Below are 71,766 nucleotides of genomic sequence, written 5' to 3'. Positions count from 1 at the left end.
TTAGCCTTTAACAAAATAAATAGAGTGAATGAATGAATGAATGAACACCTACTATGTACCAAGCCTAGTGCCAAGTGCTTCACACATATTATCTCTGATCTGAAGCACTGGAGGGTAGCAGAGCAGAGCCCATCCACACCCTACTCAACCTGAGCCTCTCACCTTGGTGTCCTCCTGGGAATGGTGTTGGTACCTTCTTCTAGTTCTCTCACTTATAGAATGCCTGTAAGATTCCAGTTAGCAATCAGGCCCAGATGGAGACGATAAAGGGCCCTTCTCAGGGGGCTCACAATCAATCCACTTAATAAAAAATGCTTCCCATTTCTAAGTTAATTAAATGCTGTCCTCGTGTTAACAAGGCCATGAAGAACTGATGAATGCCAGCCTGGCATTCTCAATGTGTTCTGGGATGATCATCAGTTTACTAGCAGGAGAGAAAGCTGACATCTTAGGACATGAAATGTGAGTTGTCTGCAAACTTCATATTCTACTTTGGCATGTGCCCCCCAGTCTGCCTTGCAATGACAGCTTCCTGAAGCACCCAAAGGGTTAACAGGACAAGGTGAGGCGGGTGAACAGGATGAATCGTGTGTCCTGAGGTAAGAGGCCTGCAGTCGAAGTGTCAATTCTGGAAGGCATCTGTAGGTCAGCTGAACAAACTCTGCATCATAAAGGAGGCCCCAGAGCCTCCCAGAGCAGTGTTCTTCCCTATTGTAAATCATTTATTTCCCAAACAAACAAACCCATCTCCCCATATACATAAGACTGAGCAATGGCAAATCTTAAGAGTTTCCTAGACTTTGATGGTCCCAGAAATAGAGCAGATTGTACTAATGGAATGGCAAAGACTGGATCCAGAAAGATCCTGACCAGGCAGGAGATTGGGCTTAATCAAATCAGCTAATACTTGATAGGGATGAATGTACAGTTTTGCCTTAGGTTCAAAAAGCCTACTTGTACCCAAGCCAATGAGATGGAGAGGTATAACTAAATGGGAGATCATGCAAAAAAATGGTTTGAGGTTTTACAGTTGCTGTTGTTTAGTCATGTTCTACTCTGTGACCCGATTTAGGGTTTTCATGGCAGAGATACCAGAGTGGTTTGCCATTTTCTTCTCCAACTCAATTTACAGATGAGGAAACTGAGGTAAACAGGGTTAAGTGACTTTCCCAGGGTCCCATAACTAGTAAGTATCTGAGGCTGGATTTGAACTCAGGTGTTCCTGACTCCAGGCCCAGTGCTCTATCTACAAGCTGATTATTAGGCAACAGTGTGACGTAAAAGCTAAATCTTAGTGTGATATTAGGCTGCCTTAAGAAGGAAAGTATTCAAGGTTATCGAGGTGATAGTCTCAGAAGGTGGTGGATCTTCAAGCAAAGTCAACAAGGATTTATTAAGTACTTACTATGTGAGAGGCATATTCTTCTCTGGGCTGCAGTTGGGACCTCCTCTACCATGCTCAAAACCTCTTCAACTGAAACCGCACTCCAGTCCTGAAATTCATACATTGGAAGTATACTCTGCTGTTTTCTCCCTCTGATTCGATGTCTCCATCCAGAGCCTCCCTTTAGGGAGGATGCCCAGACTAGCCATTGTCTCATTCCTCTCCATGTTGCACTACAGTCTTTCTCTTCCTGCCCCCGACTGGGGACCTTCATCTCTGACCCCCCCCCCCCCGCCCCAGTTACTTTCCGCCATCAGAGAGTAAGCTCCTTGAGAGTTGGCACTGTCTTTCTATTCATATTCAAAGCACTTAGCATAGTGCTTGGCACATAGTAGGTGTTTAAATGCTTGCTTACTTACTGGAGCAAAGAATTGGGGATGATTTCTTCATTATGTGGGAGAAGAATCTCACATTTCCATATAGGCCGGACTAGATGGTCACAGAGATTCCTTCCAACTTTGAGATTGCATGATTCTATGGTGAATTTTCCACCCAGACAGAATTTAGTCAACCAATCAACAAACATTTATTGGGCAGCTAGGTGGCACAGTGGATAAATCACCACCCCTGGATTCAGGAGGATCTGAGTTCAAATCTGGCCTCAGACACTTGACACTTACTAGCTGTGTGACACTGGGCCAGTCACTTAACCCTCATTGCCCCACAAAAACAACAACAACAAAACAACAAAAAAAAAGCATTTATTAAGGGCTTGCAATGTGCTAGGCACAGGGTCAAACTGAGTCTTAATCTTAGTTTTGGTGTTTGAGTGCAACTAACATGGGATGGCAACATTAAGAGACAAGAGCTTTCTACCTCCCCTCTCCTCTGAATTTTCAGTTCCTTGCATTCTGGCTTGCAAACTCATTATTCACCTGAAACTTCTCTCTCTAAACTGGCCAATGATCACTTCATTGACAAAATCAGTTGCTCTTTTCTCTATCATCATCCTTCCCTCAAGCATTTGAATCTATCTACCACCCTCTCCTGTGGGATAGTTTCTCCTCACTGGGATTTTGTGACAAAACTTTATCCTGTTTTGCTTCCTACCTCTCAGTCTCTTCCTTCTCAATCTCCTCTATGAGATCATCATCCATAGCACATAAGTTCCCTAACTGTAGGTGTGTCCTAAGGCTCTCTCTTGGGTTCCCCTATCTCACTCTCCTGGTGGTCTCTGAAGCTTCTGTAGATTTAATTACCACCTCTGTACAGATAAGGCCCAGATCTAAGTATCCAATCTTAGCCTTTCTCCTTAGCTCCATTTTGACAATGTCAACTAGCTGTTGGATGTTTCATACTGGAAATCCCATAGACGCCAAAGTTGACATATCCAAAATCGAGTTCATTCTCTCCTCCAAAATCAACTCTTCTACCAAACTCCCTGGGACTGGACAACCCAAATATGGCAGCTCAGGAATCCATGGTAGCCAAAAGAGTTTGTTATAAAACACTTCTTCCTATAAATATCCTTTTTAAATATAATTTCCCTCCTTCTAATTTCATCTATAAGTGTCCTTGGGGTAACTTTGACAAGTGGTGGTTTTTCCAAGCTTTTTTTAAACTTGGTTTTTCCATCCACTTTTTCTTAATGGTTAGGAGACAATATAACACCCTACCATCCTCCTCTCTAAGACATTAAAGACTTTATGTCCTAAACCCATGTTGCCCTTGGCTTTCATCCTGACCTTCTTGGCAGAAAGACCAAGTTCTGGATTGAGGGGGGTATTGAGGAGGGGAGTGTTTCTCTCCATTTCTAAACTCTTACAATCTCATTCATTCTTTCATTGGCAGCCAAATGGTATAGTGCTGGGCCTGCAGTCAGGAAGACCAAGTTTAAATGTGGCCACAGACACTTAGCAGCTGTACAACCCAAGACAAATCACTTCACCTCTGACTGACTCACTGTGAGGGAAAAATTCATCCTCTTCTCAATAATTCTCAGGAACTCAGCAGCGAGGTGACAAAGGCTTTATTTTCTTCTCATGAGAAGGAGGCACCCTAGTGTGCAGCTAGTGGGTGCCCCAAAAGGGGGCTCGCAGGCCCTGTTTTATACCCTAGTCCCTAACGCGAATAGACCTTCCCCTTTTTCATCACTGGTCGGGGTTACAATCTACGAGCAAAAACTAGCTAATCAGAATGCAGTATTCCCACCCCTCTTCCTTGTATGGGCATAACTCAGGAGTGGACCTTATATTTCCTTATATGGACAGAACTCTGGAGAGGACCTAATTGAGACCAGGGCTCCTTGAACCATGTGACCTTGCTAACCTGAGGGGGAGGAGGGGATCTGAGACCTTTGTCCTACAAACAAGTCAGGGAAGTATGACTGACTGTTATATCCACATTGAGAGGAGACAATTACCCATTTCTCACACTCACTTTCTTCAACTATAAAATGGGGGTAATAATAGCGCCTACCTCCAAGGACTGGTGTGAAGAACAAATTCATAAAGTACTTAGCAAAGTATCTAGCACATAGCCCTGCAAAAAAAATAATAATAATTAAATAAAAATTAAAAAATAAAAACAAAGTACCTAGCACATAATAGCTTTTTAATGATACTTGTTCCCTTCCCCATTCTTATGATGTCTTGTTTATTTCTATTAAAATTCCTTAATGCTGACCATCTGTTTTCATGCCTGATCTCATATCTATTTTTTTTTCCAGTATCAAAAGTTTGTTTGAGTAGGTTGGGTATGAGTTGCCTTACTTCCCTTCCAAATCACCTCTAATTTGGCATTGACTTTGATCTTTATTTTAACAAGTTTGGACTCTGATTTTAGACATAGCTTAATTTAATGATTCCTACTTTTTCCTTTGTATGAAGAGTCAATTCTATGTTTTTTGATGTTATTTGATGCTTCACACTTCATTCCCTCCCAATTTTTTTCCCAAGAATATATTTACTCACAGTGTATGGGCATTACGTTTCTGTGGAATCAACAATCCTTTGGTCTCATTCATTCCTTACTCTTGAACTACATTTTCCAACACATTTTTCACTGTCCTTTCCTAAGCTCACCTTTTCATTGAAGTTATCAAGTATCAGTACATTTTAAAATTTTAAGGTCTGGGTTATTTATCGACATTTTTGTAGAATATCCCTATCCCCATCTACTGCACCAGGCCTCAGTGTATAAACTGTGATAGTCTTTTTTTTTTTCAAATACCATCTGAGCAATGTAAGTTGACTTGTTCAAGTGCCCCAGATGAAGTCATATTTTTGGATACCCTTGAATGCAGGATAACACCAGCTTTGTCAATTCCTTTATGTTTCTCCTGCAAAGCATCATCCCCTTTCACTGGCTGCAATTTCTGCTTGTTTTCTGGTTTTATTCTTACTGAGAATGCCAAGATTGATCAGTCTGAGATGATACACTGATAGCTAGCTTGTCCTGAGATAACAGACCAGGAATCCAGCAGAGCACAAATCACTAAGTTGTAGTCTGCTGCACTCCTGGGAATACATGGATATTCAAATTCTGGTGCAGGAAGAATGAGGTCAGCCTGTGGCAACAGAGCTCCATGAGGAATGGAGTATCTCATTCCCCAAAAAGGCTTGGTATTGAGACCAGAAGATAAACCAAATGCAAAAGAATCTTTCTAAAATACAAATGAAAATACTTTTTATTCAGAAACCTCAAGCTATAAAGTTATTTTGGAAAGGAGTTACAAAGGACTTATTTTCTTAAATTAAAATTTCAAAATTACATAAATCCTAAGATACTTTTTAGGTTTCTGGATCTTTGGTATCATATGAACAAAATGTATTTGATTGACTGAGTTCTTCACTCTTATACAAAAATTTGGTGTATCATGTATCACCATTAAAATAGAGGATGTGTGTGTGTGTGTGTGTGTGTCCAAGAACCTAAGGGGAATGCTGTGGGTGAAGAAAGAGCTTCTAGGAGTTCAGACTGTGTTAAATGGGGTCAGAACTCAATATACTTTCCCTTCTCTTTTAGGCACATACTGTTCCTCTTTCCTCCTTCCCAGGACAGTTTCTCTGCAAGATGAGCCCCTCATGAGTTCATATGGTCCACTCCTCCCTACAACTCGATTCTCAATTACAAGAACTAGTTCTTTCTTGAATCTACAATCAGCTCTTTCCTTTCAACCAGTTACCAATGTTTGAAACTGCTTCCTGCCTTAAACTGCAAGACTCAATTCCCTCTCTGTGTCTGTCTGTGTCTGTGTCTCTGTCTCTGTCTGTGTCTGTGTCTGTGTCTGTGTCTGTGTCTGTCTGGATGGCATGGATGTCTCTGCTCCCTGAAGGATCATCTCCTGAATAGCTCTGCTACAAGGAACTCTGGTGAATTTATGCCATGGTGTAAGGAGAAAGAAAGCCCTTCCTCACTAATTAGAGGTAAAAAGCAGTTCCTTATCAAGGAATGGGTTCTTCCTGGACTGTTGGCCCCTACAAAGTCAGAATGCAAACCTAGCAAGCTGGCTTTCCTAGGGGCCTGGGGAGGAGGGGGAGAAGGAGTGGCCAATCTGCCAGCCAATAGTGACCTGCCTCTCTGATTCTTTTTCTTTACTTGTTTTCTGTCCTTTTTCTTTCTGAGCACTTTATTTTTTTTTATTTACTATTTTATTTTCTCCGTTTACATGTGAAAACAATTTTAGCGGCCATTTTTAAGACTGAATTACACATTTTCTCCTTTTCTCCCTCCCTCTCCCTTTAAGAAGGCAAGCAATCTGATATAGTTTATACATGTGTAGTCAGGCAAGACATTTCCATATTAGTCATGTTGTAAAAGAAAACAGACGGGGCAGCTAGATGGCACAGTGGATAAAGCACAAGCTCTGGATTCAGGAGTACCTGAGTTCAAATCCGGCCTCAGACACTTGACATGCACTAGCTGTGTGACCCTGGGCAAGTCACTTAACCCCCATAGTCCCGCAAAAAAAAAGAAAAGAAAAGAAAAAGAAAACAGACAAAAAAATTGAGAAAAATAAATAAAGTAAAAATAATTATGCTACAATTTGTATCCCATTGGTTCTTTCTCTGGGAACGAATAGCATTTTTCATCATAAGTCCTTCAGAATTCTCAGATCATTGTATTGCTGAAAATAGCTAAGTTATTCACAGCTAATCATCTTACAAGATTGCTGTTACTTTGTACACAACATACACAGTACATTTCACTTTGTATCAGCTCATGAAAGTCTTTCCAGGTTTTACTGAGAGCAACCTGTTCATCATTTCTTCTAGCACAATAGTACTCCATCATAATCACATACCACAGTTTGTTCAGCCATTCCCCAATTTCTGGGCATCCACTCAATTTCCAATTATTTGCCACCAGAAAAGAACTGCTATAAACATTTTTATACTTATAGGTCCTTTTCCTTTTTGTTTTTTATCTCTTTTTTTAATACAGACCTAGTAGTGGTGTTGTTAGGTCAAAGAGTAAGCATGGTTTTATAGCCCTTTGGGCATAGTTCCAAATTGCTCTACAGAATGGTTGAATCAGTTCACAACTTCCCCAACTGTGTTAATGTCTCATTTTTCCCCCATCCCCTGCAGTATTTGTCATTTTCTTCTTCTTTTCTATTAGCCAATCTAATAAGTATGAGGTAGCACCCCAAAAATGTTTTGATAGATACCTTTGATTACTTCATCTGAAAATCGTTCATATATTTTAAACATTTATCAATAGGAGAATGTCTCTTACTTTTATAAATTTGACTCAATTCCCTATATGTTTTAGAAATAAGGCCTTTATTAGAGAAAATTGCTTCAAAATTTTTTCACATTTTCTATTGATAACTGTATTTTTTTCACCCTGTCCCTCCTCAAGTGTTTTGCTTCTGACTAACCCCTCCCCCAATCTTCCCTCCCTTTTATCACCCACTTACCCCTTCTTATCCCCTTCCCCTCCTACTTTCCTGTAGGGTAAGATAGAGTTCTATACCCAATTAAATGTGCATGTTATTCCCTCTCTGGGCCAATTCTGATGAGGCTAAGGTTCACTCCCCCAAATCTCCATCTTCTCCTCCACTTTATAAGCTTTTTCCTGCTTCTTTTCTTTTCCTACTATGTGAGCTACTTTACCCCATTCCACCTCTCCCTTTCCCTTTCTCCCAGGGCACTCCTTCCAACTGCCCTAATAACAAGAAAGTTCCTGGGAGTTACAAGTATCATTTTCCCATGTAGTAACATGAGCAATTTAACCTTTTTAAATCCCTTATGATTTTTTTTTCTTGTTTACCTTTTTATGCTTCTCGAATCTTATATTTACAAGTCAAATTTTCCATTCAACTCTGTTTTTTTTTCATCAAGAATGCCTGTCTCTTTTTCACTGAATGCCTATTTTTTCTCCTGAATGATTATACTGTTTCACTGGATAGGTGATTCTTGGTTGTAATACCAGTTCCTTTGCCCTCCAGAATATCATATTCCAAGCCCTCCAATCCCTTCATTTAGAAGATCCTAAATCTCGTGTGATCCTTACTGTGGCTCCATAGTACTTGAATTGTTTTTGTCTGCTTATAAGTTTCTCCTTGACCTGGGAGCTCTGAAATTTGACTATAATATTCCTGGGAGTTTTCATTTTGGGATGTCTTTTTTTTTTGTGAGGCAGTTGGGGTTAAGTGACTTGCCCAGGGTCACACAGCTAGTAAGTGTCAAGTGTCTGAGGCTGGATTTGAACTCAGGTCCTCCTGAATCCAGGGCCAGTGCTCTATCCACTGCACCACCTAGCTGCCCCTTGGGATCTCTTTCAGGAGGTGATTGGTGGATTTCTTCAATTTATATTTTACCCTCTGGTTCTAGAATATCAGGGCAGTTTTCCTTGATAATTTTCTGAAAGATGATGTCTAGGCTCTTATTTTGAACATGGCTTTTCAGGTAGTCTAACAATTTTTAAATTATCTCTCCTGGATCTGTTTTCTAGGTCAATTGTTTTTCCAATAAGATATTTCACATTGTTTTCTATTTTTTCATACTTTTGTTTTTTTGTTATTGCTTCTTGATTTCTCATAAAGTCATTAGCTTCCATTTGCTCATTTTAATTTTTAAGGAATTATTTTTCTTCCAAGGTGTTATGATCTAAGGAGAGGTATGTTTACTACTCTACTGGCCTGTGCCAGTAGAGATCTGTGCCTGTGAGAGATCATGAGCACTCTTTTCTGCCCTGGAACTGTGATGAGGGTCCCTACTCCAATGTGGCTATAAGCTCTGGGGTGTTAGTTCTCCTCCCTTCTCTGGGACTGCCACCCAGGACTTCAACATAGATGAAAGTGTGGACAAAGCAACAGAGTCCAGCTTCAGTGTTAGCAATATAATCCCTGTAATCTACTTTCTGACCAGCTGTTCAACCCCCTTGCTGTCTGTGGGCTGAGAGCTCCAGAAGCAACTGCTGATTTGGCAGCTCCCAAGGGCTATTCCTGGTTTGCCAGGACTATGTCTGTACTGACTTGGCCTGCACTGGGCTGTGCTCCACTCTCATCTTGGTACAAAAGACCTTGCTTGCTGACATTATTATTATTATTATTATTATTATTATTATTATTATTAGCTTTCATTTAGTTTTGTTGTTGTTGCTGTTGTTTTGGTTGTTTTCAGGGCAGTGAGGGTTAAGTGACTTGCCCAGGGTCACACAGTTAGTAAGTGTCAAATGTCTGAGGCCAGATTTGAACTCAGGTTCTCCTGAATCCGGGACCAGTGCTTTATCCACTGTGCCACCTAGCTGTTGACCTCCTAAGTTGCCTTTGGTTGGGAAATTATTTCACCCTGTCCTGTTGTGGGTACTATTGTTTCAGGAATTCTCTTGTGACATTATTTGAAGGTATTTGGAGGGGTTTAGGGGAGAGCTCAGGCGAACTGCTGCCTTTCCTCCAACATCTTGGCTCCACCCCCATCTCTCCAATTCTTGGGAAAGACTTTCACATTTCAAAAAGGAGTAGGGGGCTGTTACCACCTCATTAAAACTCTATGACCTATCCCTTTGGTTTCTGAAGTTATCTATTGTATACATTTCTGTCATTGTTTATCTTTCCTTTCAAAGAGGACCAATGACATCACAGGTGATATCTTGACTTGCTATGAATTGGATTTAAGTGAGGCAAAGTTGCACAAGTTGTCAGCCTCACTCTCTCCTCTAGAGTAATTGAAGTCCAGTGGCAAGACAAAAGTCAGGAAGATTGGCGATGCCTGGCACATAATGTATGATGTCAGCATCTTCGATATCTGCTCAAGCTCTAAATACTCCACTGTGCTGGCTTCAGCTGCCTTCATGGCTGTTGGAACTAACTATTCTCATCCACCCATTCTGCTGGGGGTAGACATCCCCCTAAGTAACTGAGGATTTTGAGACCTGTTTGTTACCCTCCACCTAGTTTAGCCGGTAGTTTTATCAGATGTGTGGTTGCTTGGAGGCATAGTTTCATGTTTGCTATTGCTAACTGTATTGCTACAGTTTCTTGGAGCCACAGGTGAAAGCTGAGTACCAGATGGACATGAAAGAAGAATGAGCAGTCAAGGCTTGGCAAGCCTTCATACCAGAGGTGCTAGTCCTCCCTGAACACCCTCACTATATCCTAGGCACTGTGATAAGCACTGGGGATAAAAATAAGAGAAAGAGGGCAGGTAGGTGACAAAGTGGATAAAGAACTGGTCCTGGATTCGGGAGGACCTGAGTTCAAATCCAGCCTCAGACACTTGGCACTTACTAGCTGTGTGACCCTGGGCAAGTCACTGGCAAAAAAAAAAATTAAATAAGAGAAAGAAACAGTCCCTTCCTTGAAGGAGCTTACTTATCTAATGGGAGCAGAAAACACACAAAAGAAAGCTGAAAGTGAAGGAGAGGCACCAGGAAATGACTTGCATAGAATGGAAGTCAAGCAGAGCAATTGTGGGGAAATGGAGTTGGCAGTAAGGTTGTGAGTCCTCTCTAAAGGAAGGCTTGGGGAGGAGTTTAGTGCCCCCACTCCACTCCAGCCTTCCAGTCAGAGGGGAGAGGTAACTGGGGATGAGTTGAGAAGGTGCAGAGTAACCAAATGATAGCTAGGCTATGCAGTGGAAAAAGCCCAAGGCCCTGGAATCAGGAAGACCAAGTTCAAATTTGGCCTCAGGGACCTCCAGATGATAGAATCAGATTGAAGTATTCTTTTTTTAAGCTTTATTTTTCTTGGGATTTTTTTTCTTGGCCTATGTTTTCTTTTGCAACATGGATAATTATGAAAATATTTTGCATGACTGCACATGTATAGTCTACATCAAAATGTTCGCCTTCTCAAGGAGTGGGAAAGAGAGGGAAGGGAAGACAGAATTTGGAACTCAAAACTTTTTTAAAATGAATACTAAAATTGTTTTTACGTGTAACTGGAAAAATATATAAAATTTAAAAATAAATAAATGAGTGAAAACCAAAAGTCCAAAGGGAAGAAAGTTGACCCAATGATATCTGGAACTGGTGACTGATTTTTTTTATTTCTTGCCATTGAAACCATGGTTTATAAACCAGAGGACATCAGAAGACTGTAAATCCCTCAAAACTGAGCAATCTTTGATTTCTTGCCCTCTGATTACAATCTTGTTTCTTCCTTCAATGTCTAGCCTATGCTATGCTTCACATGGTTGTTGTGGAACCCAGAAACTGGGTATATAAACTTTAAAGCTCTTTATGAATGTCAATGGTCTTTTTGTCCCAGGGAAGTCTAATAAACATGATGGGTTACTCTTTCATATTTCCAAACTTTTTATCTGCACTTCTGAGTGGGTACTTTAAGCTTTTCTTCAGTGGTAGAGGAAATTTAAAAGCCACCCTTGTATTTATGCAGTGTCTACCTTTCCTCTGAATGCCTTTCCTAGAAGGGTCTCTGTTAATCCTTTCTGTGGGGACATTAGACATAAACCCAACCTAAGATTTGTGCTAAAGGTTCTCCCTAGAATGGTAGAGTAAGGGCATAATGAGCCAGAGGACATGGGGGTGGGGAGAGTCTAATCTCTTCTCCCTCTTTTTCTCTCCCCATTTTAAATGTCATTAATCACACTCTATACAGGGAACATAGCCACCTAGACATAGCTTAATCTGTGTCCTGGATAATTATTTTACAGTTGAGGAGCTTGAATCTTAGTGGATGGAGTACTGGATTTGGTGTCAGGAAGATAAATCTTCAAGAGTCCAAATATGGTCTCAGACACTTAGTAGCTGTGTGACCCTGGAGAAGTCACCTGCCTCTGTTTGCCTCAGTTTCCTCATCTGTAAAATTATCTGGAGGAGGAAATGTCAAGTCACCCCAGTATCTTTACCAAAGAAAACCCAAATGGGGTCATGAAGAGTCGGACAAGACTAAACAAGATTGAATCTTGTTAGTGCAAGTACTTGTCCATTCATGAATGGACATAAATGATATCTCTAATAGATTTAAATCACTTAATTTTTTTTCAAAATCTTGGCATTTATTTTCTCATTTAAGCTTCACAACTACCCTGTGGAGTAGCAGCTATTATTATTTTAAAATAATTTTTATTACTATCTTTTGTTTATACATCCCTTAAATTCCCTTCTTACCCTCTCAGGAATCATTCCATATAACAAATCATTTAGTCAGACAATAAACATTTATTAAATACCTACTATGTGCCATGCACATGTTAAGGAGTGAGGATGCAAAGGTCATAGATAGTTAGATAGATAGATAGATAGATAGATAGATAGATAGATAGATAGATAGATAGATAGATAGATAGATAGATAGATGGATGGATAAATGGATGGATGAATAAATGAATGAATAAGTAAATAAATAAATAGGTCCTTTCTCTCCAGGAGCTCCCAAACTAGTAGGGAGAACAACACGAAGACAACTATTTACAAGCTAGCTGTATTCAGGATAAATCGGAGATAACAGGGGGAAGGCACTATCATTAAGAACAAAAAATGTCTTTAAAACAGGCAGAAGAGGAAACAAAACAATTAGCAAGTGATTAATACATAGAAACTATGTGAGGATCTAAGCCCTATTCCACCCCTGTGGACATCCCACCTCCACAAAGCAGCAGAGGGAAATGTCTTCCCACCAGCTCTTAGAACAGTACCAGGCACATAGCAAGCATTTAATAAAAATTTGTTGATTTCACATAAGTTCATATAGTTCCTCTTTGTAAGTTTCCAAAACTGACTTCCACTTGTTTTATGATTGTTGCATTTACCTGGTTGTAGTCACTGTGTAAATCATGTTCTTGGTTCCACTTACTTCAAAAAGCTAAGTCCTGAGCTTCCCTCTTTGGGGTCAGGCCACCCCTCCCCGGCCAATAGAAGTCTATAGCAGGAGTTCCTATGACAGAGATCTGGGATGTCACTCCTCTACCCAGAATCCACCAGTGCCTCTTCATAGCTTACAGAATAAATGACGGCTTTCCTCAGGCTAGAGTTTAAAACCTTCCACCTGCTTTTCTAGCCTCTTGTTTCATACAAACCATGAATTGCAGACAAAAAGGATTACATACTGCTCCTAAATGCCACATTCCATGCCTGGCTTCCATGCACCCCCACAAGCTCCTGTCAGGAATTCCCTTGCTCATCCCTGTCTTTCAACAACAGGGTTCAACCCCCAAGTGCCTCCCACTACAGGAATCCTCCTCTGATCCCATTCATTAGTACTAGGTCATGCATCACTTTTGCTTTTACTCCACCAGAGGGCGGAATCAGAACCAATGGATGGAAAATACAAAGGGGCAAATTGAAGTTTGAGACAAGAAAATATTCAATTAGGAATAGCAAATTGGAATGGACTGTATAGGGAGGCAGGGAATTTACTGAAGGTATTCAGAGCATTACTTATAGGGTATGATGGAGAGAAGCTTGTGGTAGACTCAAGTTGGACTAGATGACTTCTGATCAGAGAATTAGAGCTATGAAAGACCCCTTAAGTTTATGAATGAGGAAAATAGCACTCAGAGAGGTTAAGTGATTTGTCCAAGGTCACAGAGCTTGTATCATTCTGAGGCAGGATTTGAACTCAGGTCTTCCTAACTCCAAATCCCAAGCTCTGTCCACTGTGCCACTTAGGGCCCTTCCAATTCATAAATCTTTTTTTCTGAAAAACAAATTAGCTGCTATGTTTTAGATTGTTTTGCCACAGTTTTATCCACTTTATCACAATCTCAACCTTATGAAAGCCAAGCATTTGAAGAACTACAACTGAAGAAAATTTTTATGGATTAAAATATGCTTGAAAATTAATCTATGCTTACATTCTTTCATAAATTATTGGAAAGCTTGGTTTCATCATCAATTTTCCATCACTTAAAAAGTAATGACTTATTGAATTCCCCCTTAACGTTGTCCAGACAGTGAGTCATGGCTTTGTATAGGGAGAAGATTGCTAAGTGACTTTTCCAGTAATTGTTACCAGACTTTTGACAGAAATGATCGTCCCATGAAGAATGGATGACCTAGTTCACAATGGTGTGGAATTCATTTGTCAACAGACTCCAATTTCAATGAATATGTTACCACCAAGGTATTTTAGATCTGAGCTTTGATTCCATGAGAATGTCTTCTACTTTATTTCCTTTCTTTTTAAATATTGTCTATCTTTTGTAATCCCTTCCTGATAGGAGAACATTTCTTACTGTAGGAAGATGGTGCCCATTGTCTACTTCATGGAAGGAGTTGTTGAATGTCCCCTTAGCTAAGGACTGTTGTAATGATGATGAATTGATAACATGTTGAATTCATTTCAATGCAACAAGCATTATGAAGTTCCCATTATATGCCAAGAACTATTCTAGGCTTTAAAGATACAAACACCCAAGTGAAGCAATCCCTGCCCTCAAGGAACTTACATTCTAACCAGGAGGCAAGAAATCATGAATATAGAGTTAAATACAAACTATATAGAAAATAACATTGAGATAATGCAGTGAATAGAGCAGCAAGTTGAGAGTCAGGAAGACTCATCTTTATGAGTTCAAATCTGGCCTCAGGTACTTATTACTGTATGACCCTGGACAAGTCACTTAACCCTGTTTGCCTCAGTTTCCTCACCTGTAAAATGAGCTGGAAAAGTAAATGCCAAACCATATCTTTGCCAAGAAAACCCCAAAATGGGGTCATGAAGAGTCAGACATGACTGAAGAACAATATATACAGAACAACTGCCACCAGCAACTAGGATAAAGGGCATGTAATCAGGGAAGGCTACTTATAAGAGGAAGCATTTGAGCAGAGCTTTGACAGAAAATAAGGTTTCTATGGGTTTGAGATAAAGCAGGGAGGGGGAGCCTATGCAAAGACACAGAGACAAGAGCTTCAAATTCCCACAAGAGGAAGAGTAAGATTGATTTTGTTGGAATACAGAGTGAGGGAAGTAGAGTGAGAGAAGTGTGCCAGACCTAGGAAGGACTATCAATGCCCAACAGAGGACTTTATTTTGGATCCTAGTACCAAATAGGAGTCACTGGAATTTCTCAAACTGGGGAGTGAGTTAGTCATGTGCTTTAGGAATGTAAATTTGGCATATGTTTGGAAGATGGATTGGAATGGGGAGAAACCAAAGAGAACACCAGTTATGAAGCTATTATAATAATCCAGGCAAAAGGCAAGGAGGGCCTGAACTAAATGAGTGGAGGCAAGGAGAAAGATGCAAAGTATATTGTGGAATTAGAATTGATAAGATTCTCCTGGAGGTGGAAGAGGAATGCATTGAGGTAGCAAACCTTGGAGATTGGAAGTATGGTAGTATCTTCAACCAATGTAGAAGAGTTCAGAAAGGTTAGATTTGTGGGGAAAGCTGATGATTTCCATTTCAGACTTGGGGAGTTTGAACTACCTTTGGGGCATCTGATTCCAAATATATAATTAGCCATTGGAAAAGTGGGACTGTAGCTCAGGAGAGAGATTAGGGATGAGTACTTAGACCTGGGAATTGTTTGCAGAGATTATTATTAGAGCCATAAAAGCAGAGAGTGTGTGTAGAAATTACAGAAGAGAAGGCTTGAAGCCTTGGGGTATATCCATCCAAAGGAAATGAGCCTCATTTTTCCATAACCACCAAACAATAAGAACAATGGGATCTTCTAATCTCTACTAAGTGGCCCAATGAACAAAGTATGAGACCTGGCTCAGGCTGACCTGAGTTCAAATCCTACCTCAGGATTTGAACTTACTAGCTGTGTAACCCTGGACAAGTCAATTAGCCTCTGTTTGCCTCAGTTTCCTTCTCTGTACAATGAAGCCAATAGTAGCACCTTCATCCCAAGGTTATTGTGAAGACCAAATGAGGTAATACTTGTAGGGCATTTTGCAAAACTTAAGGCATTATGTTGTTGTTGTTGTTGAGCTAGTGCCTGAAGCCAGAGTCAAACCCAGGTGTCTCAACTGGGAAATCTCCCTCTACCAAGGTAGGTTGGTAAACTCTCTGCAACTTCTAGTCTTAGAGCTGCCTGGAATGCTGAGTGGCCAGAAAACCTAGGAGTAACCCAGGATCACACAACTAATTTGAACCCAGGTTTCCCTGGCTTTGAGATCAGTGCTCCATCCATTATGCCACACTGCCTCTAACATCTAAGCAGGTAGTAAAAACTAATGTCCTCATTTTACAGACAAAGAAATTGAGGCTCAAAGTGATTAAGTGACTGGTCCAAGGCCACCCAGTGAGAGTTGGTGGCAGGGTTCCAATCCAGGCCTCCTGCTTTTCTTTTAGTCCTTCTATTTATACCATACTGGCTCTCTGAAGAGAAAGTTGATGCTCATTCTGCCTCCTTCTGGCCCACCAGAATCATTGCCTTTCCCAGAAGAGATGAGAGAAGAAAGACTATGTCATCACTATCTGGATGGAATTCCCACCTGCTTGCTTCTCTCAAAGGTTGGACATTCACTGTCATAAAGGGAGGGGCAAGGCTCAGGCACTCCTTGCCATTGCCTGGTAAAATTGAGGGACTTACAAATCCAGGCCTGATGCTGCAGCAGCTCACTCCAAGACCCAGCAAGGATCTCAGTTCCTACTCTCTGGCTAAGTGCCCAGTGCCTCGGCTACCCACTCAGAGAAGTAACCCTATGGAGCCTACTAAGAAGGTATGGAATAACACATACCCTAAAGGGCCCCCCACACAAATAAGATGATAGACTTTTGGAGAGAGGGAAGGGGAGAGAGAGGAGAGAAATTTGGAACTCAAAATCTTAGAGAAAAAAAAAGAATTTTAAAAATGATCTTTACAAGTAATTGGAAAGGGGCAGCTGGGTGGTCCAGTGGATAGAGCACTGCCCTGGATTCAGGAGGACCTGAGTTCAAATCCAGCTTCAGACATTTGATACTTACTAGCTGTGTGACCCTGGGCAAGTCACTTAACCCCAATTGCCTCACTTAAAAAAAAAAAAAGAACAAGTAGTTGGAAAAAATAAAATACTATTAACAACAACAAAAAAAAAAAGATGATAGACTTTTGAAATCTCCAAGTATGCCCATAAACAATGATATCAGAGGTCCTTAGAAATCAACTGGCCCATGTTTTCAGAATTCAAAATAAAAGCTATCCAGAGTCACATGAAACAATCCTTTAAAATCACTATTAGGGGCAGCTAGATGGCGCAGTGGATAGAGCACCGGCCCTGGAGTCAGGAGTACCTGAGTTCAAATCCAGCCTCAGACACTTAACACTTACTAGCTGTGTGACCCTGGGCAAGTCACTTAACCCCAATTGCCTCACTAAAAAAAAAAAAAAAAAAAGAAAAAAGAAAATCACTATTAACTAGAGAAATGCAAACTAAAACAAATCTGAGGTACCACCTTACACATATCAGATTTGCTAACATGACAGAAAAGGAAAATGACAAATGCTGGAGGGCATGTGGAAAAATTAGGACACTAGCACATTGTTGGTGGAGTTGTGAACTAATCCAACCATTCTAGAAAACAATTTGGAACTATTCCCAAAGGGCTATATAACAGAGTACACCCTTTGACCCAGTAATACTACTACCAATACCAAGTAATACCAATGAGGCAAAAAAACAAAACAAAACAGGAAAAGGACCTATGTGTACAAAAATATTCATGGTAGCTGTTTTTGTTTTTGTGAGGCAATTGGGGTTAAGTGACTTGCCCAGGGTCACAAACCTAGTAAGTGTTAAGTGTCTAGGCTGGATTTGAACTCAGGTCCTTCTGAATCCAGGGCCGGTACTCTATCCACTGTACCACCTAGCTGCCCCGGTAGCTGTTTTAATGATGACAAAGAATTAGAAATTGACAGGAGAGCAATCAATTGAAGAATGGCTGAACAAATTGTAGAGGCAGCTAGGTGGCGCAGTGGATAGTGCACCAGCCCTGGAGTCAGGAGTGCCTGGGTTCAAATTCAGCCTCAGACACATAACACTTACTAGCTGTGTGACCCTGGGCAAGTCACTTAACCCCAATTGCCTCACTAAAAAAACAAAAAACAAACAAAAACAAACAAAAACAAGTTGTGGCATGTGATTGTGATGGAAAACTACTGGGCTATAAGAAATGGTGAGGATGGTTTCAGAAAAACATGGCAAGACCCATTCAAAGTGAAATGAACAGAACCAGGAAAACATTGTACACAGTAACAGCATTATTGTAATGATAGTCAACTGTAAATGACTTGACTACTCTCTAATCAAATCAATGATCCAAGACAATCCCAAAGGGCCCATGATGAAAAATACTATCCAGTTCCAGAGAGAGAACTGATGAACTATGAGTGAAGATTATTTCACTTTATTTTTCTTTGGGGGTTTTTGTGTATGTGCATGTTTTTCCTTTTGCAATGTGGCTAATATGGAAATACATTTTGCATGATTTCATATGTATAATCAATATATCGCTTGCCTTCTCAAGAAATGGGAGAGGGTGAGAGGGAGGGAAAGAATTCAGAACTCAACATTTTCAAAAATAAATATTTTAAAAATTTAAATATACTTGGGAAATATTTCTTGAATGGAATAAATATATTCTTTTTTGGTTAATTTTTTTTCTTTTTTTGGTGAGACAATTGGGGTTAAGTGACTTGCCCAGGGTCACACAGCTAGTAAGTGTTAAGTGTCTGAGGTCAGATTTGAACTCAGGTCCTCCTGACTCCAGGGCCAGTGCTCTATCCACTGTGCCACCTAGCTGCCCCGAATAAATATATTCTTAAAAAGAAAAATAAATCACCTGGCCCAGAACCCCCTTCTCTGATTCTCTGGATTTACCCACCATACCTCAATTGCCTCCTTGCTCCTCTCCTGCAGGCCCTGCCGCTCTTTGGAGAGTTGACTCCTTCCAGAGGCTCCATTCAGGAACGCCCAGACCTGCTCTCCCTGACTCTCCAAACCACAGGCACTATCGCACCCCCACCGCACCTTTTCAGCCTCCCCTTGAGGTGTTGTCTTCCCCCATTCGAGTATAAGCTCTATTTTGGACTGAGTGCCTTCTGAGGTCCCTTCAGGTGCTATCTCTATATTTGTCTATATGAGCTTGGGTGAGTCACAGCACCTCTGTGTCTTGATTTCCTCTTCTGTAAAATGAGTAGAGAAGCATGGTTGAACTAGATAAATTCTAAGATCCCTCCTAGCCCTGACTCTATGACCCTGTGATCTACAGAGCCGTCCATCTGCCTCAGCCCCAGATTCTTGGACCATCATTCTGAAAGGGTTGCAACCATCTGGTGTTTTCCTCTCATTTCAGAACGAAGGGCATAATACCGTTTTTCCCAGTAAAAGCTGGGTTTTACTTCCCCTACATTTCTACTGCACAGAGGCAAACTTGCCAGTGGGCTGTGGAAAGGACATAGTGAAAGCCAGTTCCTCCCTTGGTGGAAAGAAGGAAACTCCCTGGGGAGATCACTAAGTCAGAGCCTCTGCCAGTCCTTAAAACAGACACCAGTCTCTGTAGCAGCATCTGGGGAAACTTAACCAAAACACCTCTCTGAGCAAGACCAGGGTCCAGAAGGAAGGCCATTATAGCAAGGCACACGTAAGGCAGGCACAGCCTGTGAAGTTGGCAGCACAAGCATCTGGCAAATGGGGGAAATGAGGCTGAAAGGGGACATGACACAGTCAGGGTCACACAGTCTCCAAGGGTCTGAAGCATTACTTGAGCTCAGTTCTTCCAACACTGGTGACTGTGGCATGACGCTGTCCAAATTACATCTCTTAATATCATTTCAGTTGTCTGTTGTTTGTCCTTTGTTCTTGAAGAGGACCGTGACATCAGGAGGTGATGTCATGACTTGCACTGAATTGGATTTAAGTCAGGAAGAGCTGGACAAAGTCACCAGCCTCACTCTCTCCTCCAGAACCATCTGGGTGCAGTGGCAAGTTATACATCAGGAGGACTGGAGATGGCACCAGATGTTTTAAGGCAATTGTGGGGTGGGGGGTTAAGTGACTTGCCCAGGGTCACACAGCTAGTAAGTATCTGAGGTGAGACTTGAACTCAAGCCCTCCCAACTTCAGGGCCAGTGCTCTAGCCACTCTACCACCTAGCTGCCCCCCCCCTCATCTGTCAGATGGGTTTGATAATACCTCAGCAGGCTGTGGGAGGTAAGTACTTCTCCCACCTTCAAGTGCCCATCAGACTGAACTTTACAAGACAGGGACTGTCCCTAGCTGGCACATAGAAGGCCCTTAATAAATGTGAGCTGACTGACTGATTCTATTAAAATATGAGTTAATGTGATTGCCACCTTTACCGTGGACTCTCATATTATACACACATTTAACTTCGACAGAGAAAGGAAGAAATTGGTCCAATTGAGACATGTCAGAGTTCTCTGACCTTTGACAATGATTAGACTTCAGGTCAAGAGAGACCTCGGTTTGAAATCTGGGCTCTGTCTTACTATCTATGAGAACCTCGATCTCCTCATGTGCAAGATGGGGATCATAACAGCGAGTATTAACAAAGCACTTCACAAACATTCCATCATTTTATCTTTTTCCTGGAAGGCGGGTGGAGAGGGTAGAGTAGCTAAAGCACTGAGTTTTGCTCCCTTTGTGACCTTGGATGAGTCATTTTACGCTTTGGCTGCATTATCTGTAAAATGAGGCAGTCGGATTTGATGATGCTCTGTCTTAAAGATTCCCAAACTTCTGCCTTATCTGATGATGACAGTGATAATAGCAAACTGGCATCTATCTAGCATTTTTAAGTGATGTAAAATGCAAATCATCTTACAGACAGAATATTTCATATGACCTTGAACTCCATGATTTATCTTTACCAGCAGCAGGCAGAGTTCTCTGTACACAGCTGTTGCTTAATAACTGTCTATTGGACATTAATGAATAAATAATGCCATGCCATTCAGGTGACCCTATGTTCTTGCAGACTTTGCGACAGCAGGCAAGGGGGCAGGGTAAGCTCTGCCAAACCTTGCCTGGCTTGACCCACTGTGTGTAAGCTGTCACCAGCCTCAATGAAACTGGAAACCCAGCCCAGCTGCACTCAAGGAGGCTCAACATCCAAGGTAGCCACCATAAGAAGACTTTTTTTAGACACAACTGACTGTCACAAAGAGATTGTCTTCTCAGGCTTGGAAGGAACATAATGAAAATAATCTATGCCTCAGGAATCTCACCTGCCGGGGTCCCTGCCTAGGCCTGGTTTCTATTGTCTCCGTCCACACCTTGATGACTCTATGGCCAGTTCTTTCCCTCACCTCTCACCTCCCCAGATCTTGTCACTTCATCTACCTCATGCTCTATCAGCCCAGCTCCTTGAGAAATGTGGCCTCAGTGACCGGAAATCCAGACACACTCAATAAAATGATGGTCTATTAGTGTAATGAAATACCATGATACAATTAAGATGGAAAAGTGTTGACAATACATAAAATATGCATGGAAAAACCTTTATTAAATATTACAAAGTAAAAACAAGACAGAGCCAGAAGGAAAGAGCAAACACGCATGACTCAAGTGAAGGGACAAACGTCGTAAAATTAGGGCGTTAGATGCCCTGGATTCACACACACACATACATACACACACATATATGTACATATACATATATGCAATCATTATCCTTGTTTCACAAATGAGGGAAGTGAGGCAGACAGAAGTTAAGTGACTTGCGCAGAATCACACAGCTGCTCATTGTCTGAGGACACAACTGAACTCAAGTCTTCCTGACTTCAGGCCCCTCTGTCCACAGCACCACATTTTTTCCCCCTCAATTTATTTCTAGAAAACAAAACAAATGTGTTGATGAGATCTTCATGGAGTATTATTCATCATAGTGATATTTAGTTTTGAGCAACACTTTTGAAAATGGGAGAGTGCTTTAATTTTACAAAAAAGAAAGGAAACATTCATAAAGGCAAATGATGACAGAGTTTAATAGAACAAGAGTATTATTTATTCTTGATGTGAAACCCCAGGAATTACTTGACTGAAGTAGAGCTTTTTAATCTGTCCAGATCATTAAAATACAGATGGTTCAATACCATTTTGCCAGGAATTCATTTGGCAGGATCTTAGATCGACATTTTAAACATAGGTAGTTACATATTTTAAATTATTTTTTTAAATTAAATTAATTAAAATGTTGAAATGGAGTATTTAAACATAAGTAGTTCAAAGCAAGTTAAACTGGTTTTACTGCTATATAATATCAAGGTTTAAAGGCAGCTCGGTGTCCAGGAGATAGAATACCCACATTCGAGTCAGGAAGACCTGAGTTCAAATCCCACCTGAGATACTTATCAATTGTATGCCTATAGCAAGTCATTTAAACTGTCTGCCTCAGTTTCCTCATCTGCAAAATGTAGTCATAATAGTGCCTATGTCCCAGGATTGTGGTGAGGATAAAAATGATGTAATATTTGTAAAGCTGTTATATTACTAAGTTAATAATAAATCATTTTTAAATCTCCAAAAAAGCCATCTGTGTATGAGATTAGTGGTTTCTCATTTAATCCTCTTTTTTTCTGCTTTGTATGTGAAACTGTTCTTTTGTGTATTTAGTTCAGAATTTTGAGAAATGTATTTATTTTTACTTAAATACAGAAAAAGATTTCCAAAGGGTAACTAAGAACTGTCCCCTTTCTGTGGTCCTAAAAAACCACACGGGGTATCTAAAAGCAAAGGCTCTCACTGTCTGCACAAGCTGTCTTCACTAGCCAAGGTCATTTTTAGGAAGCGAACATCACTTAGAAAATCTCCTCCATTAAGAATGAGCTCATTTTACTTACAGATGCCATTCATTAGAACATTCTCCATTAGAAGTGACATTTCAGACAGCAACCGCTGTGCTAACATCTGACTTCTCCAGAAAGGTCACCAACTCAGATGGCATCTTCGAGTAAATAAACTCCTCCTGATGGAGCAGGTCATTAAACTAAGAATCTCATTATCCTACTTGGAAAACTTCACACAGATGACAACTGCCCCCTTGGACATTGTAAAGAAAAAATTGGGTGTCACCTGGAATCTTTCAGGAAATGTGACCTCACATCATCTTTAAAGGATGTCACAAACCAGATTTCTCATGACAATAGATAGGCCAATATTGTGCATTCAATTTCACCCCATGGAAGTTGTTGCAATATCCAGAATATAGGCAAGAAAAAATAAATCAATCAGCTTTAATTTCCATTTTTAAAATATTTTTTAAAATCTTCTCCAATATTACTCCAATTAGAAAAGTTAAAATATAAAATTTAAGTTATTGAGCTAAAAGAGGACTAGAGAGATTGCTTCAGTCCTGGTGGGAGATGCTACCACACCTAAATCCTTCCAGAGTAACTAGGATCCACAGAATATTTAAAGACTTTGAGGAGAAAGTCAATAGCCCTTAATTTAAGGTTTATATTCGTTAACCATTTTAACTTAACCTATTCTCAATCAGGACATTTTTGAGCTGAGTTCTGTATCCTCATGGGTAGAGCGCTGGGCCTGGAGCCAAAAGTCTCATTTTCCTGAGTTCGAATTTAGCCTCAGATACTTCCCAGCTGTGTAACCCTGGGTAAGCCACTTAACCCTGTTTGCCTCAGTTTCCTCATCTGTAAAATGAGCTGAGAAGGAAATGGCAAAACACTCTGCTAAGAAAACCCCAAATGGGGCCACAAAGAGTCAGAAAGACCGAACAACAAAATAACTTTTAAAATGAACTGTTAAGTGGCCTACAAGTGTCTCATTTCATCCCAATATTGAACTCAAGTGAGGCACACAAAACAGCAATCTGGTTCCCATGCAACAATGATAACTTAGAATCATTGATGCTGTTCATTTCATATCATATTTACAACTGAGGAACTTAGAGTCTCATTTCCAAATCCTCATATCCACAGGAGACAGAGATAATCATGTATTCTTATTCATGGTTAATAGTAAGTCAGAGAGGTTAGATCAATTGAAAAATACCTTTTAGCAAGTCCCTAGCTGAGTGGGACCTGCCCTGGCCATGACTTGCAAGCATCAAACTGCTATGTAAAGTCTACCTCTCACTAGATTAAATTTTATTACTAAGACTATAATTATTGTCATATATGTAATGTTAAATGTAGGTATATAATAATTAGATATATTGATGGTCTAACAATTACTTCTATTATTTAAAAAACACATTAAAAAGTGTATCCTTCCAGTTGACATATATCTGAAAGGAATAGTGGAGTCAAATGGAAATTCATATTTTCCCTTAAATCCTCTGGCTTCCTTTAGTCCCAGTTAAAATCCCATCTCCTACAAGATGATTTTCCCCCACCCCGCCTTTCTTCTGTTGATTACCTCTTGTTTATCCTGTCTGTATCTTGTTTGTCCATAATTGTTTGCATGTTGTCTCAAGGTCTCTGTGAAGAACTTTGGGAATCGATAGGGAGACATGGGAGACACTGGCACAGGACTGCCCAGGATGGTGTGTCTGAGTCAAAGAAGACACTGAGTTCAAAAGAAATGTGAGATACACAAATTTAGACATCTCAGCTCCAAATGTTCGTGTGGACTATTTGTACCCAACTGTGGTAGAGCCTTCTGAGCTCATATTGATTTGATCAAGTACAGTTGACACACTATACCTGGTCCCCAACATACTGATGTTATGTTGGTCCTCTTCAAGCACAAAGGACAACAACCAATCGACCAACCAGCATGTTGTCTTTCCTGTTAAACTGTGAGTTACTTGAGGAAAGGGACCATATCGCCAGGGGGGTTAGGACAGTGCCTGGCATATAGTAGGCATTTAATAAATGTTTGACTGGAAGGGATGGGAGGGAGTCTATTTTTTCTCCATTTCCTTGGCCCTCCTAATAAACTCCCTAGCTAGATGTCTACATCACTCACTGTAAAAGGGAAGAATAATTTACATTTACGTATTCAGCTTTGGAAGCCACAGTATTCCCCACTGTCATTGCATCATGTTTTAGACGGTAATCTCCATCTTGCTTCCAAGTCTTGGGGCCCCAGCATTTCTCACTGACAACACAAAGCCCTCTACCATTACTATAAACAAGAGCAAATATAGTTCCATTGTTATCAATAAACAGCTGTTGTTGGGGCGGCTAGGTGGCGCAGTGGATAAAGCACCGGCCCTGGATTCAGGAATACCTGAGTTCAAATCCGGCCTCAGACACTTAACACATACTAGCTGTGTGACCCTGGGCAAGTCACTTAACCCCAATTGCCTCACTAAAAAAAATAAATAAAATAAAATAAATAAACAGTTGTTTGCCCATCATTCTCTAAGAGGATCATGACATTGGAGAGATATCATGACTTGCAGTGAATTGCATTTAATCGAGAGAGGGCTATATAAGGTCACCAACCTTACTCTCTCCTCCAGAGCCTTCTGGGTCCAGTGGCAAGATAGACATCAGGATGACTAGAGATGGCCCCAGATGTTTAGGGCAACTGGGGTTAGGTGACTTGCCCAGGGTCACACAGCTAGGAGGTGTCTGAGGCAAGATTTGATCTGAGCCCCCCCCAGTTTCCACTGTGCCACGTAGCAATATCTTCCAACAAAGCTTAAGGACCCTGGAAGATGCAGCCTGAAAAGAGCTGCACTTCAGATTTTCTTAATTTGAGTAAAGAGACTAATGACCATGTTCATTGACATCTTTTTATTTGGTTTTCTGGGGCTGTTTTTAATTTTTTGTCTCTGAACACCAAACCTGACCAGTTTAGCTGAACAGGAGAGAGCAGTCTAATGTTTTCCAGAACACATGAATTACATCACTTGAACTCTGGGTAATTTATAGTGAGAAAGCAAGCCCCAAATATATATATATATATATATATATATATATATATATATATACACACACACACATACACATATGCATATATATACACATGCATATATATCTATATATATATCTATATATATATATATCTATGGCTGAGCCAACAACTTTCTTTCTTTCAAATATTGAAGTGGATCAGTATTTTATCATCTAGAAGGTTCTTAGTTTGATAAAGGGGAAGGTAAGAAAGATGTCTAGAATTCTTCTGAAGGCAAATGGAATATTAAAAAGATTTGTTTTCACACTAATTTATAATGACGACTAAAAAGCAGCTAAACCCATGCCAGATATTATTTCTAGTTGCCGTGCTTCCCATTGACAGTCTCCTAATGGTATTTTGGTGACATTGAGCCTGTGCTGACATAAGAGGAAATTAATCAAGGCCTTCAAAGGAAAGAGAGCTAAGATTTCAGGTGGTCTTTCCATTAGCCTCCTAAGCAAACCAATGGATAAGCCCATTTGTTTAGACACCAGCAGGGGACCTGCCTACCTCAGCCAGTTCATTTCATCCTCCTTGCCTGTACTCCTTCCTGGTTCTCAGCAATATTCCATTAATTGAAGGGATTAAGGAATGGTGCTCAATCTATAATATCTCATATTAACCTTTAGAGTATTTACCAGTATCTTCACAAATGTTTCTACCTAATACATGAATGATTAAGCTTCTGTTACTTGTGTTTGCTATGGTTGGCTAGTGAACAAGATACCCTGGATACCTTGGCAACAAGGTCATCTCTAAGGAGACCATTGATTGGAGAGGAGAGAGGTTGGAGTACATGGAGCGGGGAGGAGCTCACAGGAACCTACAGGATAGCTTGCAATTTTCAGTCATTATTCTTGCTCACTAGGTTGCTGAGCTCAGTTCACTGTAAATACCCAGCAGCAAAACCTTACTCCAAGGGCCCTTGTTAGGACAATGCCTACCAAGGGATTAAGGAAGGCTTCCAGTGCAGGGGGTGAGATTCGAGTTGAGTTTTAAAAGCATGGTAGAAAATTCTATCATCAAAGAGCGGGGAGGGGGAGGAGGGAGGTACTGCCCCTCACTGATATTCATCACTGGGGGAGTGCTCTAGTCTGCTCCAAATGTGTTGTCCCCACTAAGACCCCAGGGGGGCTGGAGGTAATCTTTCCTCTGAGAAATCACTGCTAGTGGTGGCCAGAACCATAGTCAGAAGGGAGACCAAACTTAGATAACTGGGGCATGGACAGAGAGGCAGTGGTGGATTGTGTAGTCTTAAACCTGAGGTAGGGAAAACCTGATTATTAATAATAACAATAACAACAATAAATAGCATTTATAAAGTATTTAAAGATTTGCAAAGTGTTTGACTTATGTTATCTTTAAATTTCATCCCTTGCTGTTGTTCAGTCACGTTTGACTCTTCATCAAACACTGGAGGGGTTGGCCATTTCCTTCTCCAGCTCATTCTACAGACCAAGAAACTGAGGCAAACAGGGTGTGAGGGCCAAAATTTGATATACAGAGAATTATTTGGATGACTCGCCTTAATATTGAGATCTCAGAAATGAGGGACCTTTTAGGTTCACCCTCCCCTCTGAACTGCCCTTTTTAGATATTTCTCCCAGGCCAATAAGAAAGGAGCCTCTAAGCTTTAGTTCACAAAAGGATCAGATTTTATTACTTGGGAATTAATTAAACAACAAAGGTGAAACTAATAAAAATCAAGGATAAGGAAATAGGAAAATAGAAATACAGATAAATACTCTTAACTCTAAACTTAACCTATTTAATCCTCAGACCGGTTCCAATTAAGCTAGTTCAAAGGAGTTTAGGATTTTCCATAATTAACTCACCCACACCTGGACCACCAGAAAGAAAAAAAAAAAAAAACAGCCGCCTGAGACAGAGGGCTCGAGCCACCACCTCAAGGGTAGAAGAAGAGCCCACCAGATTGCTAGCATTCTGGAAGAACTCTCTGCCTCCTTTCAGGGAGCATAAAATTTTTCCTCCCCCAGAAGGGGAGCTCTTTTAAAAAACTGCCTATGGAGAGTTCTCCTTCTGACCTCAGTAGCATACATAACCTCAGAGCAGGCCAGGTGTGGCCCCTCCCAAATGAGTCAGCTAAAAACTGCAATATTAATCTTTACCACAAATAATTTTTACCACAAGGGCTAAGTGACTTTCCCAGGGTCATATGGCTAGTATGTGTCTGAGGCCAGATTTGACCTTGGGAAAATGAGTCTTCTCGACTCAAATACTGGCATTCTATCCACTGTGCCATCTAGGTACCTAGCCCTGGTCTCCATAAGTAAGCTCTCTGAGACTCAGTCTCTTCTTCTGTCAAATGACAAGGATGCTAGCTGGCAGGGATGATGTATGCCAGGCACATTCCAAGTGGAGAGATGCTGTTGAAATGTCAGTTCTTATTATGATCCAGCAGTGGCAGAAACATGAACATGCCTGCCAGAACAGGAATGGTTTTCCAAGTGAGGCCATAAAAGGAACCGGGGAGAGATGGGATCAAGGGCACAGGTGATGGAGTCAAATGACAAATAAGCAAAGAGCCTCTGGAAGGCAGAGGAGGAGTACTCAGGGTACATTAGTTCATGTACAAACAAAAGCAACCAACAACATTTTTTTTTAAAAAGGGAGAGAGGGGGAGGGGGGGAGAGAGAGGGAGGGAGGGAGGGAGGGAGGGAGGGAGGGAGGGAGGGAGGGAGGGAGGGAGGGAGGGAGGGAGGGAGGGAGGGAGGAAGGAAGGAAGGAAGGAAGGAAGGAAGGAAGGAAGGAAGGAAGGAAGGAAGGAAGGAAGGAAGGAAGGAAGGAAGGAAGGAAGGAAGGAAGGAAGGAAGGAAGGAAGGAAGGAAGGAAGGAAGGAAGGAAGGAAGGAAGGAAGGAAGGAAGGAAGGAAGGAAGGAAGGAAGGAAGGAAGGAAGGAAGGAAGGAAGGAAGGAAGGAAGGAAGGAAGGAAGGAAGGAAGGAAGGAAGGAAGGAAGGAAGGAAGGAAGGAAGGAAGGAAGGAAGGAAGGAAGGAAGGAAGGAAGGAAGGAAGGAAGGAAGGAAGGAAGGAAGGAAGGAAGGAAGGAAGGAAGGAAGGAAGGAAGGAAGGAAGGAAACATCCCCATGAGAGCTTTTCCTCTGAGCCAGAGTGAGAGGAGACGGTTTTGGCTGGCTGGGAAGGAGAGAAGTGTGGAGGCTGGGAGTTGGTGAAGCTGCTTGTGGAAGAAGGGGGTTCAGCTTTGGCATGAAGGTTGTCTCAGCCTCCCTCACTCTGGAGCTCCCCAGCTGCCTCCTCCCTCCTCCCCTCCCCACCTTCCAGCTCTGTGCCATCATCCAATCAGGTTAGGCATGGCTCCTAGAATGGGAGGGTCAACCGACTCCCTTTGGCTCCCTCCCGGCCACCATCCCAGGGAGTTTCTACCCAATACTGCTTCCTCCCTGGCCACCATTCCCCTATAAATGCCATCTCTCCAATTAGAATGGAAGCTCTTTGAAGGCAGGGACTGTCTGCTTTTGTATTTTGTTTCCTCATCCCCCTGACACTTAAGCACGATTTTTTTTCCCCCTTCGATTACTCGGGTGCTGTGGCTGAAAGCATGCTTTTTGTTTGTTTGTTTGGTGGGGCAAGGGAGTTAAGTGACTTGCCCAAGGTCCCACAGCCAGCAAGTATCAAGTGTCTGAGGCGGGACCCGAACTCAGATACTCCTGAATCCAGGGGCGGTGCTCTATCCACTACACCGCGTAGCTGCCCCTGAAAGCGTGCTTTTAATAAGTACTTGCTGACTTTATTTCCCCCAGCCCTCCAAACAGAATCCCGACTTGAGAATTCAGCACCTCTCCCATTCTCTTCTCCCTGGCAAGATCCCCTTTGGCAGCCAAGGGTGAGGAAGATGCCAGCTGTGTCTGATGTGTCCAAAGCCCAGCGCCAGTTAAATAAAGAGAGAACAGAGGTGACAGGTTGCCACAGGAGGGCAGTGGGCAGAAGACAGGGAGGGCTTTGTGTGCAGGTTCTGAATCAGTACTCAATTAAATTAGTCCCCACATCTCTGGGACTTCAACACCCTCTTGGAGTTTCTGCCTTAGTGCTGCCACTGGTTGCTGGGAGGGTGGGTTCCACCAGCCAGAACCAATAGAGAAGGGTTTCAAACCAGCAAGCTCACAGTTACCTGCCCAGACCACCTCCACCCAGATGGCCTGCTACTGTGGAGAGGGCTGGAAAGTGGGGCTTTATGTTGGGCACACCCACTCTGAGCGCAGGGCCTGGCTCTCTCTTTTCAGGCATCCCTCAAGGAGTAACCTCAGACTGAGCCTCCTCGAACCTTTGTGCCTCTCCTACCACAAAATACCCATGGGGCTTTGGTGTAGATCACAGTGGACCTCTTCACTCACTAGGGCTCCAGAAAGGTGATTCCCCTAGAGGGCACACGGCACAGGCCAGAAGGAAAACTCTCTTCCCAGGAGGATCCCAAAGAACTCGAAGCTCAGTCCACCCCCACCTCATACATGCCCTTTGACCTTGATGACTTTGGTCCATGGCCAACCCCATAACTGCTTACTGAACAGCAGTGACTCAGCCCCTCTCTGCATGTGTTCTCCTCCTCTCTGGTCTCCTCCCTCATTCCTGTCCAGAGGAAGAGGGAACCCTATGCATTCCTGAGGCACATCCCTTTACCCTGGAGGACCCCTCCTCTTGGCTCCTCAGAAGTCAGTGACTCCCTTACCAACATCTCTCTGTGGTCCTTCTTAAATACTCACTGATAATAATAATAGCAATGATAATAATGGTGTGATTAATAGGGGTGAAATACAGCCACCTATAGTCAAAGTTTGCCACACCTTTTTAGATACACCAGTGCTGGCATTTATTATGCCCATGTTACAGGTGAGGAAACAGTCTTCCGGCATATGTGCCTGGCCTCAGCCCTTCTTCACGAAGTGCAATCCTGGCTCTCCTTGGACTGGGAAGACCAGGCCTCCTCTCCTGGGGCATTCTAGAGGCCCCAGGGGTTCCCTGTTGGCATCAGGCTCCAATACAACCTGCTGTCCCTTCCACTGAAGGCCCTTCAGAGTCCAGCCTCCCTGATTTGGGCTGCCAGCTTCCACAGAGACTGTCCAAACCTCAGGATTCTCCCATGAGGAGCTTCTCATTCTGGCCAGTAAGCACAGGGTGCACCTCAGGCCCTGTCCCTTTATGGGTAACTTTCTAGAATGACACACCATCTGGTCCTACCCCCCCCACACACACACACACCTTCTTTCGGCTCTGGCAGACAGTCTCTGCATCTCCTTCTTCAACTCTCCTGGATGTCATCCAAGATTCTTCTCTGACTGAAATCACAGCCTCTACCATGGGGCAGCAGGGCAAGACAAGGCCTGGGCCTGCCCCCAACAAGAAGGTCTGGAGCAGGACTGCAGGTGGCCTGTGATGGAGGGAGGCCTCAGGGGAGAGGGACGGGAGAACAAGGCAGGGTTGCACTGCCCATGGGGCTGTATAGAGAGAGAAGCCTTCCCAGGAGCAGGAGAACCAGGGACTGTCCTGGCAGGCCCTGTGCCCTAAGCCCCCTTCAACCCCACCCCACCACATACACATACAGGACTGAACGAGCAGGGAGGATGGACACTAGTAAAGGAGACTGCCTGGGCTTTGGGGATTGCCGGGGGTTTGTGTCTGGGGTGGGCTCTAGGTGTGAGGGGGAGGGGAGGGGGCCTAGGAATGGAGCCTAAGGCTTCTGGCTTTCAGATGATAAGACTGCATTACCTGGGGTTTGCTAAGCGGTTAAACCAGCATACCTTTAACCGGAAGGTCTACATTCGAGTCCCTTCTCCAACCGCTGCTGGATTTTAGGATTTTGGTTTTGGTTTCTGGGCCTGGGCCGGAAGATTTCAGCGTCTGGCAGCAGAGGCTGAAACTGCCTTTGGGTCTGAGAACCCACCCGCCACTTTCCACTGCCAGATCTCGCGGAGAGCCCTGCTTGGCCTTTGCCCATGAACAGCTTTCCGAGGGTCTTTGCCAGCCAGAAGAGGCTTCCCCCGCCCCCTCCGCCCCCCACACTACCCTGCCAAGGGCGCCTAAGACACGACCTTGCCTTTTGGGGAAGGGGCAGGCACCGTTCTACTCGAACTTGCTTTGTCCTCAGCCAGGTCGTCTAATCAGGGCCCGAGCCGAGGGTCGGAAAGTTCAGAGCGCCCGGGGGATGGGGAGGAGGCTTGGGGATCGGGCAGACGGGGAGGGACCGGGCAGCCGGGGAGGGTCGGAAACCTCACTCCCTCCCGTCACTTGGGTCCGCTCCAAGCAGCTGGGGGCCCAGGAAGCTCCTCTGGGCTCAGTGGACAGTGATGTCCGCAGAAAACCCACCCAAAGGCAGCAATCCGGTGGGAGGAGAGGCTCCCAGCCCAGGGCCATAGAGGCCCCCGGCCCCGCCTCAGGGGCACCCGCTGGACTCCCTGGGCAGGGCCCCGGGTACAGATGCTTGGGCAAACCCTGGAGCCTCTCGATGTCTTGGCTTCCTCAGCTGTCCAATCCGTGCAGAAGGGCGGATCCGGACCCCCCAGCCCCGCTCAGGGTCCGGTGATGGGCCCCGCGGCTCCGGGAGGCTCGGCCAGACATTCCCGGCCCTGCGGCCCCGGGCTACCTGCCGAGCGAACAAAAGTCTGGCGGGTCCACGGACCATCTGGCACTGGGAAGTGTTCTGCTGAAAGGTGGAAGAACTTGCAAGCACCCAGAAAGGTTTGCGGCTTGTCTCCACAGTGGGGATGAGTACCCGACTTCTGACACAACGAGGTAAATTAGGTAGCCGCAGAACAAAAGCTTGGGGCAGGAAACAACCACGAAGGGATTCGAACCCTCAATCTTCTGATCCGAAGTCAGACGCCTTATCCATTAGGCCACGTGGTCATCACACACGTCAGCCAGCACTTGACCCACAGGAGACCGGCAGTGATTGCTGCTACCACCTGAAAGAAAATAGGCGCCTAGTTCGCCCAGCTCCGGAAAGAGTTTCCAACCACACCCCGTTCGACCCCCACGGCCTGGGCTACGAGCCCCGGCCACGGACCACAAAACAAACCAGCCCTGCCCTCACATAGCTTCCCTTCTACTGAGACGCACCGGGACACGCCCTCACATAGATCGAAAGACCAAGTCCTCACAAAGTCCTTCCCCCACGGAGGGAGCCAGCAAAAGCCTCCTGGGCCAACTGGGACCTCGGCTGGCCTTCCAAGGAACCTAAGGATGCCCTCAGGGCAAAGGGGGGGAGGGGTTGCATTCTGACCTGGGGGGGCAGCCTGGCCAGAGGTGTGGAGGCAAGAATACAACAGATAGACCAATGGGGCTTGCGCCGAGAGGCAAGGGAGAGAGACTTTCCGTTCAATCCATTCTCCAGTCACCTGCCAAAGTGATCTACCTAAAACTCAGCTCTGACCACATCACCCTCCTCAATCACTCTATGGCTCCCTATTATCTCCAGGATCCAATAAAAAGTCCTGTTGGCTATTCAAAGCCCTTCATAATTGCCCCTCCTCACTCCCTCCGGTCACTTGGGTCCGGAGGGGCAGGGTAGTGGGGGGGGGGCGGAGGGGGCGGGGGAAGCCTCATCAGGCTGGCAAAGACCCTCGGAAAGCACCCCCCCATCCTGCTCTTATACTTGCCCCACCCAAGTGCCCGGTATTCAGTGACCCAGGTCTTCCTGCTGCTCCTCAGCCCATTGCATCCCCACAGTTTTGATGCCTCATAGCGGAGTTGAAGGAGGATGGAGAGCACCTGTAACCCAAAGTTTCATGGTTCAAAACTCTCCTCGACCAGGAGTTGTGCGGGAACCATGCTGGGCCACCCTATAAAAGTCAGGGATGGGGCGGCTAGGTGGCGCAGTGAATAAAGCACCGGCCCTGGATTCAGGAGTATCGGGCTCAGACAATTGACAATTAACTAGCTGTGTGACCCTGGGCAAGTCACTTAACCCTCATTGCCCTGCCAAAAAAACAAAAACAAAAAAGTCATGGACAAGGAAGTAAACCACTGCCTGGAAGCTGGAGACTGGAGTTGGCAGAAGAGGGATCCAAGGTCAGATTGCGTGGGTTAGAACCCTTCCCTAGTGCTTAGGGAGACAGGGATGCTCATTCAGTTTTCAAACCCAAAGCCTGATCCATTAGCCCTCAGGTCTCTGTGGTCTCTGCCTCACTTGGCAAATGGAATACAACCCATTTAAACAGCTAAAACAGCATGATTTAGCTCCATTGATTGACATGACTTGAGGGGTGGTCTTAGAGAAGGCAGTTTAGGTGCTTCTTCCCCAGGCTAAACAGAAGAATCAATGTGTATTCCTTTTGTCCACCTGAGCTCGTCCCTGGCAGGGCTGAACTACACTTTCTGGGGTGAGGGGTAGAGAGCAGCTGAAACCAATGTCTGGGTTTCTCCTAGAAATACATTATTAATAATTATTTTCTCATACTTTTGATATGGTGGGAAAATGGAGTATGGGTTGGGGTTGGGGTTCTTGGGAATTCCTCTTTAAAGAATTACACCCTCTTGCACACAAAACTTAGTTAGAACAAGGTGATAGTTTATTTAGGAGCAAGGGAAGGGAAGGGTGGGGGGAGGGAAACCATGAAAGAAATCCTTGGACTTTTCATGGGGAGATTTGGCATAAAGCACATGGCTCAGAGGTACCAAATCTCCTCGAACAGGAGACTGGAAGGTACTTTTATAGAGGCCTGATGGGGGTGGACCATCTACCTGTGGAAAGTTCCTTTAATGAAGGTGGACCATCCCCCACTGGTGGTAGCTGGGGGAATTGGGTGAGGAGTGGAGGACCATCCCCCACTAGTAGTGACTAGAGGAATTGGGTGAGGGGTGGCTACGGATCCCTCTTCAGGACACAAAGGACGCAGCCACACCCAAACTTATCTCCCCAGGGTAAGGGAGACCAGAATGAAGGGTAGGAATCCCAAGCTAGCTCAGTCCGATTTGGTTCCTCTAGGCGTTATCTGTCCTCTGGTTTAGTTTCTCAAGGAGAAGATCCTCGGTGTGCCCCAGAGAAATTCTGGGGTGCTCTGCGCCCCATGACACTTTTAAGCTCTTCTTCATTCTACCTTTCCGGTCTTCCTACACCTGAATTCCCTCCACAAACTCTAGGATGCGGTGTCACAGGCTTCCTTACAGTTCCTTGCATGAGACACTCCATATCCTTCCTTCCTTCCTTCCTTCCTTCCTTCCTTCCTTCCTTCCTTCCTTCCTTCCTTCCTTCCTTCCTTCCTTCCTTCCTTCCTTCCTTCCTTCCTTCCTTCCTTCCTTCCTTCCTTCCTTCCTTCCTTCCTTCCTTCCTTCCTTCCTTCCTTCCTTCCTTCCTTCCTTCCTTCCTTCCTTCCTTCCTTCCTTCCTTCCTTCCTTCCTTCCTTCCTTCCTTCCTTCCTTCCTTCCTTCCTTCCTTCCTTCCTTCCTTCCTTCCTTCCTCCCTTCCTCCCTTCCTCCCTTCCTCCCTTCCTCCCTTCCTCCCTTCCTCCCTTCCTCCCTTCCTCCCTTCCTCCCTTCCTCCCTTCCTCCCTTCCTCCCTTCCTCCCTTCCTCCCTTCCTCCCTTCCTCCCTTCCTCCCTTCCTCCCTTCCTCCCTTCCTCCCTTCCTCCCTTCCTCCCTTCCTCCCTTCCTCCCTTCCTCCCTTCCTCCCTCCATCCATCCCTCCATCCATCCCTCCATCCATCCCTCCATCCATCCCTCCATCCATCCCTCCATCCATCCATCCCTTCCCTCCCTCCCACTGACCACATCAGGAATCATACCCTTATCTCTGAGTGCTCTGCCCAAAGGAATATAAACTTTGATCCCTGAAACCTTGAAAGATATCTTGGAGTTTAGGGGCTAGATTTCTTTTTTTAAGAAGCATGCCTTGTGGGGAGGGGGGGCAGCTAGGTGGTGCAGTGGATAAAGTACCAGCCCTGGGTTCAGGAGGACTTGAGTTCAAATGTGGCCTTAAACACTTGACCCTTACTAGCTGTGTGACTCTAGGCAAGTCACTTAACCCTCATTGCCCCGCAAAAAAAAAAAAAAGAAGAAGAAGAAGAAGAAAGAAAGAAAGAAGAGCCATGCCTTAAACCCAAATTACTTTGACTCTCATTGACTGGTCAACAATAGGTTTCAGCCCAAAGCTCTCTGGGCATTGTTTGGGGTTTGACGTCTCAGAATGAGTGTAAAGAGCAATTGTTTCTGTTTTGGCCAGAAACCCTGAGGGTCTTCCCCTCCCAAATTGATTTTTTTTTTTTACTAGATAAAAGAGGGCTTTCTTTGCCAGATCTCTTACCTAGACTTCATCATTGAATGGGAGTTGCCTCAGATAAACTGAAGCCTGGGAATGACCTTAGTTTTAAAAAGACCAAAGCTTTGCAATGCAGTCATCCTGATGGATATGTTGCCACTGGACCCCATTGGTTCTGGAGGAGAGAGTGAGGCTGGTGACTTGGCACAGACTTTCTTCACTTGAACCCAATTTACTTGCACCTCCTCGATGTCATGGATACTGTCACGGGAAAAAGGTGGGGGTCCTTAGGTATTCATCAATAAAGAGTTACACTCTCACACACAGTCCAATTAAGATTAAAATGGTATTTTATTTATCACTAGAGAAAGTGACCGAGGAGTAAATCAAAGACTTCACCCCCAGAAAGAAGGTGGATTAGAAACATGTTCCTCCCAGAACAGAAGGAAGGCAAAAGCTTTTGTAGAGGAAAAATGGGGTGGTCACTTGAAAACTGGAAAGTTCCCTTTTGGGGGTGGGCTGGGGAAAGCTTGAATGCTTGTCATATTCCAGAGAGTGGAGGGCGATGTTTTTGAAAGAATAGTTCTGATCTTAAGAGTTCTCCCTGTCTTCTACCTCTGGTCTGGTAGTAGCCACACCTAACTGACCTTCCTGATAGAGAATTTTGTCTCCCCTTACTTCTTCAGTGTGTCTGTCCTGATTTCTAGTTGGCAAATCTAAACTTTAACAATCCCTTGATTCTCGATATGTCTGTCCTGTTATCTGGTCATCTTTGGTTTTGCTTTTCACAGAAGAAACTTCTTCTGATTTACCCTGAGCCCCACATCAGATCTTCTTTGAGAATGAAGGACAAAGAACAATCATATCTGGAATACTTTTTCCACATGCATCGTGGTACAGTGGGTGTGTACTGAGCACATAACCCAAAGGTCAGTGTATTAAAACGCCCTCTGTTAGCTTGGGCATCTTGGAACCTTGTGGGAGCAGGCAGCCTGCTACACTAGAGTCAGAGACAAGAGGGAGGAGTGAGGGAAGGTTAGAAATGACAGGAAATTGACAATGACCAAAAGTGGTCCAATGGGTAGAAAGAATATTGAAATGACGTTTGGAGGCCCTATGTCCCAAGTAGGTACGGACTACTCTTCTAGGTCTCTTGGACAACTCACTAGGTCCTCCTCTTTCTCTTCAACCTCAGAGCCTCATCTGTGAATTGTTGGGCTTGGATCATATTAACCTTCCTAGGGGCTACAGAGCAGAGGGGCCCAATCAAAGGGTGCTATGCTCACAGCCCAACATTAGGCCCATTACACTGCCTGCTCTTGGCTATCTACCTTGGGAGCCTTGCTGACACACTCTCACCCTGCCAGAGAACAGTCACCCTCAGTAGGAAGAGGCTGGCAGAAACATCAGGAGTAATGTAACATAAGATACAGGGAGAAACACTCATAAAGAGAGGTAGAGCCAACATGGCAGGAGAAAAGCCACGACTCACCTGAGCTCTCCCCCAGACTCCTCAAAATACCTTCGCATAATGCTGTAAGAGTTCCTGGAGCAGCAGAATCCACAAAAGGACTGGGTGAAATCATTTTCCAGCCAAAGACAAATTACAAGTTTGGCAGGAAATATCTGTTGTACCCCAGTGAGAGTGGAGCACAGTCCAGACCAGGACAAGCCTGGTCCCAACAAACCAGGAGGAGGCCTCGGGAACCTCGGAATCAATAGCAGCAGAGGCTACTTGTGCAGTTCTCATCCCACAGACAGTAAGGGGTTTAACAACTGGTCAGAAGGAGATCACAGGGGTCTCTTTCCTAGCACTGAGGCAGAACTCTGTTGCTTTGTCCATACTCAGATCTGAATCAAAGTCCTTGGATGGCAGTCCCAGGGTGAGGAGGAATGCTAGCGCACTGGAGCTTGCAGCCTCAGCAGAGCAGGGACCCTCATCACATTTCCAGGGCAGAAGAGTATACTTGGGCTTTCTCACAGACCAGAGCAGAGGCAATGAGATTAGCAAACCACCTTGGAAGAACCGAAGACTTGCTGGTCCCTAGAAGTATCGCTGAAAACAGCTGCACAAAACCCCAGAAGCTTGGGACAGTGCACCCTCCACCGTGGAAGTAGAGCTCTGCTTTAAGGGAGTTAAAAATTGAGAAATGCATAAAATGAAGAAAAGTGCTCCCTTGGAGGATTATTCTATTCAGGCCCTGCTTTTCTCCAATGCCCCAAGCAGAGGCTCAGCCTCCCTCCCCCAAAAGGAGTCCTGCTCCTACAACCCCAAAACCCAGACCAATGCATCCTGAAGTCACCATCTCCCCTGAGGCTAGGATGATTCCAAGTGGCTTCAGCAATAATACTAAAGGAAGGCAAAACAAAAAACAAAAAAAGACTAAAGGAAAGGTCAGGAGGACTCTCTGACATCCTCAGTTCCAATCCAGCAAGGCTTGTCCCAAGCTCCTGGGTACAAAGAAGCTGCCTGGTAGCCTGGGCAGGTGCCAAGCTTGGGTCAGCCACACTCAGGCCCTGTTCTCTTGGAACTTACCCTCTGTCAGTGAGGGAGGATACAGATGCGGCCAATCACTTACCTGCCAGGTCTGACCCCCTGAGTGGAATGGAAGGAACACTGGGCCTGAGGGAGCAGAAACCTTGTCTTCTAGCCCTGATTCTGACCTGGCCAAATCCCTGAGCCCCCTTGGTCTTAGTATCCTCATCTAGAAAACAGACAGAAAAGCCTAAGAGCAGGTGTCAATCCCTGGAGGCAGGTTTGTCTTTGGGGATGGCCATGGGGGCCAGGAAAGCCAAGGCCCTCCAAAAAAAAGAACAGTCTCTGAGGCCTCTGTTTATCAGATAAGTAGGAAAAGGTCATGTCTGTGAAGCTTGGATAGCTCAGTTGGTAGAGCATCAGACTTTTAATCTGAGGGTCCAGGGTTCAAGCCCCTGTTCAAGCAACCTCTTTGTTTTTCCTTATGGAGACCACAGGAGATTTGGGGTAGAAATGATGGTGGCTGAGGAGTCTGTTTTGAAACAAGCCTTTCCTCTGGGACCAGCCTCTCCCTTGGCAATGGGAAGCCACGCTGAGAGAGCCAGAAGCAGAGCCAGAGAGAGGGAGGGAGACAGAGACAGAGACAGAGAGAAGGGAGACAGAGAAAGCAGCCTACAGAGGCAGACTTGAATATATTTCCCCAACAGCCCAATGACTGTCTTCTCTCTGGAATGTGGTAGTAGATGGGCTGTGAGGAATGCTCTCAGTCAAACATGGGGTCCCAGATGGGGACTATCAAAGGCTCATGGATTAGAGTCCCAGCAGATTCCAGTCCCTTAGTTTAGAGCTGAGGTCCAGAGAGGCCCAGTGACTTGTCCAAAGTCACCCATCTGAGATGTGCTGGGGTCCCAGGGCCTCCCAATGCCCAGCCCAGCATTCTCTTTCTTGTGGACCACTCTCTTGACCTCTGACAATGTGCATTCTCCAGTGTTCTCCTGGGTATTTCTGCTGAGTCAGATCCTTCTGAAATGCTAGTTAAAGACAGCCTGGCGACCAGGGCCTAAAGAGGGCTTGCAGCCTCCCAAGGCTCAGGCAGTTGGGATATGGGGCTTCCTATGTGGGAGGACTAGCAGAGAGGCCAGTGTCACTGGGTTACAGAGTGCAGGGAGGGGAGTCACTGGGCAGGAGATTGGGAAGATGGGAGGGAGTCAGATTGTGGGGGCTTTGAATACCCCAAGAGAGCTTCCTTCTTGGTGCCAACAGTAATGGGGAACCAACCACTGGAGTCGATTTGAGTAGAAGAGTGATTGGGCTACGGAGGGCTTCGAAAGATCATCTTGGCAGTGTGCTGCAAGCCAGGCTGGGCTGGGGGAAATCCTGGCACCCTGTTTGCTGCTCCCCAAAATATACATTCCACCTCCTGCCTGAGCCCTTTGCAATGTGGCCCTGCCCACCCCCAGGTCTAGAATGGACCCCATCCCTTGCCCCGTCATCTTTCTCAAGGCCCTTGGAAGACTGGCTGAGGCCCCATGTAGCCCCAAAGCCCTCCCCTCCCCACCTCTTCTTCTGTCCTAGCAGGATGCAGCTAATGGAGGCAGAGACTGCTGCATCGCCCCCTCTGGCCCTTGGGCTCCTACCTCATGGGCCAGCACCCGGGAGGAACTTGGATATTTGTTCAAGAACTGGCCTGATTCCACTGCCCGCTCCCCCACACACACTGGCCAAAATGGCCCATCCCCTATTTTGTAATGAAGAATTAACAAGACTCAATTGTCTAGTGGGTAAAGTGGATCTGAGCCTGTGGATCTGGGGTTATTTTTCTCTAAATCTGTTCCTTCTCTCTGTCCTTGGGTCCTGAGCTCCTAAGGACGAGACAAGATTGTTTGTTTTGTTTTTTCCCCCATGCAGGTCAGGGGAGCATGAAAGATGGCTGACTCCCACAGGGAAGCATCACCCAAGCAGGCCTCTTCTTCTCCCTTGCTACTCTCTCTTCCCTTGCCCCGTCCTCTGAGCAGAGTTCCTGTGACCTACAAAGATTCCTACTCAGCTTATGGAGAAGGCACCATGTTCCTCGGGGAGATCATTGCTATAGTGAAGTGACCTTTGGAGGAAAGAGCCGAAGTGGCTGGAGACAGACATGGAAACAAGCCTTCGCTCTCCAAAGCTGGTCTGATGCTGGGACTTTGGCAACATCTGCTGCCTCTACTCTCCAGGAGTCTTGTCATGGGTTATAGGATTAGCAGCCTACAGGAACCCCTCATTTTCTTCCTGAGGATATCGAGGCTAAGGGACTTGCCCAGGAAGGACCACACAGATGTCAGTACCTGAGGCAGGACTGGAATGCAAGTCTTCCTGATTCTAAGACCCAGGCCCTGCTCTCCCAGTTCATCGGAGGCATTGGAGATTCAGCACCACCTTTGTTCCCATGGGACAGCTCCTGCTCCATGACTGCACAATCCCTGTTCTTGTCCCAGTCACAGGCTGCTGAGGCCTCAGCTCCCTTCCCTGGCATCCCCCTCCTGCTCCTTCATACCTCCACTGTTCCTGTGTCACTCTCCCCTCCCCTGCCTCAGTGCTTCTGGAAAGCCCCTTCTCTTATCAACAAGCCACCCTTCATATTGCACCTGGGCTGTTCCTCTGACTCCCCCATACATATTCCTATGGAGGTATTTTGTCAGATAGGCAGGCAATCAAGAAGCATTTATTAAGTACCTACTAAGTGCCAGGCACTGTACTGAACACTGGGATACAGAGAAGGCAAAAACAGTCCCTGCCCTCAAGGATCATACATTTTAGTTTGAGATGTCTAGGACATCCAATTGAAGATATTCAGTAGGTAGTTTGGGATGTCAAACTGGATCTCAGGAGGAAAGTTAGGGCTGGTTAAGTAGATCTGAGAATCATTGACATAGAAATGATAACTGAACCCATGAGAGTTGATGAGATCACCAGTCAAAATAGTAAAGATCAGGAGTTCTTAATTTGGGGTCTGTGAAATTATTATTATTTTTTTTTTTTTTTTACGGGGCAATGGGGTTAAGTGACTTGCCCAGGGTCACACAGCTAGTAAGTGTTAAGTGTCTGAGGCCGGATTTGAACTCAGGAACTCCTGAATCCAGGGCCGGTGCTTTATCCACTGTGCCACCTAGCCGCCCCGAAATTATTATTTTAAAAACTATTTCAATAACTGTGTTGTTGTTCAGTTGTTTCAGAGTCTTTGTGACCTCATTTGGAGTTTTCTTGGCAGAAATACTGGAGTGGTTTGCCATTTCCTACTTCATATTATTTTACAGATGAAGAAACTGAGGCAAACAGGGTTAAGTGACTTGCCTAGGGTCACACAGCTAGTAAGTGTCTGAGGCTGGATTTGAACTCAGGAAGGTGAGTCTTCCTGACTTCAAGTCCAGCACTCTATCTAATACTAGCTTATAGCTGTACTTAAACATAATTGGTTTCCTTTTTAATCCTATGTATTTTATTTTATGCATTTAAAACCATGATTTGAGGAGTGTGTGGATATCACCACACTGCCAAAGATTCCAGGACACACACACACACACACACACACACACACACACACAGAACCCCCGTGTAGTCCACCAGGACAGAGCCTTGGAGGGTGGTAATGCATAGTGGGTGGGACATGAATGCAGAAGGAAGATTCCTTCTTCACTGTCTGTGTCTTTCAAAGTTCTTGTCAGGGGCAGCTAGCTGGTGCAGTGGATAGAGCACCGGCCCTGGAGTCAGGAGGACCTGAGTTCAAATCCAGCCTCAGACACTTAACACTTACTAGCTGTGTGACCCTGGGCAAGTCACTTAACCCCAATTGCCTCACTAAAAAACAAAAACAAAGTTCTTGCCATCAGAATATGAAATGTCCAAGTCCAGCGCACCCTCATCACTTCCCATTATCCAGCTCTGGTGGGGGTCTGCCCAAGGGTCCTCATTACAACCCCCAATTCTTTTGTTATTATAAGACCATCCCTGTCCTTGTCAAATGGGAAAAGTTTTCTTGGAATGCTGCAGTCAGCTCTTGGGTCGGGGGATCAGCCATGTGGGAAGTGTTGCTAGTGGCCAGATTCCTATCAGGGGACTTCCACCCTCCAAGGCTGCTCTTCTGAGCCCTGGTGGTCTTCTGAACTCCAACACCTCTTTCTGTATCTGAGAACAACATTCCCCTCCCACAGATGGTGTGGGCCCAATGAAATGGGAGAAAATAGAATGTGATAAACGGGAAGTCCTCTTGTCTCATCTTATTTGAGAAGCCCCTCAATCCCTCATTGCTTGAAGCCTGTTCCAGAAGAGATTTCTCGCTTCGGCTGTAGATGGGGAGAGAGCTTTTTATCTGCTCCCTGTGGCCATCTCTTCTCTCTTTCCACTAAGGGGAGGCTGCCCCGGGCCTCCCAGAGTCTAGCAAGGACTTTGCCCAGCAGCAGTTTCCTGAGTGCCTTTCCTAACTGGAGGTTGAGTCATCCTCATCTCTCTTCACTACCTTCTTCATGGCTCCCCAAACATGCCTTTTGCCATCTTACACTATTCCCTTCTCCTAGAGCCTTCTTTCCTTGGTTCCCCGGTGGGGTCCAGAGTCAGTTCTATTCCCTCCCAGCAGGACCTGTCCGGAAGTGCTGCCTGAGCAGGTCTCTGGAGAAAACCAATCCAGGCTGCCCTGGGTCTGTAAGAGAGAGTAGTCTGGAGGGAGGGGAGGCCCCAAACCCAGAGAGATGCAGGACACCCACTCCCAGCTCCCTTTCTGGGATTGAGAGGAGTGGAAAAGGTACCCTTTGGTCCTGGGGTGGTAGGCTACCTGAGCGCAGATTCCCCATTGCGACTTTTTCTAACTTCGTGACCTCGGGCGAGTCATTGTGTGCCATAGCAATTTTCCTCGGGGGTCAAACCTGGGACAGGATAAGGACCCCAGGGCACCCGGCTCTCCCCCACCCCTCCACACAGGGTCTTCCTTTGATGCTTCACTAAGTGTGTGGGGGTGGGGGTGGGGTCTGGGCTCTCCAAGGCTCTGGCAGAGAATCCAACCCAGACAAATCCTATCCGAGGGTACGGTCCATGAGGAGAGTCCCAGCCCCAGCCTAGTACAAAGGCGGGGAGGCTGGAGGCTGGGGACCGCTTGTCAAGTCAACGGATCTCCGGAAGTGAAGAGAAAAAGAGAAAGCAAAAGCCGCAGGATCCCCTTGTGTGGGCGAGGCCTGTCTGCAAGGGACAGAGGAAGGGCAGGTTCTGGGGGTAAGCGAGGAGACCTCCCCCACCCCCCCACCCCCTCCTCCTTCCGGCAGTGATCGAGGTTGGGTCTGGCAGCTGTGGTGAAAGCCCCCTGCGCAAAGGGAGAGGGCCAGCCCTGCAGGAAGCGGGGGGGGGGGGGGGGGGGGGGGGGGGGAAGGTAAAGGGGCGCTGCTAGCCCTGCTGGGGTGCGGCCCGGGGAAAAAAGGTCGCCTCCAGGAAGACTTCCATCCCTAAACACTGTGTCTCCCTAAACAGCTGAGGGCCAGTGAACAAAAACCTGTGGCAAGAAATAACCACGAAGGGATTCGAACCCTCAATCTTCTGATCCGAAGTCAGACGCCTTATCCATTAGGCCACGTGATCACCACACATATCAGCCGGCACTTGGCCCACAGGAGACCGGCTGTGATTGTTGCTACCACCTGAAAGAAAATAGGCGTCCATCTTGCCCAGCTCCAGAAAGTTTCCAACCACACCCTGTGGGACCCCCACGGCCTGGGCTACGAGCCCCGGCCACGGACCACAAAACAAACCAGCCCTGCCCTCACATAGCTTCCCTTCTACTGAGACGCACCGGGACACGCCCTCACATAGATCGAAAGACCAAGTCCTCACAAAGTCCTTCCCCCACGGAGGGAGCCAGCAAAAGCCTCCTGGGCCAACTGGGACCTCGGCTGGCCTTCCAAGGAACCTAAGGTTGCCCACAGGGCAAAGCGGGGGAGGGGCTGCATTCTGACCTGGGGGGCAGCCTGGCCAGAGGCCCGGAGGCTGGACATTCAAATAGGAATGCCTGTTTGAGGGAGCTGCTGATAGGCCAGTGGGGCTGACTCGTCTGAACGGAGGGCTAGATGCATCCGGTCTGTGAAGGTCTCTCAGTTTTAGGGATCTGTTCATCCTTCCTGGAGGCAATAGGGAGCCACTGAAGACTTCAGAATGAGAGCCGGAGGAGTTTCCACTATTCCCACTGTCAGAGTGTTCCTAAATTCTAATAGCTAAAAGCTGCGCCAAGACTTTAGGGAATGGGCCCCTCATTTGGGTGCAGGGGAGCACAGTCAGGCATTAAAGGATGGGACAGCTCCCCGGGGTTGCTGGGGAAGATCTCTCTTTCCGGGGGAATTGGGATTTGCAGCTGACCACTTCCACTTAACCAGGTCTGTGGCTTGTTCCCATGGAGTGGCTTGCATAGTGTCTCTTCCCCGCCCCCTTAGATTGGCAGCTACTTGCGGGCAGGGACAGTTTTTTTGTTTGTTTTTTGTTTTTACCTTATTTGAATCTCTAGCCTGACACTAAGTAGGCTATTAATAAATGTTTACTGAAAGTCTGGCCTGTGCCCTCCTGGGTGTCCTAATTAACGGTGATCCTCTTAATTTGGAAATAAGGCTCCCTAAGGTACTTCCTAGCATGATGGGCTAAGGATCACAGGAAGAGGGTATTTCTGATGCCCTCCCACCACCCTACAAGAGAGCTGACAGATTTAGGGAAGGAGATAGGGGAAGACACAGTCAGAAAGTATCTGTTTGTAGGAAGCATGCTGCCCCACCCATAACCCTGAGGTCATGGACAGAAGCCACTCCCTGCTAATCATAGGAACCTTGTTCAGCCACCTTGGTTGAGGGAGTTCCTAAGGGTGCTATGAGTCTCTTAAAAGCCAGGCGCTATCTCTGAGGCTATCTAGTTCATATTTGACAGCTGAGGAAATTGGTAAAGGTATGTCCCCAACGTCTGGAAGTTGGGAAGGGTCAGAGACAGAATTTGAAGGCAGTATCCTTGGTCCCAGTTTTCACTGCTACAAGCCAAGAGGAAGTGTTTGTGCGTGATTTTTTGTTTGCAGATGATTGTGCACCCAATGTAGCCTCTGAAGCTGAGATGCCACAAAGTATGGGCTTATTCTCTGCTGCTTGTGATAATTTTGGCCTGAAAATTAATACCAAGAAAACACAGGTGTTCCCTCAGCCAGCACCACACCATTCATACAAGGAACCATCAGTTACAGCAAAGGGAGAAGTTTTGAATTCCGTGGATAAGTTCACTTACCTTGGCAGTGTACTTTCCAGGGGTGTACACATTGATAATGAGGTTGAGGCCGCATTGCCCGAGCTAGCTCAGCATTTGGGAGGTTCCAAAGGAAAGGGTGGGAGAGAAGAGGTATTAGACTGACTAACAAAAGGTCTACAGAACCATTGTAAATGCTTGTGAAAACTGGACAGTATACCAATACTATGCAGGAAACTGAATCTCTTCTATTTGAATTGCCTGAGGAAGATTCTGAAGATCACCTGGCAGCATAAGATACCAGACACTGAGTTCCTCTCTTGAGCTAAACTGCCAAGCATTGAGGCTCTGTTGTAGAGAGGGCAACTCCAAAGGGCTGGCCACATCGTTAGAATGCCAAATGTATGTTTGGCTAAAAGACTATTTTATGGAGAACTATTCTCAAGGTCTCTCTTAAGAACTCTGGCATTGATAGCATGACATGGAAGACACTGGCACAGGACTGCCCAGTATGGTGTGCCCTCATCAGAGAAGGTTCTGTGCTCTATGAGCAAAGCAGAAGTGCAGCAGCTCAAAGAGATGCACAAATTTAGAGAATCCACACCAAATGTTCATGTGGATTATTTGTGCCTGACCTGTGGCAGAGCATTCCAAGCTCGCATTAGTCTAATCAGTCACAGTCAGACACGGTGTAACTTGACTCTAACATAGTGATGCCATTTTGGTCCTTTTTGAGAATGAAGGACAACAGCCAACTAACCAACCATCAACTCTTCAGGCTCGATGGTAGGATCCACCCATATCTTTCTCCTCCCCTCCTCACTTCTCTGGTCATTGACCATTGCCTAGGGCCCTCTCCCATATCCCAATCTCCCTGGGACAGAGAAGATAAGCCTAATTTAAAGGAATATAATGGAAGGTGGTGGGGAGGAGGTGAGAGAAAGTGTCCAGGCTCAAACGCCAAGTCTTCCTCTTGCATTAAAAGACCTTCACCTAGGCATCATAATATTTACAGCAACACTTCTTTTGTGGTAGCAAAGAACTGGAAATGAAGTGGATGCCTGTTGATTAGAGAATGGCTAAAGACATGGAGGAGCATGAATTTAACAACATTTAGCTGCTGTAAGAACCAACAAATACGATAGCTGCCCAGAAACATAGGAAGATGTATATGAACTGATGCACCAGGAAGTAAGTCAGGCCAAGTAAACAGTCTCCATGGTGACTACAGCATCATAGATGGAGAAAACAGCAGCCAACACAAAACAATCCAATGCAAATTCTTTAAAATAAGAAAGAACAAGCTTGGCCTAAAGGAGGGAAGGGAGAAGACACCCCCCCCCATTCCCTTAGAGAAGGTGCTGGGGAAAGGTTTTCAGGATGTATGGGTCAGTTTTGCTAATTATTTTCCCACTCTTCTTGCACTATTTATTTTAAAAAGCCTTTGTTAATGGATATTTAAAATGTTTACATGTAATTGGGGAAAATAAAATGCTAAATAAAAAAGTATGAACAACTGCCTTTGTTATCAGGGATGGGTGGCTCTCTGGAAGAGGGAGAGGGAGGGTTGGGATACAGGAGAAAACTTGGATCATAGAAGAACAGAAGATATGAAGAAAAGTTTATTGAAAGAAGAAACTCCCTTCCCATCTGGCCTTAGTGTATTGTCCTGCCAGTTCTCTCTAGGGACCAAGATGGAGACACAGATCCTCAAAGTCTCTTGAGATAACCCAAAGTCTCAAGGATTGATGATAGAGCCTCCCCTAACCCAGGCAGAAACCTGGGGCACAGAGATTGTTTGAGACTTGATCGGAATTTTAGAGGGAAGGAAGAATCCCAGAAGACTGAGGAATCTTTTCCCTATTAGGAGAGGACTTGCTGGGAGATCTTGACAGATCTTTTAAATCTATTTAATTCAGTTCCACCAGGCTCTGGGTTAGGCACTCACTATAGGTAATCAAATGTCACAGTTCATACCCTAAAGGACTTTTGGAATGCAAAATGTATACATGGTAATGTGTGTGTGTGTGTGTGTGTGTGTGTGTGTTTTGAGGGGAAGGCAGTGAATCTGGAGGAGCAGAGCTGTTTGTTCACAATAGAAGAGGAATTCCAGAGGGCACGATGGCAAGGTAGGGTGAACAAGTACAGCTGCAGAGGAGGCATGGGAAGAGGCAGGAGCATAAGCCAGTCTGGATGTCTGTCCCAGCCACCCCAGCTTTTTCTCCAAGGGTTACCTCATCGTAGAGATGATCTCCCCAAGGAGGAGAGGGCAGAATCCCTCCCTCTTAAGCTTAAGGGGAACCTTCATGGGTTGCAGGAATTCTGTTCAAAGGATGGGGCAGGAAGAGAGAGCAGAAAGAGGGCATGCTTGGGAGGTGCTTTTCTGTGGGAGTCAGCCATCTCTTTCATGCTGTCCCCATCCTGATGGGGAAAAAAAAAACCAAACCCTTTTCTAGTCTTTGAGAGGTCAAGGGCAAAGAGAAAGAACAGGCTTCTAGAAAAAAAAAGAAAAAAGACAGAAAGAACTGAACCTTCAGTGTTCAGATCTAAAAGCAGACATTTTGTATGTTACACCAGGCGACTGCTGGTCTTTAGCCCTTGGGAGTGCAAGACCTACAGATGTTTGAAGAACAGGGTGTGAGAAAACACAGGGAATTGAATGTACACTCTCCATCTCTAAAGGTAGCTACCTTCTCCATTAGTCCAGCTGGCTTTATGTCTTTTTAATTTACAAAATAGGAAATAATCCATTTTGGCTGGTAGGGGGAGCTGGGGGTGGGGAATCGCCCCTCTTAGTGACCCGGGGGAACAATCCCAGCCCCTGCTCTCCATCAGATCCAAAGGAAAGATGAAGCCACTTAGGAGAGGACCACGAAGTTTCCTGAGCCATCTGGGAAGTCACCCAGGCTGTCCAAGCACCTAAGAATGGTAAGAGTGAACGTGATTGCCTTCTAGCCCTGGCGGGGTGGAGGTGGACAAGATGGGTGGGAGGAGCCTTGGTAGTTGGAATACCTATTTGGGAGAGCAGCAAACAGTCCCTGAGGCTGACATTGACAGGGCAGGAGAGGCTCCCCTCATTCCTACCCATCTTTCATCAGCCATCAAAGTCAGCCTCCCAAAACCCAGGTCTTACCATGTTGCTCCCTCCCTATCACCTCCAGGATCAAATGTAAAACCTTCTGCCTGGCTTTTACCACTCTTGATAAGCTGCCCTCCTCCTGCTTTTTAGAAGTAGAAGAATCAAAACCTCCTTCTATCAGTCAACAAACATTTCTTAGGCATCTACCTCTTGCCAAGCACTATGTAAGCCCCAGGATAGAGACAAAGCAAGGCCAAAAACCAAACAAACAAAAAAAACAATAAACAAAAAACCAGGCCCTGACCTGGAGAAGCTCACAATCCAAGGAAGGAGACAACAAACCAGCATCTAGGATAAGGAGGAAATCATTAACAGAGGGAAGGGTCTGCAATGGAGAGGGGCTGGGGAAGGCTTCCTGTAGGAGGTGGCATTTTAGCTGGGACTTGAAGGAAGCCCCAGAAATCAGGAGGCAGAGCTGAGGAGGGGGAGCACTTCAGGCAGGGAGGAGGACGAGGAGGAGGACCATTCCACGCATGGAAGACAGCCAGAGAAGATGCCTAGGGCTCAGAGATGGAAGGTCTTGCTTGAGGAAGGCCGGGAGGCCAGTGTGTAAATGGATGAGAATGTGTTGGGGAATGAGGTGTAAGGGGACTAGGAAGGTAGGATTGGGCCAGGCAGGCTCTGAAGGACAGAGGGCCTTGCATTTGCTCCTGGAGGCCACAGGGAGCCACTGGCATGGGTTGAGGAGAGGGTGGTGATATTGTTGAGTCTGGTCTTTAAGAAAAACATTTTGCTGACTAAGTGGAGGATTTCAGACGGGTGACCTTGGCCAAGTCACTGGGCCTCTCTTGGCCTCTCTGGGCCTCAGCTCTAAATTGATAGGCTCGAATCTGATGGGCCTTTAATCCATGAGCCTTTGATAGTCCCCATCTGGGACCCCATGTTTGACTGAGAGCATTCCTCACAGCCCATCTACTACCACATTCCAGAGAGAAGACAGTCATTGGGCTGTTGGGGAAATATATTCAAGTCAGCCTCTGTAGGCTGCTTTCTCTGTCTCCCTTCTCTCTGTCTCTGTCTCTGTCTCCCTCCCTCTCTCTGGCTCTGCCCCTGGCTCTCTCAGCGTGGCCTCCCATTGCCAAGGGAGAGGCTGGCCCCAGAGGAAAGGCTTGTTTCAAAACAGACTCCTCAGCCACCATCATTTCTACCCCAAATCTCCTGTGGTCTCCATAAGGAAAAACAAAGAGGTTGCTTGAACAGGGGCTTGAACCCTGGACCCTCAGATTAAAAGTCTGATGCTCTACCAACTGAGCTATCCAAGCTTCACAGACATGACCTTTTCCTACTTATCTGATAAACAGAGGCCTCAGAGACTGTTCTTTTTTTTGGAGGGCCTTGGCTTTCCTGGCCCCCATGGCCATCCCCAAAGACAAACCTGCCTCCAGGGATTGACACCTGCTCTTAGGCTTTTCTGTCTGTTTTCTAGATGAGGATACTAAGACCAAGGGGGCTCAGGGATTTGGCCAGGTCAGAATCAGGGCTAGAAGACAAGGTTTCTGCTCCCTCAGGCCCAGTGTTCCTTCCATTCCACTCAGGGGGTCAGACCTGGCAGGTAAGTGATTGGCCGCATCTGTATCCTCCCTCACTGACAGAGGGTAAGTTCCAAGAGAACAGGGCCTGAGTGTGGCTGACCCAAGCTTGGCACCTGCCCAGGCTACCAGGCAGCTTCTCTGTACCCAGGAGCTTGAGACAAGCCTTGCTGGATTGGAACTGAGGATGTCAGAGAGTCCTCCTGACCTTTCCTTTAGTCTTTTTTTGTTTTTTGTTTTGCCTTCCTTTAGTATTATTGCTGAAGCCACTTGGAATCATCCTAGCCTCAGGGGAGATGGTGACTTCAGGATGCATTGGTCTGGGTTTTGGGAGTTATAGGAGGAGCAGGACTCCTTTTGGGAGAGGGGGGCTGAGCCTCTGCTGTTTCAGGAGGGAGTGCAGGGGATTGCTTGGGACATTGGAGAAAAGCAGGGCCTGAATAGGATAATCCTCCTCCAAGGAAGTGCTTTTCTTCATTTTATGGGTGTTTCTCTCTAAAGCATGACACCTCCTGATATTTCTGCCAGTCTCTTCTTTCTAGGGGCTAGCCCAGGTTCTAAATTCATTTCCCTTTAGTCCAGAGGTTCTGAAACAGAAGCCCATGAACTTGATTTTCTTTAGAATTTGTATAAGTGCATTTCAATATCATTGGTTGTGTTTTATTTGGGGCTTTTAAAAATACAGTTCTGAGGAGTCCACAGGCCTTACCAGACAGCTGCTAAGGGGGCCACTCCAGGAAAGAAGCCAAAAGCCTCTGCTTCCCTCAGTCTCTTGCCTGTTTGCAGGTCCCCCAAAGGGCATTTATTCCATTTCCGACTTGGTTTCTATGTGCTAAGTAGTTTCATATTTATCATTATTAGATACTGGGGGGGGGGAGGAAGGGGGGGGAATTGTTGGTAAAGGGGCCAATAATGGCTGGAACAAGATCCTGAAAGAGCCAAGAGGAGGGGCATCCAGGGTAAGGTGTGGGCCTAAGATAAGCTTTAGGAGGCTGGAGTAGAGGAAGAGAAGGAGGAGGAGGAAGAGGGGGAAGAGGAGGATGGAGAGGAGGAGGGGGAGAAGGAGAAAGAGGCAACAGAATGGGGGGAGAGTGTGATATGGGGTTGGAGTTGGGGTTTGACCTCAGTTTCTAAACCTCTGTTCCTGAGTAGCAGATGGGGGTGGAGTGAGTTTAGAGAGAAAGTCAAGTGTAAATAATACTGCTTGACTTGAATTTATTTGCTAGCAGAGAGATTTTGACCTGGGATCCATGGAAGGATCTATGGAAAGATTTCAGAAGGCTCTGTGACCTTGGATAGGAACAAAATGATAACTTTTTATTTTCGCTAACTTTTGTTTTCCTTTATAAGCCTGTGTATCTCACTTTATGTGCTTCAAAACATGTTTCTGAGAGGAGGGACACAGGTTTCATGGAACAGACTACAGGGCAGAGTTGGGGTCCATGACATATTTAGAACCCTGTCCTGGAGGCACTCAATGATTCTCTCTGTCTCTTTCCCTCTGTCTGTCTCTGTCTCTCTGTCTTTGTCTCTCTGTCTATCTGTGTCTCTCCCTCCCCCACCTCTTTCTCTGTCTCTGTCTCTCTGTCTGATTCTCTCTCTATCTCTGTAATGGAGGCTGTCACTCTCTCCTTAACAAGCCCTTACAATCTGGCTTCCAGCCTCATCATTCCTCCAACACTGCTCTCTCCAAAGTCACAAACAATCTCTTGGTTGTCAGATCCAATGGCCTTTTCTCCATCTCCATCCTCTTCGATGTTTGGACACTCTTCCCAAGCTCCAGGTTCATTTCCCACGATTTTCTTTCTTGCCCTCTAGGGGTCATGCTGAGTTATCTGCTGTTCCACCAAGCAGCCATTCCATCTCCCACCTCAATGCTTTTAACCACACTGACCCTCAAAGCTGGAATTCAGTCATCTTCACTTGCTCCTCTCAGCTGAGGTACCAAGGGGTACAGGAGGCCTTTCTTGGTACCTAAAGGTATTAGTGCTCCCTCCCCGTGGAAATAACTTTGACTAGATATTGTCAAGTCAAATCAAAAAGCATTTGTGAAGTGTCTACTGTGTGCCCAGTATTGTGTAAAGCACTAGGCATATATTCTTTTTTTAAAAAATAGTATTTTATTTTCCCAATAACATGTAAATTTTAACATTCATTAAACTTTTTTTGAGTTCCAAATTTTCTCCTGCTATCCAACATCTCCCCCCTCCCTAATAAAGTAAGCAATTTTATAGAGGTTATATATGTGCAATCATGTAAAATATATATTTCGATATCATGTTGTAAAAGAAGAAACAGAACAAAAGAAACACACATCAGTTCTATCTCTGGAGCTGGATGCCATTTTCCATTGTTTGTCCTTTGGAAATGTCTTGGATCATTGTGTTACTGAGAAGAGCTAAATCAGTCATAGCTGATCTTTGCACAATGTTGCTGTTACTGTGTACAATGTTCTCCTGGTTCTGCTCATTTTACTTTACATCAGTTCATATAAGTCTTTCCAGGTTTTTCTAAAATCCATCTTCCTGCCTTTTCTTATAACACAATAGTATTCCATTACAATCATTTACCACAACTTGTTTAAGTCATTGCCTAATTGATTGGCATTGGGGATAAATTCAAAGAAAGGTTAAAACAGTCCTTACCCTCAAGGAGCTCCCAGTCTAATGGGGGAGACAACATGCAAACAACTATGTACAGACAAGATAAATGCAGCATGAATCTGAGATGATCAAAAGAGAGAAGGTTCCTACTCAAATGTAGAGGGATTGGGTAAACAGAGGAAAGGGACTTGAAATGGGACCCAAAGGAAACTAGGGAAGCCAGGAGGCAGGGAAGAGAAGGGAAAGAGCTCCAGGCATGGGGAGCACCAGTAGGGAGGCAAAGAGTTGGAAGAACAGCATGGAGGCCAGTGTTATTGGACGGCTTCTCTCTCAGTTACTGGGCAGAGGGGGAGATTCTCAGTGCTTGATATTTGGAGGAAATCCCTGACTTTAGAATGTTTTATCTGCTGAGATCTCTGCTCCATTCTCAGGGAAAGAGAAAACTGAGAGCCAGACCTAGACAGGGCAGACCAGGAAGGACCAATGCCATGGAGAGGAGGTTGTGTTGTTGTTGTTTTCTTTTTAAACTTGGGGCCAACAGGGATGCCCTGGAGGTGCAGGAATGACTCAGGCAAGCAGGCCTGTCGCTTCCCTTTGGGGCCCATCCTCCCAAGCTCAAGGTCAGCAATGGCCTCTCTTAATGGCTGCTGCTTGAAGAGAAGGCAGAAGGAGGAGTTTGTAGGGGACCCAAGGGGAGCTGAAAGGAGACAGAGTCAAGAGGATCAGAGATCACAGAGAGAGGGATGAGCCTCAGAAATGGGTAGGGCCAGGGACAGCTAGGGGGCGAGGTGGATAGAGCACCAGCCCTGGATTCAGGAGGACCTGAGTTCAAATCCGACCTCAGACACTTAACACTTACTAGCTGGGTGACCCTGGGCAAGTCACTTAACCCCAATTGCCCTGCAAAAAGAAAGAAAGAAAGAAAAGAAAAGGAAAAGAAATGGGTAGGATTACAGAATGAAGTCGACAAGAAAGGAGGAGACAGAGGGCTCTGGTCCGGGAGAGGCCTCCTTCCTCAGGGAAGATGTGGGACAGAGCCTGGCCTCAGTAGGAGGTGTGGAGGGTTGTTGTTGGGTTGTGTTTTTTTGTTTGTTTGGGGTTTTTTTGGGGGGGGGGGATAGTTTTGGGAGAGAAAGCAGGCATTATAAAATGTTATATTGTATTATATTGTATCACATTATATATTATACTGTATCATATGATGTCATGTATTGTATTGTAAGACATTGGGGGCACAGTGAATAAAGTACAGGTCTGGGGTCAGGAAGATATCTTCTTGAGTTCAAATGGGGCCTCAAACTAGTCGTGTGATCCTGGGAAAGTCATTTAATCTTGTTTACCTCAGCTCCTCATCTGTAACATGGGCTGGAGAAGGAAATGGTGAAGCACCTTAGTATCTTTGCCAAGCCAGAGATGACTGAGAATGACTAAACAACAAATTGTATAAGTTGCATGCAATATATTCCCCCCTAACTGGATGCATGTAGATCTTTCAGTATGTTAGAAAGTAGCGTCTCTTTAATTTTTTCCAATAAAACAGGGAACTTTAATATGTGAATGGAAAGCAAGGGATCTACCCATTTTCGACGTTGGGGTGGTATATTTAACTGCTTCGTCCTGACCCTCAACTCAATCGAGGTTCCAAAAGTCCAACAGTAGCAGAAGGTAGCTTCGATCCACCGACCTCTGGGTTATGGGCCCAGCACACTACCGCTGCGCCACTCCGCAGCGCAGAAACAAGTTCCCTAAAAAGGCTACATCAGTCTGACACGCCCAGCTCTGGTATGCCCGCCCCTTTCAGTGAGCCTCGGCCGTCTCCCGCCGGCCTCCTGAGCTCAGGTGAGCTGGGCGTGGCACTCGCTGAGGTTTCCCTGGAGGCGTATAAACCCTGCCCTCAGACTGCGGATTTCCGTGTGTCTGCACCCGTTTCACTGTCCGGAAGAACGTGAGCTCCGGAGGAACGGAGAGCCCGCTTCCCTGTATTTTGTTTTGTCTATTTCACCCTTCAGGAGATACTTTCCAAATATCTGTCGAATTGTCCTTACTCTAACTTTTCAGTGTCTAGCAATTGGCTTATCCTCTATTTACTAGGTTCGAAAAGGTTATTACCATGACCGCGTGGCCTAACGGATAAGGCGTCTGACTTCGGATCAGAAGATTGAGGGTTCGAATCCCTTCGTGGTCAAAAAGGCTTTTGCTTTCTCTAAAGCTGGCCTTTTTCCTCAGCCTGTGGCCCGCATGACTTTTCCAGGGTCCCAGGACCTAAAGAGGAGCCCACCAAGTGGAATCTCCCTAGGGGAGATAATTCTCACACAGAGCCGACGTTCTCTGTAGGGTGAGACAGGTCGTTGCCAAGTCGGGCTTTCTCCCTCCAATCTTGGGATGGTAGGAAGGTGCTAGCTAGTGTTTCTCATCCTTTGGCAATAAAGTGCCACCCCCAGGACTCTCTCAAGCATGTCCCCTCTGCCGCAGTGCCAACACATCCCTCTTAATTTTTATTCCGAATTTAATAAACATGAAATAAAATATCCATTTACATAGTTACATTAGAAAAGGGAATGCAAATGACTGTATTATGCACACTTTTCTTTTAAAATCCATATGTTCAACCAATACTTTTCAGAATTGTCTTGCTTGTCTGAACTTCTTTATAGCCTTCTTTCTGTTCTCTTCTCTGCATTTTGTTGTTTTTTGTTTTTTTTCCGGGGCAATGAGGTTAAGTGACTTGCCCAGGGTCACACAGTAAGTGTCAAATGCCTGAGGTCGAATTTGAACTCAGGTCCTCCTTAATCCAGGGCCAGTGCTTTATCCACTGCCACCTAGCTGCTCCTTCTCTGCGTTTTGTAAAGATGACCAGATGACCCCTTTTTCCTTTCTTTGTGTGTGTGTGTGTGTGTGTGTGTGTGTGTGTTGTTTTTTATTCCTCTATAACCCCTTCATTCTCTCACTAACCCTTCTCCTTTACGGGGAAAAAAGGAAAGACAAATAAATCCTTGTAGCAAACATGCACTGAGAATCTAAGCAAATCCCCACGATGATTATGTACAAAAATGTACTATTCTGCTTCTTGAGTGCATCACCTCTCTGGTAAAAGGTAGGGGGCATATTTCATCATCAGTCCTCCAGCATTCTAGTTGTTCATTTCATTGATAAGAGTTCTCCAATTTTTAAAAAGTATTTTTCATTATAATGTTGTTGCTTTCTAGAATGACTCAGCTCCACCAACAGGTTTGATTGCCTTCTTTCTCTCAGCTTCTCCAACATTTATCGTTCTTTTTTTCATCCTCTTAGCTAATCCGATGAGTATGTAGCAGAACCTGAAGTTGTTTTAATTTGCATTTTTCTTGTTATTAATTATTTGGAGCAGTTTTTCATATGTCCTTTAATAGCTTGGTTTTCTTCTCCATTTCTTGATTGAAGTTCTGAAGGAATCAAGATGAATTGGAATCCAGGACAAAGAGATGAGCCTTAAGAATGACCCCACAGAGATGCATAGAGCACTGGCCCTGGATTCAGGATAGACCTGAATTCTGATCCAGCCTCAGACACTCAACACTTACTAGCTAGCTGTGTGACCCTGGGCAAGTCACTTAACCCTCATTGCCCTGCAAAAAATTAAAAATTTCAATGAAAAAATGACCTCACAAACGGGTAGTAAACATACCTCTCCTTAAATCATACTACCTTGGAAGAACTAAAAACTTACAAATTCCTAGATGTATCTTGGGAAACAGCTGCACAAACCCCTTGAAGCAAAGGCAAAGGGACTCACTCGAAGTCATATAGCAGCTAATACTGGATTGAAATTCATAGCCTCCAAGTCACAAATTCAGCTTCTCCCTGCCCCCATGGATATCTCTTCCTCTTGCCGATCCTGAACAATTCTGTGGATAATTGTCAGTCTTTTCCTTCTGACTTCTAGTCCTGCTTTCTAAAAAGATGTGGCCAGCTTTCAAATTCAGACTAGAAGAGGGCTCCATTCTGTTTCCCCACTGGATGTCTTTTTAAGCTGCCAAGGATGGACACATTCTGACTAACTCTTGCCCCTTAAGGACCAAGTCTGTCTACTCTTGTTAGAGAAGAGGAGCCCCAGCCCTCCCCTAGCCTTGCCACTGCTTACGTGAAAAAAAACAAAAAACAAACCACATTTCAGATCAAGACTGACATTCAAATGCTAGGGCTCTAAGTAGGTGACCCAGGATAGAGGACTCAGAAAGAAATTATTCTTCTCAGGGAGGACCCCATACTCCCAATGCTTGGGGAACTTGGTCCACCACCCACACTCCCTAGGAGGAGCTCAACCAAATGGGATGGAATTCAATGGAAGCTCCTGTGAGCTCCTTCTTTTGTCTCATTCAAGAGCCTTTATGACTTCCTGCAGACCCTAGGACAGGTCTCAGTGCCTTACTGGGACAGTAACAGCTAGTACTCACAATCCTGCTTCACACATCCCAAATTTCAGATTGATTTCCCCTTACTCCCTTGCTCTCTAGGTGCCAGCCAGACCAGCCTATTTGCTGCTGCCTAGAATAGCCACTCCATTTTTTTTTTTTTGGTGAGGCAAAATCCCAAGGTCACACAGCTAGTAAGTGTTTAGTGTCTGAGGCCGGATTTGAACTCAGGTCCTACTGAATCCAGGGCCGGTGCTTTATCCACTGTGCTATCAAGCTGCCCCTAGCCACTCCATTTTTTAAAATGAGAAACCATCATATCTCTGAGCTGTTGGGTACTTGTTGTCATCCAACCTCATCCCCTCTTGGGGTTTACTTCTCTCCTTGGTAGAGGTCCCCTTTTGTGTCCCTCGTTCACATGACCAATAGTCAGTAGATTCCTTCTTATCAAAGAGGCACATGCTTGCCTTGGAGTCCTGGTGATACTAAATCAGTTGCCCAAATAGATCCCTCTAAGTTCAAACTGGACATTCTTCAAATACTGGGCAAATAGCAAAACAGATCCTCTGAGGCATCTGCCTGAGCTCTTCTTTTCTAACTTCACTGGCTGCCAGTTTCCACCACCCCCCTCCCTTTTTTCACCTTGTTGACCCAACCTCTTTTGTTCTTAGGAAGCTTGCATTGTCTCCAACTTAATGATGGCCTTTTAAACCAAACATTCTAGCACTTTCTCTCCCATAGGCCCCTACTGCTTTCTGCCCTGGGGGGATCCAGCTTTTGATTCTTTTCATTTCATAGGAGTGTTTCTGCTATTTGATTTAAGCATACCCTTTCATCTTCATGCTGTCAGGCCCCCACTTTCTCATGAAGACCTCTTCTCTCCAGAGAGACTTTTCCTCTTCTCAAGGGACTGTGCAAACCTTTCTGTGGGTGCTCTCTACTACTGCCAATGTCCAGGACATTTTTGCACAGCCCAATAAGGCAATAATCCATAGAGCATTTACTATTTTAAGTGGTCTCCCAAGGCCTGCCCCTACTTTACATGACCTCAGGGTCTTCCAGCCTTTTGACATTTAGTATCTTGTTTTATTCTCTCAGTCTCCTCAAACCAAAAGACCCTGGAGGAGCTTCCTATTCAAACTGCTTTTTTATTAACCTTGGGGCAACCTCCTCTCTCTTCACAGCAGTCACAGCAACAGAAAGATTGTATCTTGTAAGCCGTTAAGAACAGGCATTTAACCCTAATTCTATATTTGTGCTGACATTAAACATGTAGTGTAAAGACTAATAAACAGTGAAGCAAGCATCATTGGCAATTAATCCATATCCAGTAAAACAGTCAGAAAAGTGAATGGATGAATTTGCCAGCCACTGTCAGGCACTTTGTAGCTATGCCTCTATTAGAGGGGACTGATGCAGAGAGAAGATCCTTATGGGAATGGGAAAAGGGGGAAAGAAGGGAGGGAGTCAAAAACCCCAGACCTAGGCCCCCAAGGGGAGCAGGCCTTTTTCTTGCCTCTTTTCAGTCCATCTCCTTCTTCAAGCATCTTCAGACAGATTTCCCTTGATTAAAGTCTCCTTTCTACAGCCACAGGCTCCTTCTTTAGGGGGAGGACTAAGAATGAGTCCTGGGAACCACAGGGGTGAATGAGGAGAGACTCTGACAAAGAATATGGGGAGCCTAAAATCTTTGTGAAAACTACACTTCACTGTGCTGGGAATTCAGACACCAAGAACAAAGATGCTCCAGCCTCCTGAAGGTTCCATGTACTCGGGGAAGACAATGCACAAAATGGAAAGTCTGGGGCATGGAGGGATAGGAGAGGGAAGTGACCCTGTATGGAAGCTTGAGGAGGAATCTAAGAGAGTTAAGAGTGAGAAGGCATTAGCATGGAGGGGGATCAGAGAAGGCTTGAGAAGATGGGGCATTAGCTGGGGCATTGAAGGAAACCAGGGAGCGGGAGGTGAAGAGTGAGAGCATTCCAGACACGAGGGGCAGCCGGAGACAAGGCCTGAAGAGGGACATCTTGTCCAAGGAATGGCACGGAGGCCGGTGTCACCGTGCTCAGCTTGATGTGGGGGGTGAAAAGGCTTAACAGGAAACCCTAAAAGCTGAGCTCTACTTCAATCTGAGCTCCAAGAGGGAGTCAGACCCCCAGCTAAGGGATGCTGGGTTCTCTTACCCAGAGTAATCAGTGGGAACAGAGGGAGTGAGGCCGGGAAGGCCTTAAGTAAAATGACAGGCTATAGAAACTTAAACTAGAAATACATGAGGGGCAGCTAGGTGGCGCAGTGGATAGAGCACCGGCCCTGGAGTCAGGAGTACCTGAGTTCAAATCCGGCCTCAGACACTTAATACTTACTAGCTGTGTGACCCTGGGCAAGTCACTTAACCCCAATTGCCTCACTGAAAAAAAAAGAAAGAAAAAAAAAACTAGAAATACATGAAAAATGAAGGTGTTTTGAAACTAGCCATGGGAACCAGAAAGAGAAAAAGGTACCTGCCTCAGTGGTTGGCCCAGGACCCCAGGAACTCCAAATTAGGATAAGCCCTCCTCTGTACCTCCCTAAGGTGGAGATTATTGTAATGAGACTGATAATCAATTTATCCATACTATAAATATAACTGTCTTTTCTTTCACTATTTGAGAGATACCTTTCCACTATTCTGGTTCTCTCCCTGTGGTCACCCACAGTATTTCAATAAAACTTGGGAAACTGAGTCACTGAGTCTTGTAATTCTTTTGGAACACTCACCATCAATTTAACCTTAAATTCCATCTCACATCAAGCACACAGCAGGTGCTTCATAAATGTTTCTCTACTGACTGGCAGGCTCTGAGAGTGCTGGGCTAGGAGTAGGAGGTGTTCTTCAGTGGGGCAGCTGGGGATTTGCATCTTTCTGGGGGCTCCAAGGCTCAGGAGCCAAGGTTTGTCTCTGGTATAGAGCTGTAGGTGTGAGGAAGCCTTCACCAGGAAGGCTGGTAAATGTTAATGTTTTTAAGTTTAATCTGAATCCTTAAAATTTTCTCTACCATTTTCTTAACTCTAGAAATTAACAAAATAATAAATTGGTCCCTGAGTTGTAAATTTCATATTGAACATTTAACAATGCCCTCTGGAAACTTAGATGCTGCCTCCTGCAGGCCCCTGACAGAGACCTCAGGGTGCTGGATCTCAGTTGAGGAAGGACGTGTTATATTGTTATCATTGGGTTGTTTTCACAAAGTCTGAATCACTCTGTTCAGGTTAGAGTGACTTTCTTTCTTTCTTTTTTTTTGGTGAGGCAACTGGGGATAAGTGACTTGCCCAGGGTCACATAGCTAGTAAGCGTCAAGTGTCTGAGGCCAGATTTGAACTCAGGTCCTCCTGAATCCAGGGCTGGGGCTCGATCCACGAGTGACTGACTTTCAGTCTGAGGGTCTTTATTCTCCTCTTTGGGAACAGGCCATTGCCTACAAGGTGGGAGGTTATTCTCAGCCCCTAAATGCCAGGGGAGTTGTTCTCTTCTTTCTGAGTTCTCTCTGTCTCTGTCCACCCTGAGAGTGGCAACCTCACTCATCTAGGCCAACTGGGCAGGTCTCTAAATGCCTCAGGGAGGATTTTGTATTGGAGAGTGGGGGTCCCCAGGGAGTTTGGAGGAACCTTGCTAAATGACCTAGGGGTCTGGTGTTTCCATTTACATTGACCTCCACTTTTAGTCCCTGCTAGCAGTGGTCTTACTTAATGGCCCTACTTAATGGCCCAGAGCCAGGCCCCCTTGGACTCTCTTTCCACCCCTATAAAATTGGGACACCAACCCCTGTTGCAATGCATGTAAAAGGTGTGACAAACTTTAAAGTTTATATAGAGTTCTATGTCACCCTTGCTAATTATGTCACCATCACCACCACCAAGAGAAGAGAAAAGAAGAGAAGAGAAGAGAAGAGAAGAGAAGAGAAGAGAAGAGAAGAGAAGAGAAGAGAAGAGAAGAGAAGAGAAGAGAAGAGAAGAGAAGGGGGAGGGAGAAACTAGAGACATAGACATAGAGACACAGACAGAAAGAGAGAAAGAAGGCCCTGAATAAACTTTAATTGACTTGAATTGTGCCAGTTGACCCAATAAACATTGTCTCCCTTCAGAAGTGTAGGGTTAGGGCTTGGCATTAGTGAGTATTGCTGGGAAAACATGAAATACAATTGTGAATGCTCAAAGGATGATAGACTGAGGGTGAAAGGCACCTCAGAGCCCAAATGGTCCCCATACCTCATTTTAGAAATGAGATATGGAAATCCAGGGAGGGAAAGTGAGTTGCCCATGGTTCTCCAGAGCCTAACTTCTTAAACTGTGGGTTGTGACCCCATATGGGATTGTGAAATTAAATGTGGGAGTTGCCAAAAGTTTGGCAACAGTAAAAGGTTATGTCTACCTCTTTTATATACCTACATACCTGGGGTCATGTAAAAGGAATTGCGAGTAGAAAACGTTTAAGAAGCCTGGTGCAGAGCATAAGAGGCAGCAACAGGCTGAATTCTAGCCCAGAGCCTTCAACGCCCAAATCCAGAATTCTTCTCACCAGGATCTTCTCTACCTCTGTCCAGTTTACTGGTCACTGTAATTTTGCCAAGCAATGTTTGTAATTTTTGTTCTCACTGTATCTTCAATGTAAATATCCTTTTGTAAAAGCTAATTAATATTAACCTGTTAAACTGGGGTGCTAGCTATCTGCTGCCTAACAATGCTGGTGGGGTTCAAGCTGATGGAAGGAAACAAAGAGAACCACCCATCCCCTCAAGGTACCCTAGAATCCTGAGTATAGCTGTGGCCAGCTTGGTCCTGGAAAAGTGAGCCAGTTCACATGCTAAAGAGTGACCGATTATAAAGATCACTGCAGTGAATTGTTTTCCAGTAATTGACTCACATATAACTGTTTTTAGCACTTGAAAATTTATTGATGGGACACTGAATCAAAGAACTGTTTGGAGCTAAGCAACTCTTATATATTTGCAAGAAAAAATGGATTTTGAATTTTTAAAGCTAAGATAGAGGTGAATCACTAAAAACAAGGAGGCCCTGATTGGAGGCACTAGATGCCATGGGTAAACAGCATTGAGAAGGGATGGCAGATGCCTGCCATTAAGGCTGATAAGAGACGCTGCTCATAGAATCTGGGATATCAGAAGCCAGAAGAGAGGATACAGTGCACAGAGGCCAATTGAGCTGAAAATCTGACAGAAGCTAGTATCTGATAACTGACACAGACAAGAATTGCAACTGAAGCAGGAAGCTGATGTGAGGTGAGGAAAGCATTGATGCTGGGAGCTGATTAGGAGAACTGCATCCTATGTGCTTTTTTTTTTTTTTTTTTTTTTGGTGAGGCAGTTGGGGGTTAAGTGACTTGCCCAGAGTCACACAGCTAGTAAGTGTCAAGTGTCTGAGGTCGGATTTGAATTCAGGTCCTCCTGAATCCAGGGCCCATGCTCTATCCACTGCACCACCTAGCTGCCCCTCTATGCGCTTTTAAGGGTTGGCTGGAGAAAGGCGGCCTTGCTCTCTAGCACCATCTACAGCCTGAGAGAGAAGAAATTTTTTTCAGAAGCCCACCCACATTGCCCTTTGCTGCCCTCTGTGGTTGGAGAAGGGAAAACCCCTCAAAGCCCCTGGAGAATCAGCCTGGATGATTTTGCAGATGCCAAACTTAAGGAAACAGCTCTTCACTAAAAGACTTTCATGTTGTCTCGGTGTCTCAGTCAAAGGAGCTGACCTGGGAAACCCTGCTGATCTCAGGCTCAAGGTAGCTGTTAGTTAAAAGAGCCTAACATGGTTACAGTGACAGCTTTATCCAGCCAGGGATCAGAGTCCAAAGTAGTCTTGGGTACAGAAATTCCCCTGCCCATATGTTTCAGTGATAGGTTTCTGTGAATTTGTGCCCAGTCTTCAACTACCATCTTCCACAATGTGTGCATTGATAAGAGAGTGTTACCCAGATTTCAAGGCGAACCATTACGTTTTCATTATTTTTACTTTTGTCTTAATGTTGTATTTCCTTCTTGTTTAGAAATCACTCTATTTTTAAAATTAATAGTATTTTTTCTAATTACATGTAAAGATAGTTTTTAACATTCATTTCTATAGGATTTGGAGTTCCAAATTTTTTCCTCCTTCCCTCCCCTCCACCCTCCCTAAGAGAGCAAGCAATATGATGATATAGGTTATACATGTACAATAATGTTAAACATATTTCCACATTAGTCATATTATGAAAGAAGAATCAGAAAAAAGGTGAAAACCATGAGAAAGAAAAGAAAAGAAAATATACCATCTTTTAGAATTAATGGGGGCAGCTTGATGATGCAGTGGATAGAGCACCAGCCCTGGAGTCAGGAGGACCTGAGTTCAAATGCGGCCTCAGGCACTTGACACTTACTACCTCTGTGACCCTGGGCAAGTCACTTAACCCCCATTGCCTGCAAAAAACCCTAAAAAACATAAATAACTTCAGAATCCATTATTAGAATTAATGATGCCATCTTTGATAATTCATTTAAATGGAAAGCATACATATGGGGGTTCAGAAAATGCAGTTGTGAATGAGATGTATAGTTTTACCTACTATCGTTATCCCAAAGGGTGGTCATCCCTTTGGGGAACTAGCCTAACCTGGGGTGGGTGCAGGTAGGAAAAAAGAAATAAGATTTGGGGGTAGGGTGTCATACTCACATATGCTACATTAAGGGGGGACATCCTAACAGCCAGAGCTATCAAAGAATGAAATGGACTGCTCCTTCATTAGACATCTTCCACCTAATGTTGGCTGCCTATTCTTCAGAAATGTAGAAGGGATTCTTATTCTGGAATGGGTTGGGCATACATACACGAACAAGAATCGTGTTTACCTAAAATGCTCAAAGACACACATAATATGGAACTTGTGGTTTGTGTATCATATAATTGCCTCACATTGTAGTCTTTAAATAGATGTCACAAGGAGAAACTCTTAAAGTCTAAAAGAATTCATTCAGGGATATTTTCATTTTGACTCATTGAGTTGACATGTTCAGACTAGAAAAAAGTAAAAGACAAGGAGATGCTAAAAATTGACAAGATGAATTTCTTCTTTGAAATTTATCCTGACATAATTCTTCATAAAGCTATGAGAAGAATGTAATTTTAGTAGAATTATCGATTTAGAATGGAAGGAACCTCTCTATATATGTATTGTGTTTATATATTTATACACACATTGAACACATATGTTCAATCATTTCTAGTTGATTTCCATACACATACATGCATGTGTATATGTATATAAGTATATGTATATATATATATGTATATATATATATAAACTTTGTTTCCAGTTGATATCCTTAGGATAGTTGGTTATTTTGTCTGTGTGAGCATGTTTTCCAGTGGCAGAGATTTGGACCCTTTTCATATTATGGCCAAAAACGTGTACCTGATATTTAATTTTCCAATTCTGTGCGTAGTACTTGAATACTACATACACAGTACATTGTTGCACTCATACTCAAAGGCCTTCTAGGTTGGTATAGCCTGCTAGAATTTGTGTTCCACTGGCTTAGCCACTGAGACACTATGGCCATGGCCACGACTCAACAAGGCACTGACTGAGAACTTCAGTGGAGTGTTTCATGACACCATCATACTTTTAATTTATGCAAATGAGTCCAGTAGCCATAGTTAACCTTTGGATCACAAAAATGTTCAAATGCCACTGACTACAGAGAGTTTCACACAAACCATCTTAAACACATTTGGGGTGCCAGTTATGTTCATCATGAAAAAAAATCCCCCAATTGTTTAATCTAACACTCCAATTCCTCTGTTTGTTCCTCATTTTGTTTCTACTATGGGAGGAAAATTCCCCAAACCTAAACAAATGATGCTAATGCCAACAATGACTGTTCTTCAAAGCCAGTGAAGAATTACTGATTGTCAGATAAACAGCTGCAATTGGCTTTTGACTGGAGATGAGTCCTGATCACAGATCTGTCACTTGTAGGCATTCCAACCCCAGCACATGACAAGTGTTAGCCTGACAGACCCTCTACTTTACAGAAGAATATCAGGTAATGAAGGATGAGATGCTGAAAGCACTGGGATAAATCAATACTGAAGCCCTGTCTCCATGCCACTCCGTTATTTGTAACTAGATTATTGTCTTTCAGAAACGACAGGTGTCAGGAGAGAAGCAAAGGCAGAATCTGTCACTGGAAGTTTGTGTGTTGTCAGCTGAATTAAAGTCACCATGTATTTATTAATCACCTACTATTTTCCAGGCAGTGAAATAGGGAGTGATGATAAAAAGCTACACCATTCCATCTGAGAGGTTATCCCATAATAATTATTATCTCATTCTTTTCATCTTTTCCCACATATCTTTCCTTGGTGTATGTCAAGAATTCTATACTTATTGAGTCCAAATGACATCTTGGTATTATTTGAAAAATACTTTCCAAGATGGAGAAGGTGTTTAATGTTTCCAGTGGTGCCATATAGCTCGATGTCATTTGTGATGGGGAAGACCATCCAGTCCACCCCCATAAACATTTCTAACTTTGTCCCAGAACTGTAGCCTCCTGTGCTTACTTGAAGGGATGCCCCTGATATCCTGGTTGGAGGGGGCAGCTCTAGCTAAGTCAAGCAGGAAGTCAGGGGGATTAATTCTCAATCTGTGACTAAAAGCTTCCTCAGTTCTTCCAAGACGTTCTGATTTCCATAGAGTCAGTGCTCCAAGCACCAGCACAATCCATATCCCTCCTGTGCTTTAACACACAATCACACGGAGATTATGGGTCCAGTGTGCTGGCATACCATCCTCCTTTGACTCAGGTCAAAGCCTAAAGGGAATGCTGCCCTGGAAGGTGCCAGCACCCTGAGCTTGTGCTCTATGCCTGCCTGTGCATAAATTAAATGGTTTTTATGAACAACTGCTGCTGAAAAGAAGATGGCCCTTGGTGGCCATCCTTCTGGAAATGATTCTCCTTTCCTTCATAAGGCTGATCTCAGGATTTCATTCATTTATCCCTAATTCATTTCATTTACTAAGCACTGACTATGAGCCAAGAGTTGTGCTAGCTACAAGATACAAAGACAAAAACAGTCTTTGCTTCACAGAGCTCATCCTCTATTGGGGAAGGAATAATATATGCATAGAAAAGTAAATATAAAATATATACAAATAATTTCTGGGCAGAAGACACTAGTTACCAAGGAGATCAAGACAAGCTCACTGTAGAATATGTCCTTTGGACTGGACTTGGAAAAAAGCCAGGGCTTCCACAAGGTAATGGCAAAGAACCAGTGCATTCTAGGCCCTGGGAAGAGGCCAAACCACATTCTGGAGACCTCCTGAATGTAATGCCTCCATGACTGCTTTACCCTGTGTCCTGCCTTTCTCTGTGTATTCTTTATTCCACTGAGATGATAGTCCAGTAACTAACTCAATTTCCAAATCCGATCTATTCCACTCTTATTCTCTCCTTTGTTTTCAAGGATCCCTGCCTAGTTACAGCTCATTCTGCCTTTGCTAGGTTCGGGGCTCCATCATGACCATTACTGGCAATGCCTGGGAAGGTGAGAAGCCACTGGAGTCAGTTCAGTACCCAGGGGTTGCCTTTCTCTGAACCAAATGGGACCCTCCCTAGTAATTCAGCTTTATACCCCTAAAATAAAAATGTGCATCCCCTCTAGATTTCTCTCTCTCTTTGGCTCTTCTAGAACCACAATGGACTCAACTATAGCCCAAAACATCCAACCCCAGCTGGCCAGTGCACTTTTGTCAGGAGACAGCTCCCTGGGTTAGCCATGTTCCCTTCTTCCTAATTTTCACACTGATTCTCCATCATTGACAACGGAAGGTTGATGCTCTTTGGACCTACTTTTTGTCTTCAGACACATAGACCCCAACCCTAATACTATGTAGGGGCAGTTAGACTCATGAACTGCTGTTGAGTTAGAGCCAAGTCAAGGTTGGTCCTTCACAATGGAATACTCTCCCCACCCTCCTCCTCATACCCACATATACATGTGCACACACTCTCAGTTCTTATTTGTGACTCTTCCTGTACTTGGACCAGACTTTTGCTGTCTTTAGAGAGTTCCAGCAAGGAAGTCACCTCCATCAATGTCAACTTGTTCCTGCTCTCCAATCTGTATTCTTTAAGAGCTACCCGGGGTATTCAGAGATTGAGGGACTTGTCAAGAATTACATAGACTTTCTGTGCCCAAGCAGGGCTTAAATGGAAGTCTTCCTGACCCAGAGGCAGACTCTCTATCCATGATGCCCTGCTACCTTATATGAGAAATAATCCTGAGCCTCAGTCAGAATCCCAGTCATGAGAAGCTAGAAGGGGAAGTTCTTCCAGAAAGAAGAACAGGGAGGGATGGTGAAGGAACCCCCAGAAGACAAGCAGCTGTTAGGTACATTGGAGAGAGCTTGGACCTGGAACAGGAAGACCTGAGCTCAAATCTGTCCTCACACACTTCTTAGCTGTGTGACCCTGGGCAATCCATTTAACCCCTGCCTCAATTTCCTTCTCTGTAGAATGGGGATAATAATAGCACCTACCTTTCAGCATTGTTGGGAAGATCAAATAAGGTGCCTATAGCACTAAGCACAGTGCTTGGCACATAGTACGTGCTGTGTACATGTTAGTAGTGGTGGTGGTGATGATCTCCAGCTCAGTGGACCAATTCCTGATGGAGGAAGTAGGACAAGGTGAGAAGGTGGAGGGCATGTCCATAGCAGTGATGTCCTAGACAAATTGATGCATCATCCCTGATCATTAGGACCAATCACATATGGCCAAAGTATTACCTAGACCAAAGGAGGAAATGGAAACTTGCTTAGTAACAGGAATGGCACAGGGAGAAGAGGACATCTGAGCAGAAAAGGTAGGAATGGGGAAAAAATGCCCAAGATGCTTCACACTCCTTCCCTGCCTTGGCAAGAGTGTCATGGTACAGTATGGAACCCTGAACCCAACATCCAAATCTCCTCATCCCAGTTTGCTTCGGTTGCTTACAAGGGTATGAGCTGTGTGACTGTGGGCAAGTTTCTTGATTTCTCTGGGCCTTAGTTTCCTTATCTATAAAACAGAGGTGCTAACACTATCCTGTTTACCCTCTAAGGGTTGTTGGGAGGAAATGGCTTTCTCAACATCAAAGCCTTGTAAAAAGGTGAGCTGCCATTATCTCTCAGAGTTAGTCTTAATAACTTACATATAGACCAGCCTTTAATCATTTCAAAGCACATTTTAGTTCTCACAAGTGAATCCTACCTCTGGGAGGTAGGCACTGGAAGCCTTATTATGACCCCCATTTTAGAGATGAAAACATTGAGGTTCAGACAGGTTGTCCATCTTGGCCATCAGCCCTAGCAAGTGCCAGAGGCAGTATTCAAACATAATCTTTAAACCCAGGGCCAGAAGTGTTCCCCTTACCTCCAAGTGTGCACTGGTACATATTTAACAACTGGCTCTTGCACATCCAAAAAAGAAAACATGACACACTTTTATCATACAAACCAGGCATTGCAGACAAAAGGGATTACAAACTGCTTCCAAATGCCACATTCCATGCCTGGCTTCCATGCACCCCCACAAGGCTTGCTCCTGTTGGGAATTCCCTTACTCATCCCTGTCTTTCAACAATCCTGGTCTTTCCAGGGCTCAACCCCCAGGTGCCTCCCACTACAGGAATCCTCCTCGGATCCCATTCATTAGTACTAGGTCATGCATCACTTTTGCTTTTACTCCACCAGGGGGCAGAATCAGAACCAATGTATATACAAAAAAAATAAACCCATGACTTCTTTGGGGTTTGTTAGCCATGAAAAAGTCAAGAATATGTGAAAAGATATGAGTGCAGACCTGGTTTCACTTTTGTGCTCCTCCCTAGGCTTATTTATATGTCAATGAAAGAATGTTATGGTAGGGGTATCTCTGTGTGTGTGTGTGTGTGTGTGTGTGTGTGTGTGTGTGTGTGTGTGTGTGTGTGTGTGTGTAGGAAGAGAGAGAGACACAGAGACAGAGAAAATCTTGTTTCCTCAGCACCACTGAGGGTTCCATGAGTAAAAGCCTCCTCAAAATAGGTTTGGAGACATAGATGCATCAGCAATCAGGAATCTGACAGGTGTGAAAAGGAATGCCCTGATCCCAAGTCACTCATGGAGCAAGGGAACTCAGCCTCAGGGCCAAGTTTCAAAGCTGAATGGACTAACTTCCCCAGAGTTATTGGAGTCTGATCTAGAGGGGAATATTCCAAGCTGGGGTAGGGTTCTGCATCAGGGCAGATGAAAAAGGGTTCAGGTTGAGCAAAAGCAATGTCAGTGACTCTTCTACATTGAAGGTGTGAATGCCTGGGCTACCCATCTGCCTTGGCTGCACATGTCTCTGCACATGCACCCTCCATGCATGTTATTTGGTTTTATATGTATCTGGCAGGAATGCCGCTTCACACATGTTCCTTGGTTAAATGTGTTGTCTGTATATGTGTCCTCTAAGCATGTTCCCCAGTCAGATGTTTTCTATGCATGTATGACCTCCTTTTCTGGTTGTGTAGAAATATGAGTGTATCCCCTGCATGGATAGGGAAGACTTGTCATTTTATTCGCTATGATGTTTGATTAAATGTCTTTTGCTTAGAAATAATGTGTCCTCTGGCCATGTTAAAAAACACATCAGTGGGGGCTTATGAGATATATTTTTAATTAGGTATTGACTACTAAAGTATCTTGAACCTGAAGTAGTTTTTCAAGTATGAGTGGGAGAGGAGGCATTGGCTATATTTTCACAGTAATCATGATGATCAATTATAGTTTATTAAACTCCCCTTACATTCCCAGGGACTCTACTCAAGTGTCAGTTATGGGTGTTTCTGAGGAAGTAAGTGGAAGGGGGCATGTGATTTCCCCCAGATCTTCCTGAGAAAGCCCATGCACAGTCTCTTCTGAATTTTGAGGCACACATGTATACCCCCTGCAGATGCTGCCAAATAGATTCTGACAGAGGTAGCTTCTCTCTAGCAAAATTACCCTGGAAACCACAAACACCCCACATAACACTTCATTTTATGAAAACACATCACGTTGTCAAATTCTGGATCATGTTTAGATTCTTCATGACAGCAGGTTGTGAGAATGGCTCCTTGTACCCCATCCACTGCTTTGTCCTGATGATCTCAGAACAACCTCAATCACAAATCCCAGGGGAGTGCCAAGAGACATCCAGTGACATCCTTAAATCACAAGATGCTCTAACATGGGGTCTCCCATGGAGAAGGCTGCCAGAACTATGTGCTTTGATCTGAAGAGAGAGATCAAAGAAGGGGTGGGTGACCACACTGTAAAACCTCCATTTTAGGGAGTAAGATAATGGATAAGGGGAATCCAAGGCAACTTGAACCCAGAGCAGGTCCAGGCAGGTACAAACTAGAGGAGGCCTCTGGAAAGATGGCCATGCATCTTTTTTTTTTTTTTTTTTTTTTTGGTGAGGCAATTGGGGTTAAGTGACTTGCCCAGGGTCACACAGCTAGTAAGTGTCAGGTGTCTGAGGCCGGATTTGAGCTCAGGTCCTCCTGAATCCAGGGCCGGTGCTCTATCCACTGTGCCACCTAGCTGCCCCTGATGGCCATGCATCTTAAGATGATCAGGTAACGGTAAAATCCAGGGGAGAAGGACGGGAAGGAAATTCACCACAATATCACCAAACACACAAAATTAAACAAACCATTTGGACATGTGAAAAAAGGAAAGGAAAAGAAATCCTTTTGTTCCAGTCTTGGAGGGAGTGGGGAAAGGGCATCAGACTGGAGGGCAGCAAATTGATCTCATCCTCTTGTCACAAATGAAATTTAACAAAAAGATAAATGAGGCAAGTTTCTCTGAGCAAGTTGTAATTTTATTCACAGGACCAATAATATGAGAATAAGAGGGCTCAATGGCTTGCCTCTATTTATGCCAAAGATCCTGAGCAAAAGGACAGCTCCCCTTTTATAGGTTTTAGGGGGCATAGGACAAAGAACAGAACAAGGTAGGTGATATCATGGGGTTGAGGAAAACGTTACATAAATGAAGCATGGGGAACAACATGATTAGTTACATTAAGAAAGGGGCATTCGGGGCAGCTAGGTGGCACAGTGGCACCAGCTCTGGAATCAGGAGTACCTGAGTTCAAATCTGGCCTCAGACAATTAACACTTACTAGCTGTGTGACCCTGGGCAAGTCACTTAACCCCAATTGCCTCAACAACAACAAAAAAGGGTCATTCAGCACACATGGGATCAGGCCCATCCCTTTCCATTGCTAAGGAACATTTTTGTGAATTTCTGGGACCCAGTCTGGAGCCAGCAAGATCTGTATTCTAAATCTAGGCTCACATTCTTATTAGATGTGTGACCCTTGGCAAGTTACTTTGCCAGCCTCAGCCTCTTCAACTGTAAAATGGGGATAATAGTATTTGTGAAAGTGTTTAGTATAGCACACACACATACACACATTATGGACTTAATAAATGCTTGTCGATGGGTTTGGAATAATAAACATGCTGG

At 44.8% G+C, this 71,766-nt stretch overlaps 1 long non-coding RNA gene and 5 other non-coding genes across 6 annotated transcripts; 2 read left to right on the top strand and 4 right to left on the bottom strand.

Annotated features, from left to right (window-relative positions):
- Positions 1-21,251: 21,251 nt before the first annotated feature.
- On the bottom strand, positions 21,252-31,096 carry LOC122730510. The gene is made up of 3 exons (XR_006353514.1): positions 30,855-31,096; positions 24,131-24,280; positions 21,252-21,583 (listed from the first exon to the last, which is right to left on the bottom strand). It is a non-coding gene; the product is annotated as an uncharacterized LOC122730510 (long non-coding RNA).
- Positions 31,097-32,425: 1,329 nt separating this feature from the next.
- TRNAR-UCG lies at positions 32,426-32,498 on the bottom strand. Its single transcript has one exon. It is a non-coding gene; the product is annotated as a tRNA-Arg (tRNA).
- Positions 32,499-38,716: 6,218 nt separating this feature from the next.
- On the top strand, positions 38,717-38,789 carry TRNAK-UUU. The gene has a single exon. It is a non-coding gene; the product is annotated as a tRNA-Lys (tRNA).
- Positions 38,790-43,848: 5,059 nt separating this feature from the next.
- Positions 43,849-43,921, bottom strand: TRNAR-UCG. The gene has a single exon. It is a non-coding gene; the product is annotated as a tRNA-Arg (tRNA).
- Positions 43,922-49,878: 5,957 nt separating this feature from the next.
- TRNAK-UUU lies at positions 49,879-49,951 on the bottom strand. The gene has a single exon. It is a non-coding gene; the product is annotated as a tRNA-Lys (tRNA).
- A 4,982-nt stretch (positions 49,952-54,933) lies between these two features.
- On the top strand, positions 54,934-55,006 carry TRNAR-UCG. The gene has a single exon. It is a non-coding gene; the product is annotated as a tRNA-Arg (tRNA).
- The last annotated feature ends 16,760 nt before the right edge of the window (positions 55,007-71,766 follow it).

Source organism: Dromiciops gliroides, chromosome 6 (genome assembly GCF_019393635.1).
Source record: "Dromiciops gliroides isolate mDroGli1 chromosome 6, mDroGli1.pri, whole genome shotgun sequence".
Classification (NCBI taxonomy): Eukaryota; Metazoa; Chordata; class Mammalia; order Microbiotheria; family Microbiotheriidae; genus Dromiciops; species Dromiciops gliroides.
Note: the sequence above shows the minus strand (reverse complement) of the source record. Positions and strands in the feature narration are given on the sequence as shown.